This window comes from Triticum aestivum, chromosome 7A (genome assembly GCF_018294505.1).
Source record: "Triticum aestivum cultivar Chinese Spring chromosome 7A, IWGSC CS RefSeq v2.1, whole genome shotgun sequence".
Taxonomy (NCBI): domain Eukaryota; kingdom Viridiplantae; phylum Streptophyta; class Magnoliopsida; order Poales; family Poaceae; genus Triticum; species Triticum aestivum.
The window spans coordinates 98,742,894-98,814,982 of record NC_057812.1 but is presented as its reverse complement, the minus strand read 5'-3'; positions in this window follow the sequence as shown (position 1 = coordinate 98,814,982).

Below are 72,089 nucleotides of genomic sequence, written 5' to 3'. Positions count from 1 at the left end.
TCTTCCAAGAATAATAGACATACTATCGTCCTCGGGAATATCAAGAATAACAAAGTCCGTTAAAATAGTAACGTTTGCAACTACAACAGGCACATCCTCACAAATACCGACAGGTATAGCAGTTGATTTATCAGCCATTTGCAAAGATATTTCAGTAGGTGTCAACTTATTCAAATCAAGTCTACGATATAAAGAGAGAGGCATAACACTAACACCGGCTCCAAGATCACATAAAGCAGTTTTAACATAGTTTCTTTTAATGGAGCATGGTATAGTTGGTACACCGGGATCTCCAAGTTTCTTTGGTATTCCACCCTTAAAAGTGTAATTAGCAAGCATGGTGGAAATTTCAGCTTCCGGTATCTTTCTTTTATTTGTAATAATATCTTTCATGTACTTAGCATAAGGATTGGTTTTGAGCATATCAGTTAATCGCATACGCAAAAAGATAGGTCTAATCATTTCAGCAAAGCGCTCAAAATCCTCATCATCCTTTTTCTTGGATGGTTTGGGAGGAAAAGGCATGGGTTTCTGAACCCATGGCTCTCTTTCTTTACCATGTTTCCTAGCAACAAAGTCTTTCTTATCATAACGTTGATTCTTTGATTGTGGGTTATCAAGATCAACAGCAGGTTCAATTTCTATGTCATTATCATTACTAGGTTGAGCATCATCATGAACATTATCATTAACATTATCACTAGTTTCAGGTTCATTACCAGATTGAGTTTCAGCATCAGAAATAGAAATATCATTTGGATTCTCAGGTGTTTCAACAATAGGATCACTAGAAGCATGCAAAGTCCTATCATTTTTTTTCTTATTTTTAGAAGAACTAGGTACATCTATATTATTTCTCTGAGAATCTTGCTCAATTCTCTTAGGGTGGCCTTCAGGATACAAAGGTTCCTGAGTCATTCTACCAGTTCTAGTAGCCACTCTAACAGCATTATCATTATCTTTACTATTCAATTCATTGAGCAAATCATTTTGAGCTTTAAGTACTTGTTCTACTTGAGTGGTAACCATAGAAGCATGTTTACTAATAAGTCTAAGTTCACCTTTGACATTAGCCATATAATCACCCAAGTGTTCAAGCATATTTGAATTGTATTTCAATTGTCTACCAAAATAAGCATTAAAGTCTTCTTGCTTAGCCATAAATTTATCAAACTCATCTAAGCATAGGCTAGCAAATTTAGTAAATGGGATTTCAGCTTTATCATATCTATAGAGAGAATTTACCTTTACTACCTGTGTCGGGTTATCAAGACCATGAGTTTCTTCAATAGGTAAGGATTAGATTATATGTTTCTTCAACAGGCGGTAAATTAAGACCATGTATTTCTTCAATAGGAGGTAAATTCTTAACATCTTCAGCTTTAATACCTTTTTCTTTCATAGATTTCTTTGCCTCTTGCATATCTTCAGGACTGAGAAATAGAATACCCCTCTTCTTCGGAGTTGGTTTAGGAATAGGCTCAGGAATTGGCTCCGGAGGTGTCCAATTATTTTCATTTGTCAACATATTATTCAATAGAATTTCAGCTTCATCCGGTGTTCTTTCCCTGAAAACAGAACCAGCACAACTATCCAGGTAATCTCTGGAGGCATCGGTTAGTCCATTATAAAAGATATCAAGTATTTCATTTTTCTTAAGAGGATGATCAGGCAAAGCATTAAGTAATTGGAGAAGCCTCCCCCAAGCTTGTGGGAGACTCTCTTCTTCAATTTGCACAAAATTATATATATCCCTTAAAGCAGCTTGTTTCTTATGAGCAGGGAAATATTTAGCAGAGAAGTAATAAATCATATCCTGGGGACTACGCACACAACCAGGATCAAGAGAATTAAACCATATCTTAGCATCACCCTTTAATGAGAACGGAAATATTTTAAGGATGTAAAAGTAACGAGTTCTCTCATCTTTAGTGAACAGGGTGGCTATATCATTCAATTTAGTAAGATGTGCCACAACAGTTTCAGATTCATAACCATGAAAAGGATCAGATTCAACCAAAGTAATTATATCAGGATCAACAGAGAATTCATAATCCTTATCAGTAACAAAGATAGGTGAAGTAGCAAAAGCAGGGTCAGGTTTCATTCTAGCATTTAGAGATTGCTTACTCCATTTAGCTAATAACCTTTTGAGTTCATTTCTATTTTTGCAAGCTAAAATAGCTAAAGAAGCTTCTTGATCAAAAACATAACCCTTAGGAATAACAAGTGATTCTTCATCATCACTTTCATCAGTATCATCAGATTCAATATTTTCAATTTCTCTAGCCCTAGCAAGTTGTTCATCAAGAAAATCACTAAGTGGCACAGTAGTATCAGGCATAGAGGTAGTTTCATCATAAGTATCATGCATAGCAGAAGTGGCATCATCAATAACATGCGACATATCAGAACGAATAGCAGAAGCAGGTGTAGGTGTCGCAAGCTTACTCAAAACAGAAGGTGAATCAAGTGCAGAGCTAGATGGCAGTTCCTTACCTCCCCTCGTAGTTGAGGGATAGATCTTGGTTTTTGGATCTCTCAAGTTCTTCATAATGATAAGCAGATATATATCCCAAGTGACTCAAAGAATAGAGCTATGCTCCCCGGCAACGGCGCCAGAAAATAGTCTTGATAACCCACAAGTATAGGGGATCGCAACAGTTTTCGAGGGTAGAGTATTCAACCCAAATTTATTGATTCGACACAAGGGGAGCCAAAGAATATTCTCAAGTATTAGCAGCTGAGTTGTCAATTCAACCACACCTGGAAACTTAATATCTGCAGCAAAGTGTTTAGTAGCAAAGTAATATGATAGTAGTGGTAACGGTAGCAAAGGTAACAGTAGTAAAAGTAATGTTTTTGGTATTTTGTAGTGATGATAGCAATAGCAACGGGAAAGTAAATAAGCGAAGAACAATATATGGAAAGCTCGTAGGCAATGGATCAGTGATGGAGAATTATGCCGGATGCGGTTCATCATGTAACAGTCATAACCTAGGGTGACACAGAACTAGCTCCAGTTCATTGATATAATGTAGGCATGTATTCCGAATATAGTCATACGTGCTTATGGAAAAGAACTTGCATGACATCTTTTGTCCTACCCTCCCGTGGCAGCGGGGTCCTTACGGAAACTAAGGGATATTAAGGCCTCCTTTTAATAGAGAACCGCAACAAAGCATTAACACATAGTGAATACGTGAACTCTTCAAACTATGGTCATCACCGGTAAGTATCACGATTATTGTCACATCGGGGTTAACGGATCATAACACATAATAGGTGACTATAAACTTGCAAGATATGATCAAGAACACTCACATATTAATGAAAACATAATAGGTTCAGATCTGAAATCATGGCACTCGGGCCCTAGTGACAAGCATTAAACATAGCAAAGTCATAGCAACATCAGTCTCAGAACATAGTGGATACTAGGGATCAAACCCTAACAAAACTAACTCGATTAAATGATAGATCTCATCCAACCCATCACCATCTAGCAAGCCTATGGTGGAATTACTCACGCACGGCGGTGAGCATCATGAAATTGGTGATGGAGGATGGTTGATGATGACGATGGCGACGGATTCCCCTCTCCGGATCCCCGAGCGGACTCCAGATCAGCCCTCCCGAGAGGTTTTAGGGCTTGGCAGCGGCTCCGTATCGTAAAACATGATGATTTCTTCTCTCTGATTTTTTTCTCCCCGAAACTCAATATATGGAGTTGGAGTTTGAGTCGGAGAGGCAACAGGGGGCCCACGAGGTAGGGGGCGCGTCCCCAGCCTCATGGAGAGGTGGTGGGCCCCCTGGCCTTCATCTTTTGCAGGTATTTTTCATATTTTCTTAAATGTTGCTCCATGAAGTTTCAGGTCATTCCGAGAACATTTGTTTCTGCACATAAATAACACCATGGTAATTCTGCTGAAAACAGCGTCAGTCCGGGTTAGTTCCATTCAAATCATGCAAGTTAGAGTGCAAAACAAGGGCAAAAGTGTTTGGAAAAGTAGATACGACGGAGATGTATCAATCGTCACTTCACCCTTAACTAGTCTATGTTCATTCTGCAACTCCCGTTTCGAGTTACTAATCTCAGCAACTGAACTAGTATCAAATACTGAGGGGTTGCTATAAACACTAGTAAAGTACACATCAATAGCATTTATATCAAATATATCTTTGTTCGCTTTGCCATCCTTCTTATCCACCAAATACTTGGGGCAGTTCTGCTTCCAGTGACCAGTCCCTTTGCAGTAGAAGCACTTAGTCTCAGGCTTAGGTCTAGACTTGGGCTTCTTCACTTGAGCAGCAACTTGCTTGCCGTTCTTCTTGAAGTTCCCCTTCTGCCCTTTGCCCTTTTCTTGAAACTAGTGGTCTTGTCAACCATCAACACTTGATGCTTTTCTTGATTTGTACCTTCATCGATTTCTACATCACGAAGAGCTTGGGAATTATTTCCATTATCCCTTGCATATTATAGTTCATCACTAGGTTCTAGTAACTTGGTGATAGTGACTATAGAACGTTGTCAATTACTATCTTATCTGGAAGATTAACTCCCACTTGATTCAAGCAATTGCATTACCCAGAAAATCTGAGCACATGCTTACTGGTTGAGCTATTCTCCTCCATCTTTGTAGGCAAAGTACTGTCAGAGGTCTCCTACCTCTCGACACGGGCATGAGTATGAAATACTAATTTCAACTCTTGGAACATCTTATATGCTCCGCGGCATTCAAAACATTTTTGAAGTCCCGGTTCTAAGCCATAAAGCATGGTGCACTAAACTATCAAGTAGTCATCATACCGAGCTTTGCCAAACGTTCATAACGTCTGCATATGCTCCTGCAATAGGTCCGTCATCGAGCGGTGCATCAAGGAGATAATTCTTCTGTGCAGCAATGAGGATAATCATCAAATCATGTATCCAATCCGCATCATTGCTAATAACATCTTTCAATTTATTTTTCTGTAGGAACATATCAAAAATAAACCGGGAAGCTATGTGCGAGCTATTGATCTACAACATAGATATGTAAATACTATCAGGACTAAGTTCATGATAAATTAAAGTTCAGTTAAGCAAATTATTAAAGAACTCCCACTTAGATAGACATCCCTCTAATCATCTAAGTGATCACGTGATCCATATCAACTAAACCATGTCTGATCATCACGTGAGATGGAGTAGTTTTCAATGGTGAACATCACTATGTTGATCATATCTTCTATATGATTCACGCTCGACCTTTCGGTCTCCAGTGTTCCGAGGCCATATCTGCATATGCTAGACTCGTCAAGTTTAATCTGAGTATTTTGCATGTGCGAAACTGGCTTGCACCCGTTGTATGTGAATGTAGAGCTTATCACACTCGATCATCACGTGGTGTCTCGGCATGACGAACTTTTGCAACGGTGCATACTCAGGGAGAACACTTGTACCTTGAAATTTAGTGAGAGATCATCTTATAATGCTACCGCCGAACTAAGCAAAATAAGATGCATAAAGGATAAACATCATATGCAATCAAAATACATGACATGATATGGCCATGATCATCTTGCGCCTTTGATCTCCATCTCCAAAGTATCGTCATGATCTCTATCATCACCGGCATGACACCATGATCCCCATCATCTTGATCTCTATCAATGTGTCGTCATATGGTCGTCTCGCCAACTATTTCATTTGCAACTATTGCTATCGCATAGCGATAAAGTAAAACAATTGTATGACGCTTGGATCTTATGCAATAAAGAGACAACCATTAGGCTTCAGCCAGTTACCGATAACTTTAACAAATCATGATCATCTCATACAACAATTTATATCTTATCACGTCTTGACCATATCACATCAAAACATGCCCTGCAAAAACAATTTAGACGTCCTCTACTTTGTTGTTGCAAGTTTTACGTGGCTGCTACGGGCTGAGCAAGAACCGTTCTTACCTACGCATCAAAACCACAATGATAGTTTGTCCAGTTCGTGATGTTTTAACCTTCTCAAGGACCGGGCGTAGCCACACTCGATTCAACTAAAGTTGGAGAAACTGACACCCGCCAGCCACCTATGTGCAAAGCACGTCGGTAGAACCAGTCTCGTGTAAGCGTATGCGTAATGTCAGTCTGGGCCGCTTCATCCAACAATACCGCCGAACCAAAATGTGACATGTTGGTAAGCAGTATGACTTGTATCGTCCACAACTCACTTGTGTTCTACTCGTGCATATAACATCTAGGCATAAACCAAGCTTGGATGCCACTGTTGGGGAACGTAGAAATTTCAAAAAAATTCCTACGCACACATAGGATCATGGTGATGCATAGCAACGGGAGGGAGTGTGTCCATGTACCCTCGTAGACCGAAAGCGGAAGCGTTAGCACAACGCTGTTGATCTAGTCGTACGTCTTCACGATCCGACCGATCCAAGTACCAAACGTACGGCACCACCGAGTTCAGCACACATTCAGCTTGATGACGTCCCATGAACTCCGATCTAGCAGAGCTTCACAGGAGAGTTCCGTCAGCACAACGGCGTGATGATGGTGATGATGATGCTACCAGCGCAGGGCTTCGCCTAAGCACCGCTACGATATGATCGAGGTGGATTATGGTGGAGGGGGCACCACACACGGCTGGGAGAGATCAACCTGTGTGTCTAGAGGTGGCCCCCTGCCTCGTATATAACGGAGCAAGGGGGGAGGCCGGCCGGCCCTCCTAGGGTGCGCTAGGAGGAGGAGTCCTACTAGGAGGAGGAAAGGAAGGGGGAAGGGGAGAAGGAAGGAGAGGGAGGAAAGGGGGGCCGACCCCCTAGTCCAATTCGGTTTGGGCTAGGAGGGCCGTGCGCCCTGCCTCCTCTCTTCCACCACTTGGCCCATGAGGCCCAATACTTCTTCCCCGTATTCCCGTAACTTCCCGGTACTCCGAAAAATACCCGAATCATTCGGAACCTTTCCGATGTCCGAATATAATCGTCCAATATATCGATCTTTACGTCTCGACCATTTAGAAACTCATAGTCATGTCCCCGATCTCATCTGGGACTCCGAACTACCTTCCGTACATCAAATCACATAAACTCATAATACCGACTGTCGCCGAATGTTAAGCGTGCGGACCCTACGGGTTCGAGAACTATGTAGATATGACCGAGACACGTCTCCGGTCAATAACCAATAGCGGAACCTAGATGCTCATATTGGTTCCTACATATTCTAGAAGATCTTTATCGGTCAAACCGCATAACAACATACATTGTTTCCTTTGTCATCGGTATGTTACTTGCCCGAGATTCGATCGTCGGTATCTCAATACCTAGTTCAATCTTGTTACCGGCGAGTCTCTTTAATCGTTCCGTAATGCACTATCCCACAACTAACTCATTAGTTGCATTGCTTGCAAGGCTTATAGTGATGTGCATTACCGAGAGGGCCTTGAGATACCTCTCCGACAATCGGAGTGACAAATCCTAATCTTGATTCATGCCAACTCAACAAGTACCATCGGAGACACCTGTAGAGCACCTTTATAATCACCCAGTTACGTTGTGACGTTTGGTAGCACAGAAAGTGTTCCTCCGGTAATCGGGAGTTGCAAAATCTCATAGTCATAGGAACATGTATAAGTCATGAATAAAGCAATAGTAGTAAACTAAAACGATCAAGTGCTAAACTAACGGAATGGGTCAAGTCAATCACATCATTCTCGTAATGATGTGATCCCGTTTATCAAATTACAACTCATGTCCATGGTTAGGAAACACAACCATCTTTGATTACCGAGCTAGTCAAGTAGAGGCATACTAGTGACACTCTGTTTGTCTATGTATTCACACATGTATTATGTTTCCGGTTAATACAATTATAGCATGAATAATAAACATTTATCATGATATAAGGAAATAAATAATAATTTTATTATTTCCTCTAGGGCATATTTCCTTCATTTATCCCTCTACATCATGTCATCTTGCTTAAGGCATTATTCCGTTCTTATGAACTTAATACTCTAGATGCATGCTGGATAGCGGTCGATGTGTGAAGTAATAGTACTAGATGCAACCAGGAGTCGGTCTACTTGTCACGGACGTGATGCCTATATACATGATCATACCTAGATATTCTCATAACTATGCTCATTTCTATCAATTGCTCGACAGTAATTTGTTTACCCACCGTAATACTTATGCTATCTTGAGAGAAGCCACTAGTGAAGCCTATGGCCCCCGGGTCTATTTTATATCATACAAGTTTCCAATCTATTTTATTTTGCAATCTTTACTTTCAATCTATATCATAAAAATACCAAAAATATTTATCTTATTATTATTATTATTATTATTATTATCTCTATCAGATCTCACTCTTGCAAGTGGTCGTGAAGGGACTGACAACCCCTTTATCGCGTTAGTTGCGAGGTGCTTATTTGTTTGTGTAGGTACGAGGTGACTCGCGTGTGGTCTCCTACTGGATTGATACCTTGGTTCTCAAAAACTGAGGGAAATACTTACGCTGCTTTGCTGCATCACCCTTTCCTCTTCAAGGGAAAACCAACGCATGCTCAAGAGGTAGCACCTAGTTGATGGGAAATCTTTAGATGAGCATGCTCATTTTGTGCGTCACCATTTCTCTAAAAAAGGGAGACTCCTATGGGATCAAATAAATAGATTGTTGTGTTATGCTTGGAATTTTTGTGAAATTTGTGATTTTACTTGTTGCTCTAAGAACCCTAAAAAACACCTCCCCTACCTATGTGAGTTTAATGATAATGAAATCTTATCTTCTTATGGAAAGGGTGTTTATAGTTACTGCAATATCGAACAAATTGAAGAAATTGTTGCTTTTAAGGGTGCTTATGAAATTGCTTCTTTGATTGAAAAGTATGATGTTACTCTATACGAATCTGAAAATTTTGACATACTTAAATATTGCTATGAAAACTATGCTCATAATGTCTATGTCAAAGAATTTATTGAAAGAATGACCGTTGCTTTGGAAGAAAATAATGATATGCATGAATCTATAGATAATTATGATTCCGATGATTTGATTGAAATATCCCTTGATGAACATGATAGTTGCTATTCTTGTGGCCATGATGCCAATATTTATGAAGATGAATTTGCTATAGTTCCTTATGTTAAACATGAGATCGTTGCTATTGCACCCATACTTGATAGTTCCTTCGATGAAAAGCATGATTGCAATGATGTTATTATAAATTCTCTTAATGTTGATTGTGTTAATGATATGCAAATCCTCAAGCTTGGGGATGCTAGTTTTGCTATGACTACTATTTGTTGCAATGATCATGATTGGGGTGATTCTTATTTTGATCTTGAAAAGTTATTTAATCCCCATGATGAATATGAGATTGATAATAGTGTTTTCAATATTATTGAAAGTGGGTTTGGAGAGGTCATGACCGTAGTTAATTTTAATCCCACTATTTTGGAAGAGTGTCAACTTTGCATACATGTGGATCGTGTTAAGAATATGTTTTGTGATAGTTGTATTGTTGAATTTGCTTATGATACTACATGTAATTATTATGATAGAGGAAAATATGGTTGTAGAAATTTTCATGTCACTAAATTACCTCTCGTTATGTTGAGATTGCTATTGTTTCTTTCCGCTTCCTTGCATATGCTAGTTTTTGCTTGCTATGATAATTTGTTTGCCTATAAGATGCCTATGCATAGGAAGTATGTTAGACTTAGATGTGTTTTTCATGTGTTTCATGATGCTCTCTTGTCTTTCAATTCTTGTCTTTCATGTGAGCATCACTGAAATTATCAATGCCTAGCTAGGGGTGTTAAACGATAGCGCTTGTTGGGAGGCAACCATATTTTATTTTTGTTTCTTGCTTTTTGGTTCTTTTTAGTAATAAGTAACTCATCTATCCTATGTTTAGATGTGGTTTTATGCTTTTAATTAGTGTTTGTGCCAAGTAGAACCTTTGGGAAGACTTGGGGAAAGTCTTTGCGATCTTGCTGTAAAAAAACAGAAACTTTAGCGCTCACGAGATTTGCTGCCATGTTTTACTTGAGAGTGCGATTAGGTTGATTATTTTTGTAGATGATTAATAGATAAATTACTCACGTCCATAAATTTATTTCAGAATTTTTGGGGTTACATAAGTATTCGAACTATACAGATTACTAGAGACTTTTCTGTTTTTGACAGATTCTGTTTTTCGTGTGTTGTTTGCTTATTTTGATGCATCTATGGCTAGTATCGGAGGGTATGAACCATAGAGAAGTTGGAATACAGTAGGTTTAACACCAATACAAATGAAATAATGAGTTCATTACAGTACCTTAAATGGTGGTTTGTTTTCTTATGCTAACGGAGCTCATGAGATTTTCTGTTGAGTTTTGTGTTGTGAAGTTTTCAAGTTTTGTGTAAAGATTTGATGGATTATGGAATAAGGAGTGGCAAGAGCCTAAGCTTGGGGATTACAAAGGCACCCCAAGGTAAAATTCAAGGACAACCAAAATCCTAAGCTTGGGGATGCCCCGGAAGGCATCCCCTCTTTCGTCTTCTTCTATCGGTAACTTTATTTGAGGCTATATTTTTATTCACCACACGATATGCGTTTTTCTTGGAGCGTTTTGTATGATTTGAGTCTTTGATTTTTATTTTACCACAATCATCCTGGATGTCCGCACCTTTTGGGAGACACACACATGAATTGGAATTTATTAGTATACTCTATGTGCTTCACTTATATCTTTTGAGCTAGATAATTTTGCTCTAGTGCTTCACTTATATCTTTTAGAGCACGGTGGTGGTTTTATTTTATAGAAATTATTGATCTCTCATGCTTCACTTATATTATTTTGAGAGTACTTTAGAACATCATGGTAATTTTTTATGGTTATAAAATTAGTCCTAATATGATAGGCATCCAAGATGGGTATAATAAAAACTATCATAAAAGTGCATTGAATACTATAAGAAGTTGGATACTTGATAATTGTTTTGAGATATGAGGATGGTGATATTAAAGTTGTGCTAGCTGAGTAGTTGTGAATTTTAGAAATACTTGTGTTGAAGATTGCAAGTCCCGTAGCATGCACGTATGGTAACCGTTGTGTAACAAATTTGAAACATGAGGTGTTCTTTGACTGTCTTCCTTATGAGTGGCGGTCGGGGACGAGCGATGGTCTTTTCCTACCAATCTATCCCCCTAGGAGCATGTGCATAATGCTTGTTTTCGATGACTTGTAGATTTTTTCAATAACTATCTGAGTTCTTTATGACTAATGTTGAGTCCATGGATTATACGCACTCTCACCCTTCCATCATTGCTAGCCTCTTCGGTACCGTGCATTGCCCTTTGTCACCTTGGCAGTTGGTGCAAACTTCGCCGGTGCATCGAAACCCCGTGATATGATACACTCTATCACACATAAACCACCTTATATCTTCCTCAAAACAGCCACCATACCTACCTATTATGGCATTTCCATAGCCATTCCGAGATATATTGCCATGCAACTTTCCACCGTTTCATTTATGACATGCTTCATCATTGTCATATTTCTTTGCATGATCATGTAGTTGACATCGTATTTGTGGCAAAGCCACCATGCATAATTTATCATACATGTCACTCTTGATTCATTGCCCTTCCCCGTACACCACCGAAGGCATTCATATATAGTCATATTTTGTTCTAGCATTGAGTTGTAATCATTGAGTTCTAAATAAATAGAAGTGTGATAATCATCATTAATAGAGCATTGTCCCAAATAAAAAAATAGAAAGGCGAAATAAAAAAAGAAATGCCAAAAAATGAAATAAAAAGGGGCAATGCTACTATCCTTTTTTTCCACACTTGTGCTTCAAAGTAGCACCATGATCTTTATGATAGAGAGTCTCTTGTTTTGTCACTTTCATATACTAGTGGGAATTTTTCATTATAGAACTTGGCTTGTATATTCCAACAATGGGCTTCCTCAAATGCCCTAGGTCTTCATGAGTAAGCAAGTTGGATGCACACCCACTTAGTTTCTTTTGTTGACCTTTCATACATTTATAGCTCTAGTGCATCCGTTGCATGGCAACCCCTACTCCTTGCATTGACATCAATTGATGGGCATCTCCCTAGCCCATTGATTAGCCGCGTCGATTGAGACTTTATCCTTTTTTGACTTCTCCACATAACCCCCATCATCATATTCTATTCCACCCATAGTGCTATATCCATGGCTCACGCTCATGTATTGCGTGAAAGTTGAATTTTTTTTGAGATTACTAAAGTATGAAACAATTGTTTGGCTTGTCATCGGGGTTGTGCATGATGAGAGCATTCTTGTGTGACGAAAATGGAGCATGACCAAACTATATGATTTTGTAGGGATGAACTTTCTTTTACCATGTTATTTTGAGAAGACATGATTGCTTAGTTAGTATGCTTGAAGTATTATTATTTTTATGTCAATATAAAACTTTTGTCTTCAATCTTTCGGATCTGAACATTCATGCCACAAAAAATAAAATTACATTGAGAATTATGATAGGTAGCATTCCACATCAAAAATTCTATTTTTTATCATCTACCCACTCGACGATGAGCAGGATTTAAGCCTGGGGATGCTTGATACGTCTCCAACGTATCTATAATTTTTGATTGTTACATGCTATTATATTATCTGTTTTGGATGTTTAATGAGATTTATTATAGACTTTTATATTTTTTGTACTAACCTACTAACCTAAGGCGCAATGCAAATTGCTGTTTTTTTTGCCTATTTCGGGAGAGTTATTTTTGAACAAACATGGTCCAGGGGACTTGGAGTATACATCAAGACAGAAACGAGGTGGCCCCGAGGCAGGGAGGTGCGCCCCCACCCTCGTGGGCCCCTCGTAGCTCCACCAACCTACTTCTTCCTCCTATATATATCCATATACCCCGAAAACATCCAGGAGCACCACAAAACCCTATTTCCACCGCCGCAACCTTCTGTACCCAAGAGATCCCATCTTGGGGCCTTTTCTGGAGCTCCGCCGGAGCGGGAATCAATCACGGAGGGCTTCTACATCAACACCATAGCCTCTCCGATGATGTGTGAGTAGTTTACCTCAGACCTTCGGGTCCATAGTTATTAACTAGATGGCTTCTTATCTCTCTTTGGATCTCAATACAAAGTTCTCCTCGATCTTCTTGGAGATCTATTTGATGTAACTCTTTTGCGGTGTATTTGTTGAGATTCGATGAATTGTGGGTTTATGATCAAGTTTATCAATGAACAATATTTGATTCTTCTCTGAAATCTTTTATGTATGATTGGTTATCTTTGCAAGTCTCTTCGAATTATCAGTTTGGTTTGGCCTACTAGATTGATCTTTCTTGCAATGGGAGAAGTGCTTAGCTTTGGGTTCAATCTTGCGGTGTCCTTTCCTAGTGACAGCAGGGGCAGCAAGGCACGTATTGTATTGTTGCCATCGAGGATAAAAAGATGGGGTTTATATCATATTGCTTGAGTTTATCCCTCTACATTATGTCATCTTGCTTAATGCGTTCCTTTGTTCTTATGAACTTAATACTCTAGATGCATGCTGGATAGCGGTCGATGTGTGGAGTAATAGTAGTAGATGTAGAATCGTTTCCGTCTACTTGTCACGGACGTGATGCCTATATACATGATCATGCCTAGATATTCTCATAATTATGCACTTTTCTATCAATTGCTCAACAGTAATTTGTTCACCCACCGTAATACTTATGCTATCTTGAGAGAAGCCACTAGTGAAACCTATGGCCCCCAGGTCTATCTTTTATCATATAAGTTTCCAATCTATTATACTTTGAAATCTTTTACTTTCAATCTATATCATAAAAATACCAAACATATTTATCTTATTATCTCTACCAGATCTCACTCTCTTAAGTGACCGTGAAGGGATTGACAACCCCTTTATCGCATTGGTTGCGAGGTTCTTATTTGTTTGTGTAGGTACGAGGGACTTGCGTGTAGTCTCCTACTGGATTGATACCTTGGTTCTCAAAAACTGAGGGAAATACTTACGCTACTTTGCTGCATCACCCTTTCCTCTTCAAGGGAAAACCAACATAGTGATCAAGAGGTAGCAAGATCTTGGGTGATCGTAGGAATTTTTTTGAAATACTGCGTTCCCCAACAGTGGCATTCGAGCCAGGTCTGTGCATAGATGTTATATGCATGAGTAGAACACAAAGGAGTTGTGGGCGTGGGTATATACATAATGCTTGCCGTCACTAGTTGTTTCTTTATTCAGTGGTATTGTTGGATGAAGCGGCCCGGACCGCATTACATGACCGCGTTCAAGAGACTGGTTCTACCGACGTGCTTTGCACATAGGTGGCTGGTGGGTGTCAGTTTCTCCAACTTTAGTTGAATCGGATTCAATGAACATGGTTCTTTTTGAAGATCAAAAAGCAATCACTATACTGTGTTGTGGTTTTTGATGTGTAGGTAAGAACGGTTCTTACAAAGCCCGTAGCAGCCATGTAATACTTGCAACAACAAAGTAGAGGACGTCTAACTTGTTTTTGCAGGGCATGTTGTGATGTGATATGGTCAAGACGTGATTATACAAATTGTTGTATGAGATGATCATGTTTTGTAACACAGTTATCGGCAACTGGCTGGAGCCATATGGTTGTCGCTTTATTGTATGAAATGCAATCGCCATGTAATTGCTTTACTTTATCACTAAGCGGTAGCGACAGTCGTAGAAGTAATAGTTGGCGAGATGACAATGATGTTACGATGGAGAACAAGGTGTCAAGCCAGTGACGATGGTGATCATGACGGTGCTTTGGAGATGGAGATCACATGCACAAGATGATGATGGCCATATCATATCACTTATATTGATTGCATGTGATGTTTATCCTTTATGCATCTTATTTTGCATAGTACGGCAGTAGCATTATAAGATGATCTCTCACGAAATTTCAAGGTATAAGTGTTCTCCCTGAGTATGCAACATTGCTACAGTTCATCGTGCCGAGACACCACGTGATGATCGGGTGTGATAAGCTCTACGTTCACATACAATGGGTGCAAGCCAGTTTTGCACAAGCGGAATACTCGGGTTAAACTTGACGAGCCTAGTATATGCAGATATTGTTGGGGAATGTAGTAATTTCAAAATTTTCCTACGCACACGCAAGATCATGGTGATGCATAGCAACGAGAGGGGACAGTATCGTCTACGTACCCTTGTAGACCATAAGCGGAAGCATCGTTATGAGAACGCGGTTGATGTAGTCATACGTCTTCACGATCCGACCGATCCAAGTACCGAACGTACGGCACCTCCGAGTTCAGCACACGTTCAGCTCGATGACATCCCACAAACTCTGATCCAGCAGAGCTTCATGGGAGAGTTCTGTCAACATGACAGCGTGATGATGGTGATGATGTTGCTACCGACGTAGGGCTTCGAATTCTCCTAAGCACCGCTACGATATTACGGAGGTGTGTTATGGTAGAGGGGGGCACCGCACACGGCTTGGAACAATCAACTTGTGTGTCCTAGGGTGCCCCATGCCCCCGTATATAAAGGAGCAAGGGGGGAGGCTGGTCGGCCCTTGAAGGGCGCGCCCGGAGGAAGAGTCCTCCTCCTAGTAGGAGTAGGACTCCCCTTTCCTACTCCTACTAGGAGGGGGCAAGGAAGGAGGAGAGGGAGAAGGAAGGAGAGGGAGGAAAGGAGGAAAGGGGAGCCAGCCCCCTTGTCCAATTCGGTTTGGGCTAGGGGGGGCGCATGCCTTCCCTTGTCCTACCTCCTCTCTTCCACCACTTGGCCCATGAGGCCCAATACTTCTTCCCCCGTATTCCCGTAACTCCCCGGTACTCCGAAAAATACCCGAATCACTTGGAACCTTTCCAATGTCTGAATATAGTCGTCCAATATATCGATCTTTACGTCTTGACCATTTCGAGACTCCTCGTCATGTCCCCGATCTCATATGGGACTCCGAACTACCTTTGGTACATCAAATCACATAAACTCATTATACCGATCGTCACCGACCGTTAAGCGTGCGGACCCTATGGGTTCAAGAACTATGTAGACATGATCGAGACACGTCTCCGGTCAATAAGCAATAGCGGAACCTAGATCACTACAAAAAATACACTTCCGTGATGATACGTGTTTGTCACAGTAGGTCGCGTTTTTTGTCATGCATGTACATCCATGACAAATTTATGACAAAATCAAGATAGTCATACCTGTGCTGTCGTAGAAGTGTTCCATGACATTACCAAAATTATCATCACGGAAGTGTCCACTTCCATGACGATAAATCGTGCGTCACATAAGTGTTTTCGTCAAGGGTGACCGACACGTGGCATCCACCGTAACGGAACGCCGTTAAGCTATCGGGTTAGGTTTTGGATCCGATAAGCCGTTAACAGCCCCGACCAATGGGGATTTTCCACGTGTAAAATCATCATTGGTTGGAGGAAACACGTGTCGGCTCATCGTCGGGACAGATGTCATCCACTCATTGGACAGAAGGCGCCTATGATGCGTTGACACGTGGCACGGCCCAACAGAGGCCCATTCTTGTGAAAAGGCCGGCCCATTTGACTTGGTCAAAAGGTGGCGGGCCGGCCCATGGAAAGCCTGTTAACGGCCTGTTCGCATATAGCCCATTTACAACCCGCTAACCCAAGGCCCATTACGCCCTATCCGAATTAGGCCCAGTAGTGTCATCTAGGCCATCCAATATGATTCCGGCCCATTTTCACTTCTGGCCCATGTATGGCCCATGACGTCTTTCGGCCCATATGAGGCCCTATGTAACTCTTGGCCTATTAACGGCCCGTGGTGAAACTGGCCCGTAATGAACAGTGTATCACTTTACACCCATTACCGGCCCGTGGTGAAACTGGCCCGTAATGAACAGTGTATCACTTTATACCCATTAACGGCCCGTTATTCTGTTGGGCTGTCTCCAGCCCATGTTATCTTTCAGCCTTCTCAGAGCCCATTTAGTCTTGGGCTCATTTCCAGCATTCTTTTACTTACGGCCCGTTACTGTCATTTTCTGCTTGTGGGCCAAATTCAGCCCGTGGTTATAGTCGTCCCGTTTGTGGTTTGTTAATACGTTGGGCCGTTTTCATAGCGTCATCAAATATGGCCTATTAACGATGGCCCGTTATGGTCGGAGCATGAATGGACGATTCCAACTCTAGCCTGTTTACGGCCAGAATGCGGTCTGTTTGGCCAATCGATCATACGGCCCGTATAAGGCCCATTGATGATACGGCCCGTAGAAGGCCCATTGATGATACGGCCCGTAGAAGGCCCATTGTTTCTATGGCCCATAGAAGGCCCACTGTTTCTACCGCCCGTAGAAGGCCCACTATTTCTACCGCCCGTAGAAGGCCCACTGTTTCTACGGCCCGTAGGAGGCCTAGTGTCACTACAGTAAATATTAGCCCATGGTTATTGTGGCCTAGTTTTAAAAAATAGGTTATTGCAGCCACTAGCAAACCGCAGAAAAAGAACTGCACTGACTACAAGCAAACAAATAAACAAGACAACAAGGAAATAAATAAGCAAGCAACTTACACTAGGCTATCACGGCTATTACACATATTACATCCACTGGGCATCAAAGTTCGCCACCAGTGCAAATATAGGGAACACAACAGCATATAAACGCTGCAGCAAAACAAGTCCAGAACTGAAACCACTTCAGAAGAGCTCAAGAAACAATATCTTGGGTACCCATAATGCTGGCAAGATGCTTAGCAAGCTTATTAACTTTCTCTTTTTTGGCGCTTAAGTCCTCCAGCGCTTGTTGTTGCACTAGAAAGTATGCATCTGAATTCTGCAGGGACTTCCTCAGTCCTTCGGCTTCCTATCGCATAACATCTGATCGATGTCTTTCAACTTGAAGTTGAGAGTCAAGAAGGCGAACTGAATCAGGCAATGAGTTCGAAGAGCTGGTGCCAGCAGTGGTAGCTAGTAACTCAAACACTACATCAAGACAGGACTTTGGGGTTGTCCCAGTGTCTTCAATATAGTTTTCATCAGCTTTCTTGGAGACCAACAGGGATGTATCACTATCTTGAACCTTATCTGCATTACTTCCTTTACCATTGCATATCAGGGTACTCTTCTCCAATATTTTATCCGCATTCTAAAAGAGAAACAAACAAACACATCTCAGGTTTACAATGTAGTATATGAAACTCATTTTGGTAAACCAGTACAGTAGTAAGGTGGACAGGATAACAACATGAAACAAACATATATCTATGTAGTATGGTCATGTATGGTCTATATCATTCTAGTTTATGTTGCCAAATCAAGATAGATACAGTTCGAATCATATCTATTTAAGACAAAGCAGCATAGACAGAATATAAGTGTGGGAAACTACATAGCAATAACAATACTTGTAATGTGCATGGCATGAGAACATAACTTTTTATTCAATTGAAACTGAAATCAACATAGAGCAAGTTACAATAGCAAATAGCCAAACACGTTGAAGAAACAGGTTTAAAACATACATGTTGCGCCATTGGAGTTTCAATTGCATCCTTCAAATTTGAAATTAGTTGGTATCAGTAAATACAGTGACGCAAGAGCAAAGTAGTATGAACCATAGCTACGGAACCTGGCCTGAGAACAATTCTTCTTCTGCTTTAAGCGTTGACTTCAGGTTCGGAGTGGTGGTCCTCGTGATTTGGGCACTGCAGTTGCCTTACTAACTGCTCGTGTTTGGGTGCTCTGTGGTGGAGACGGTGCTGTGTCAACGGGAACTGGGTGTCTATCTGCTGGGGTTGGGGTTAGAAGGGGTGTAGCTAGTTCTCTATCCAACTGGGTAGGGGTACAATCTGCATGAGTGTGGGTTATGTGTGGTGAGGCTGGTTCTTGGGTAAGTACAACCGTGGTTCTATCTGCATCAAGAGGTAACACGATCTTTTCTGAAGACTGTGTTTTTACTCCCACAGATACTGCCATCACTCCCTCCAATTGAAATGGGTGATAAACAAGAAAATTAATTGAATGTACAAACATTGTAAGATAGACAGGTGCAATGGATAGTAGGGAAGAAAACAGGGCATGAAATAATTCACATTTATGTTTTCTAAGCAAACAGAATAGCGGGACATAATTTCACATATATGATGGCTAATTAAAGAGGATAGCATGACACAATTTCACATGTATGATGGCTAACTTAACAAGATAGAATGACATACTTCAAAATATGATGACTATGTAAATAGGATGACATGATATAACTATACGATGTGTCTATTAAAGTGGTTGGCATGCCATAAATCACAAACATGTCGTCAATGGAAACATGATGGCATGATATAATTCACGGATAGAATGACATAATTTAAATATGATGACTATGTAAACAGGATGAGATGATATAACTATATTATGTCTTTAGAAAATGGGTTGGCATGCCATAATTCAGATACATGCTGTTTATGTAAACATCATGGCATGACATAATTCAAATATATGATTTATATACTAAGGAAGTGAGCAGAGGGCAATCGCATATATGATGTGTCAACTAAGGAGATGGCATTCAATATTGTGTATATGATGTAAAAACTAAGCATTGCAATACAACATATGCATTATATGAGTAATATAACCCTGTCAAGTTTGAGCATACACCTCAGGGGGATAATAGGACTGGTCATCTGCCTCTCAATCCTCCTCTGAAGAGCTATCTGTAACCAGCAAGATATCTGCTTCAGCAGGTAGCATTGTCTACTCTGAAGACCATGTTTTCACTCCAGATTTCTCCATCACCAATTCAAATGGCTGATGCACAGGAAGAGCAGTTGAATATACAAACATTGTCAACAAAAGCAATGAGAAATACAAAAAAGGACGACATGATATAATTCACATATATGACGCTTGCCTAAACAGCATGGCATTGCATAATTCACATACATAATGCCTTGCAACAAGATAACATTGCATAATTCACATATATAATGTCTTGCAACAAGATGGCATTTCATAATTCACATATATGGTAAATAGACACTAAACAGGTGGCATTCACACAAAGCATGTCTAAACTAAGCAAATGACATAGCAATGCAAGATACCATATGCACGATATGAGCAACAAAACCCTGCCAAGTTAGGGCATGCACCTTGGGGGGAAATATGACTGGTCATCTATCTCTGAATCCTACTCTGAGGAGCTATTGGTAACCAGCAAGACATGCGCTTCGTCAGATAGCATTGTCTGCTCTGAAGACCTTGTTTCCACTCCAGATTTTTCCATGACCGTGCCAAATGGCTGATGCACAGGAAGAGTAATTGAATGTACTAAAATTGTTGACAAATTTAACACGTAATAAAAAATGATGGCATGATATAATTCACATATAAGATGACTGGCTAACTAGGGTGGCATTGCAAAATTCACATATATGATGCCTGGCTAGACAAAATGGCATTGCATGATTCACATATACGATAAAGAAACTAAATAGATGGCATTGACACAAAGCATGTCTAAACTAAGTAGATGACATCTTTAATGTATACAGTAAGCAATGCAAGGCACCATATGCATGATATTACCAACATCAGCATGCCAAGTTAGAGCGAAGACCTCATGGGGTAAATAGGAGTGATCTTCTCCTTCTGAATCCCCCTCATAATAGTTATCTTCCTCTTGATTACGATCCGAAATGGGTGGAGGGGGGCTGCCTTTGCGCCCACCATGGAACGACGTCTGCATGAAATTTTATTGCCACGCAAGGCTCGTCTCTTTTGCTCTACATGATCAGTTCCATTGTGTACAATAACTGGCATGCATAGGAATAAAACATAGTGAGATTATGTAAGGAGTGCATGCACAAATCCAGAGTGATGGTAGCAAACTGTGGATAGACCCAAAACCAATGATAGCAGGCAGATAATAGCTTTAGTTAAAAAATACAGATAATAGCTCCTTTAATGTTTGTTTGCACCCAACATGAAACTCATGGTAGACACCGGAGATTAACCAGATTGTAGACAGATAGTACTGATTGCTGCCCCAATATGTACCCCACAACCATATAAAAACTCAAGTTTCAACATTAGTTTGGACCTAACTCGGAGTCTAATAGGTGAACACGACGATAATGTAGCATGTCATCATATTAAGAGATGCATAACGTAAGCAGACACGGAAGAGTGCGACCTCTCTTGCGGACCCGTGTAGTCCTCAAGGTCATCTGCTCAGTTGATGATGGTAATGTCATTGTTGTGGCTGCCGGCGGCGGGGAAGAAGATCTGAGGCGGCGAAAGACAGTCTGGAGAGCAGATCCCTGCTGTGGTGAACCCTTCCGTCGTTGGAGCAGCTGAGCTGGGGTGGAACACAGCGCCGCAGGAGCAGGACAAACCACACAAGGTTTTCTTTGACACATATCTCTAACAGAAGTAATTGAGTAAGGGATTCTTTGAATTTGAGGATTCTAATAATGCAGGGATAGGAAATAGACAAGAATAGGATAGGAATGCACGTGCAAAACAGAGAATTTAAAAACATAGGATTTCTGCCAATCTGGGTGTTTGATTCACAACAACTGGAAGATCACAGGATGCAAAAAAGCATGGTGAGATTAAGTCAAACCACAAGAAAATATACGGTTATAATGCTATTATGCTACTATCTCTTAGTCTTGTGCTTGATGAATAGGAATATGGAAAGGAGGAGAAGTGGAAATTAGAATTCCTACGGTTTTTCTTTCAAGGAGACACTAAAGGAACAAATCCGACAGTTTTCCTTTGCTCCATTCCTTTGCTCCAAATTCATGAAAAGTAGTACCATAGGAAACTTTCCAATTCCGATGTTTTTCATTCACTTTTCCTTTCAAGCACTGGCGATTCTAGTAGGCAGGCTTGAGCAAGGAAAATCCTGCACTAAAAAAATGTTTTTGTGATACTTCTATTACTTTGGACCCAGGCCACTGCCATACTAGCTCAACTCCCAGGCCCATCGACAAATGCACAGCTCAAACGCGCAGAGATAAATAATTATGGCATTCAAGAGAGTCCATCATGGATAGCTAAGTTGCCTGGTACCTCACTGCTTGTCATATAGTAGGATAAAATAATCGTATTTCCCGTTACTACGAGTGCTTAGTGGACAATATATATAACATGTAGAGTAAAAAAGGATGCAACAAGTGTACAACCTCTTTGGCGAAGCCATGTCGATCTCAGCGTGATTGGGTTGGCCGGTGAGGATGCTCCAGCTAATGTGGCTGTCGGAGGAGGGGAAGAAGATCTTAGGCGTCTAGAGATGGAGCCCGAGGTACTGCTCCGTTGTGATGGAGGGTTTCGTCGTTGGAGCAGCCGCGGTGAGTTGTACGATGCCGTGGCTGAAGCGGGACAAGAGAGACAACGAACAGTGTTAACCTGAGTGGAATTCTAATGGCATCTCCAATACATGATGTCGGTGTACAAAAGGAGGGGTACACTTTTTGTACCCCTATAACTGTGCACGGGCAGTCTGAGCCACGGGCACCACCACACCAAGCAAGGCAAGGGAGGTGAGCCGGGGTAAGACCGAAGCTCAAGAGAACTACGATGCCAAGGCCAAGACCACGAAGAGAAAAGGGGATGAAGCGGACTCCCCCGACAAGATCCTTGCCGGGAGACAGTTCTAGCAGCCCCGGCAAGACCCTTGCCGGGGCGACTCGTCCCGTGCCTACGGAGCGAATCACCCTTGAGTCCACTGCCCCCAAAGGGCAAGGATTCGGGAGACATCCCCGTTGTAGCATGCAGATCTTCGTGAAGACATTCAAGATCAGATATGCACTAAGGAGACGACAACCCTTGGCGGGATCCCAGCCGAGGAAGGCCACAAGGCCCCCGGCAAGCACCTTGCTGAGGACACCTGCGGGGCCACCATCAGGCCCATGCCGACTAAACCTCCACCGCCGTTCGCATGCAGCTGCCGATCCAACCAGCTGGGCAGGCACCTGCGTGGCGGCATGCAGATCTTCATGAAGACCCACCACTGCGCCACCTCAGCTGCCTGCCTACCTACGTGGCATCTCAGGCATCGCTGGCCAGGGCGCGTGTCGACACAAGAAGGAGCGGCAACGGACGGGACAGATCTCTCCCCCATCCCCGATAAAGCAAGGACATCTAAGCAAGACGCATTAAATGTGCCTTGTCATGTAATGCGAGGGATAACCTCGCATCACTGTTCCCTTTCCACCCCCTGTGTGCCACTGTGGCCACCCCTTCTCCTATAAAAGGAGGCCCGAGGCGACCAGGAGAGGGATTTGGCTTTTTGGAGCTCCTCACGCCCCATAGCTAGCTCAAAAACACAAACATACAATCCACCAAAGCAGGAGTAGGGTTTTACGCATCCTTGCGGCCTGAACCTGGATAAACGAACCATGTGCTACCTGCTTGATCCGCTCTTCTCACGACCCCGCGCCCCGCCAACCGTAGTAGGGATTCTCGTGATCCCATAGGTGTCGTTCCGCACCGACATCTCTGGCGCGCCAGGTAGGGGAGGCAGTTGTGACAATCGGCCCTAGCAGTTAGTTCAACGCTTCTTCATCATCATGGCGCCCAAGAAGAAGACGATGGTGGCGGTTGGCCAGTCGGAAGCCGGATAGCCCGTCCCGACCAAGGCGAGCAGCGGACCGGTCACAGAGAGGACCCGGGGCGCTGCTCGCGAACACCTACACCATCCCAGCAGCCGGAGTTTGGGAGGCAGTGATGTTTGTGCGCCTGGTAACGGGCCACACGTCACCAAATCCAAAGGCGGAGCCAAGTCCTTCGTGGGCGGAGCGGGGCCTTCCAAGGTCATCGCCGCCCCGCCCAAAGGCGATGCGAGGGCCTCCAAGACTCCCACGCTGGCGTCAACAGCGCGCTCCTCCCAGGCAGCGCGCGACGAACGGCGTAATCACGCCGAAGATCCTGGGCATCGCCGCGGGAAGAGCCCCAGCGCCACTCTCGAGACATAGAAGACCTGCCCACTCGCCGAGGCGCTGGTGAAAACGGCATGCGACCACGGGGTCATGATAGAGCTCCTTCCGACATGGTCAGAAGTCAAAGCGCGTCGTGATCCGTGCAGGTTTCGCTGCCACCGACGCCAGCAGAGGCCCTGGCGCGTGCGTAGTTGCTCCTCGACTTTCCTCCCACTACGGGGAAACTCGACGAATGGACCGAAGCCTTGTTGCGGTGGCCAACAAACACGAACCAAGTCCGGTGAGGCCCCCCGGACGACGTTCTGATGGAGTCCCACGGACCAGTGGCGGATAAGCTGGCGGCGCCGCGACCATGGTGCATTCACCTCTTCCCCATCCGGTACCGCGGACGCCGGCTCGTCGCGACGTCACGGGCGACTCCATCTCCATAGCATCGTCTGACCCGCGGACCCACTGTGACTAGCGCCAAGTTCTTCGGGAACGAGCCCATGAAGATGCTCGAACCACTATCGAGCGCCGGCGCGGAGCGCGCCACCAATCAGACAGGCGAGCAGGGCCTGCTGTGAACCACCCGGCCCCGGAGAGCCCTGGAGGCCTACCTTACGATAGGTTGTCCGGCTTTTACCCGTGAGCTGCGGCAGTTCCAGTGGCCCACTCACCGCACCTTCAACCCTGACATTGGCGAAAAGTACGGTGGCAAGACTCACCCGTCTGAGTTCCTCAACATCTACACCATCGCGATGCAAGCCGCCGGAGCCCGCGACGATAAGGTGCTTGCAAATTACTTTCCATTGGCTCTTAAACCCAACGCCATGTCGTGGTTGATGCACTTGCCGGTAGACTCTATTTCCTCCTGGTCGGATTTGTGCCATGAGTTTGTGGGCGCCTTTACTGGGGGTCACCAAGCCCATGGACAAGCAAGCGACCTGCATGTCATTCCCCAGAAGGGAGGCGAGAGTCTGCTATATACAGAGCTTCAGCCCTACAGTACAATATCCCTGATGTTCACCCTGCCGCCATCATCAGCGCGTTCCATCAGAACGTGTGTAACCGCAAGATGCGCGAAGAACTGGCAATGAACAAGGTGAAAGATGTGGCAGAACTCTATGTTCTTGCTGACAAATGTGCCCGAGCTGAAGAGGGAAGGAAGTACCCCGGCGAAGATGTCGGCGTGGAAACCAACTCCTCAGGTGAGGATACTGCCGCCCCGGCAAAGAAAGGCCGGCGCCGCAACAGGAAGCGCAAAGGTAAAGTTGTGCTCGCTGTCGAGGGATCTGGCGACTATGGCTCTGCCAAGAAAACCAAGGCAGATGACCGCGACAAGGAAATTGCCAGCTGTGTCGCCTGCCGGGCCTTGGCGGCTGCCGAAAAGCCAGGAAACTCAGACAAGCAATACTGAAAGATCCATCGCACCAAAGGCCATGATCTCCAGAACTACCGACAGGTTGACCTCCTTGCTGAGAAGTAGAGGGCTGAATATGAGAGGCGGGACAAGGAGAAAGGCCAGGACGGTGCTGAGGGGTCCGGCAAGAAGCATGACGGCCAGGCGGGCCGTCGCGGCAAAGATAAACAGCGGGAGAGACCCGCCTGGGGCCGTGACAAAAAGCCAGAAGACATGATCACGAAGAGGACGATGAGTTTGGTGACCAAGGATTTCAGAAAGCTATAGAGGCCATGTGTGTCGATGGCGGCGCCTCACTTCATACCTCTCACCGCCAGCGTAAACAGTGGGCGCGTGAGATTACAGCGGCGAAACCGTCGTTTGATGCCCAAAGGCCGCTGAAGTGGTCCAGCACACCTATCATTTTTACACTGAGGATCACCCTGATCGCACTACTGCAGTCGGGTGCTTGCCATTGTTGGTTTCACCAACAATACGCAACCTCAAGGTGACAAAGATGCTAGTCGATGGCGGGGCTGGTCTGAACTTAATCTCGCCTGCCGTGATCGAGAAATTGCAGATTCCTGATGAAGACCTCGAAGACACGGGCACGTTTCAGGGGTCAATCCAGGAAGAAGTCAACCTAAGGGAAAGGTCACGTTGCCCGTTATTTTTGGGAGCGATCTGAACTACAGGACAGAAAGGGTTGTGTTCGACGTTGCCAAGATCCCCTTGCCTTACAACGGGATCCTTGGCCGCCCAGCGCTGGCCAAGTTCATGGCGGTGTCACATTACGCCTACAACATCCTGAAGATGCCGGGGCCTGTGACGATCATCACCGTCCCATCAGACAAGAAGGATGCGCTAATTTGCACTGACCAACTCTATCAACAAGCAGTTGCAGCAGCCGCCACTGCCAAGGCGCTTGCTCCTGCCGCTGGAGCCCCGGGAAGGCAAAAGAAGATGACCGGTGAGACCTCAGGCACCCACTCCGGCAAGCGCACCTCTTCGGAGTGTAGCGCTCCCGTCGAGGACGTGCCAGAGAGCTCCGCCGACAGAAACAAGAAGTCCAGGGCCACACCGCCAGGAACCAAGAAGGTTTCTGTCAAGGAGTACGGCACGGGAGGAGCTTTTACCATAAGCTCCACCCTTGACGACAAATAGGAAGACGCGCTCGTCACCTTCCTGCGAGCGAATGTCGATGTGTTTGCCTGGCAAGCATCCGACATCCCCGGCGTTCCCAGGAAGGAGATCCGGAAACTGGAAGCAGCGGGTTTGGTAAGAGGAGTGCTCCATCCAACGTGGTTGGCCAATCTGATGGTAGTGCGCAAGGCAAATGGGAAGTGGAGGCTGTGTATTGATTACACAGATATTAATAAGGCTTGTCCCAAAGACCCCTTCCCGTTGCCGCGCATCGACCAGATTGTTGACTCCCAGCTGGGTGTGACCTGTTGTCATTCCTCGATGCCTACTCCGGCTACCACCAGATCTTCATGGCGAGGGAAGATGAAGAGAAAACGGCATTCATCACCCCATGTGGTACGTATTGCTTTATACGGATGCCTTTCGGGTTGAAGAGTGCTGGTTCAATGTTTGCAAGGGCGGTCCAGATTGGTTTTGAACCCTAGCTCCATAGAAATATGGAAGCCTATATGGATGATATAGTGGTCAAAACCAAGAACAGGGCAACCCTCGTATCAGATTTACAAGAAACATTTGCAAACCTACACAAGATCAATCTCAAGCTGAACCCTGAGAAGTGCGTATTCGGTGTCCCGTCAGGCAAACTTCTCGGGTTCTTTGTGTCACAGCGTGGGATAGAGGCCAATCCGTACAAGATCAAAGCTATAGAGCCAATTGAAGCGCCCAGGCGAGTCAAGGATGTGCGTCGGCTTGCCGGTTGCATTGCCGCCATGAGCAGGTTCATCTCCAAGTCCGTCAAGCGCGCCCTTCCCTTTTTCAAGATTTTGAAAAAGGCAGGCCCGATGGAGTGGACACCAGAAGCCGAAGCAGCATTGCAAGATTTCAAGAGGTACCTCTCCTCCGCGCCAATATTAGTTGCGCCTAGGCCACAAGAATCGTTGTTGCTGTACCTGGCGGCAACGAACCAGGTGGTCAGCATCGCACTAGTGGTGCAAAGAGAAATTGATGATGAGGTAATAGCAGCGAAGGAGCCCGATGCCACCGATGCCGAGACGACGCAGCCGGTTGGAGTGCCGCCAAGGAAGAAGATGATGCAGCACCCGGTCTACTTTGTTAGCTCCCTTCTGCAGGGGGCTAGATCAAGGTACTCCGGTGTGCAGAAACTGCTATTCGGCCTTCTTATGGCCTCGAGGAAGCTGCGTCACTACTTCCAGGTGCACGAAATCACTTCGTCACTCGCCTCCCTCTGCAATGGATATTGCACAATCCAGACGCAACGGGAAGGATCGTAGAGTGGGCACTGGAACTGTCCAGCTTTGGCCTCAAGTTTGAGAGTACCTCAACGATTCAAAGCCGAGTCCTGGCGAAGTTTGTTGCAGAATGGACCGCGACGCCTGACGAAGAAGCCCAACAGACTGCTCTCCCCGGCAAGGAGGCAAGTTGCGACTGGATCATGTACTTTGATGGAGCTTTCTCCTTACAGGGCACCGGGGCTGCCATACTGCTTGTCGCGCCGACCGTAGAGCACCTCAAGTACATGATCCAGATGCACTTCCCCAGGGAGGTGTCAACAAACAATACGGCTGAGTACGAAGGGCGGCTTGCCGGTCTTAGGATCGCGGCGGACCTCGGAATCAAGAAACTCGTCGTAAGAGGCGACTCGCAACTTGTCGTCAAGCAAGTCAACAAGGATTACCAGAGCCCATTGATGAAGGCCTACGTCGATGAAGTGAGAAAGCTAGAAGAGCGTTTTGATGGTATACAGGTAGAATACGTTCCCCGAGCGGAGAATGATATCGCCGATTACCTGTCAAAACGCGCTGCCCTCAAGCTACCTGTGGAACCCGGTACCTTTGTGCTTCAGCTAACTCAGCCATCCGTTGATCCATCAACAGAGCAAAACAAGAGGAGGAAATCAGGGCCCGGAAAGTACTTTCCCACCGAGCTCCCCGGAGCCGCCGGCAAGGATGTTGCCGGAGATACGGAGCCCGCCACGGGACGACTAGCTCCGGCGGAGCATCAAGCTCTTGCCGTAAAGACAGCCGCTCCTGTAGCGGAGGAAACGCCTTTAGTCCTCTCCGTCGAGCCCCAGGATCCAGCATGGGCACAGCATACCGTCCGATTCCTCCAAATAGGGGAACTTCCTGAGGAGCAGGAAGAAGCGGAAAAAGTAGCCCGTCGCTCTACTATGTACCAGTTCGTCGATGACGTCCTGTACAGAAAGAGGCCGAACAGCGTGAAATTGAAGTGTATCCCTCGAGAGGAAGGACTGGGGCTGTTGGCGGAGATACATGGAGGCATATGTGGATCCCACATCGGGTCAAGGGCCCTTGCCGGCAAAGCGTTTCGGCAAGGCTTCTTCTGGCCCACCGCCCTCCAGGATGCGACGACACTAGTCACCAGGTGTGAAGCGTGTCAGTTCCATTCAAAGAAGCTTCATCAACGAGCTCAAGCCCTTCAAACCATTCCTCTCTCCTGGCCCTTCTTGGTCTGGGGGCTCGACATACTGGGCCCTTTCCCTCGCGCTCTCGGGGGCTTTGAGTACTTGTACGTCACAATAGACAAGTTCACAAAGTGGCCAGAGGTGGAAGCAGTGAGGAAGGTCACAGCTCAGTCAGCCGTCAAATTCTTCAAGGGACTAGTGTGCCATTTTGGTGTACCCAACAGGGTCATCACCGACAACGGTACACAGTTCACAAGCCGCACCTTCATGCAATATACCCAAGACCTCGGCAGCAAAGTCTGTTTCGCTTCCGTTGCTCACCCACAAAGCAATGGTCCAGCTGAGAGGGTAAACACTGAAGTACTGCGAGGCTTAAGGAAAAAGACCTTTGATAGGCTGCACAAGAGTGGAAGGCGCTGGATTGATGAATTGCCGGCGGTTCTTTGGTCAATCAAAACGACACCAAATCGAGCCATCGGCCAGACACCCTTTGCCCTGGTATACGGGGCAGAAGCAGTTCTCCCCACTGAACTCATATACGGGTCACCTCGAGTACTCGCTTATGATGAGCTTGACCAAGAGCAACTGCGCCAAGATGACACAACGCTCCTTGAGGAAGATCATCTTCGGGCGGCTGTGAGAGCAGCGCGCTACCAGCAAGCCTTGCGCCACTACCATAGCCGCAAGGTTCATTCCCGAAGCTTTGAGGAAGGCAACCTTGTTCTTCGGCATGTTCAATCGGCCAAAAATTCCAACAAGTTGACGCCGAAGTGGGAAGGCCCTTATCGGGTAAGACGAGTCACCAGGCCCAGCGCAATCCGCCTGGAGACCGAAGATGCCGTTTCGGTGAGTAACTCCTAGAACATTGAGCATCTTCGCAAGTTTTACCCGTAAGGCGCGGCTTGCCGGGCCCCCCGGCAAGCCACCTTTTGTACGAGCATTGCCGATGACGCATGTAACCCTTTGTACAAAGCCAGGCACAGACCCTGAGCATAAGTAAATGAAGCGCTGGCGCCCTAAGTTATAGCATGCATGCTAGGTCGAGTCTGGTCCTTGGTTAGGGTTGATAGTGCTTAGCGGCGACTAACCCCTAGCTTAGAGGTTGAGTGTGTGTCTATTTGTCTTTCATTTGTCTTCTTTGGTTCATAGGACACATGGATATCCATGCCGAACCACTTGGGGAGGAAAAAAAGATGAACAGACCAGCATCTAGCCCCCGGCAAGCCAGTATTACCGGGGGCTGCAAGAGCAAAGATTCACCCACGGCGAACCAGGGTTGCGGGGGACTGCAGCTTTAGATAAGTTCTTCATCCCTTATCATGCATTGCATTATGGACTGAGGTATGTGAAACCTCGTTTTCTCCTAAGCTACCGTGCTCCCATAACTCTAGGCCCTAGGGCTCGTTCCTGGGGCCAAGTTTGGTCGTAGTCGTGGCAGCGAAAGGATGAAACAAGGAGCCTGAACCCACCTTGTCCCTGCCTCCGCCAAAGGCGTGAGGAAGGTTGGGCGAAGTGGGGAGACGGCAAGGCCTGCTACCGGGCAAGGAAATGTTTATCTTAAAGATATCAAGGATTTATTCCCTGCCGTGGGTTTCACCCACAAACAAATGACCCGACAAGCATCCCTTTTTCATTAAAAACATTCCACTCAGGTACAGTCCATAGGGAATGAAAAACATGAATGATGGGATTACAAGTTTTAAATTCCACAAAGGCCCGAAGGCTTACAAACTAAAAAGAGATAAGGTGCCCGTAATCCCTTTCTTGTCCCTCTCCTCAGGAGGTAGGTCAAGGAGGCGAAAGGGACGAAAGGAGTGCCTAGGCGAGCAACGGGTGGCAGAAGACACCAAGAGAACATCTTGGTGGCCGTCCAAAGGCTGGATGGTGATGGCGGCGCCGGAAGCGGAGCTCGAAGACGAGGCGGCAGGACGTCAACACGCGTCGAAGGCATCGGTGCCCGCATACTCCGACTTAACGGCCTTGCCGCCCGCCCTCTTCCTCTTCCGCAGCCTCCCAATGCCAGCCGCCCGAGGAGACAACCCCGAGAAGTTCAGGGAGCGGGTGACGCGGAAGATGGGGTCGCTGGTGCCGCATGGAGCGGCACCCGACACCTAATCGGACCCGTCATCCTGCCGCCTACTACCCTCGTCGTTGCTGCCGCTGTCCTCCTCGTCACTCCCGCCCGAGGAGGAGTCTTCACTATCAGAAGAGCTCTCCACACAGCACCTTGCACGGGTCCCGAAGCACCCGAAGACCTTGACGGAGAGAAGGCCACCCTCCATCAGCTTAAAATGGAGAGTGAGCCCCTCCATCAAGCGGTGGATATGAGCAAACGTCTTCCATCCCCGACGAAGATACATCACGTGAGGGGCGGGGAATTCGACGCGGACCCGCGTGCCACTGATCATGCAGCCCCTCATGTCCAGCCGCAACCACTCCGGCGGATCCAGCTCCATCTCCCGCGCAAATGGAGTCGGGAGACAAAGGCGACAGCGCGGTGGCCCGCGCAGCCTGACAAAGAACTCACAAGGGTCATCCCCAACATGGCCCTCCAATGGAGGAGGAGCTGCTGGCGGAGGCGAGGCCGGAGCACCGCCCCGTCCTCCTCTTCTCTGAGCGCCCCGGCCTCGCCCACGGCCTCGCCCCCTCCCCCTTCCCCTTGCGGCTGGCTCTGCCACCACAGGCGCAGGGGAAGGAGGGGCGCGCTGTCGAGCGGCAACCCTCGCCGCCACTGTCGAAGGACCGGGATTCCCTCTCTCCATGACGAATGGGAGGGAGGAGCAGAAGCTGAAGGAAGAAGAAGATGAAAGAATGCGGGACGCCATCCCCCCTCCCGCTCTTTATAGAGGATCGGGGTTGGGGCTCGGCCGCCCCGCTCGGCCAATCAAGACACGGGAGGCGCAGGGAGCTAGGGCCGACCCGCTGCCCCAACCAGCGACGGCCCGGTTTCCCGCCTCCACTATTTGCCACCCCAAGCGCATGGGAGACATGTGCCGGACGTGCAGAACCGAGGGGACGGGTGAGGCGACCTCTCCCCACCCCATGATCGTGGGGAGTGGATGCCTCGAGGACCGCGCCTCGGCCCCATTCAGTAAATGGGCCGTGCCTCCACGCCTCCCTCCGTTTATGGGGAGAGCGCGAACCGCCCCTTTACTACGACATGATGCATGCGTGCAGAGCCCAACCCCACGCATGTCGCCCACGTCACACGCACCTCCCCACGCCGCGCCACGCGCGGGAGTCATGGGAAGCACAGTGCGCGAAGAATCTTACCGCGGTAAAAACCGCCCTGCCTGCCCGCACACCATTTTTGGGCCTAGCCCAATAACGTGTTGCGCTTATGTGTGGCCCAGGCCCGGGGGCTCCTGTCGGTGTACAAAAAGAGGGGTACACTTTTTGTACCCCTATAACTGTGCGCGGGCAGTCTGGGCCACGGGCACCACCACACCAAGCAAGGCAAGGGAGGTGAGCCGGGGTAAGACCGAAGCTCAAGAGAACTACGACGCCAAGGCCAAGACCACGAAGAGCAAAGGGAGTGAAGCGGACTCCCCCGGCAAGATCCTTGCCGGGAGACAGTTCTAGCAGCCCCGGCAAGACCCTTGAGTCCACTGCCCCCTTGAATCCACTGCCCCCAAAGGGCAAGGATTCGGGATACATCCCCATGGCAGCATGCAGATCTTCGTGAAGACATTCAAGATCAGATATGCACTAAGGAGACGACAACCCTTGGCGGGATCCCAACCGAGGAAGACCACAAGGCCCTCGGCAAGCACCTTGCCGGGGATGACAGCAGGCGCCTCGGCAAGACCCTTGTCGGGGACCCGACAGGGCCCTTGTCGAGGACGCCCATGGGGCCACCATTAGGCCCACGCCGACTAAACCTCCACCGCTGTTCGCATGCAGCTGCCAACCCAACCAGCTGGGCAGGCACCTGCGTGGCGGCATGCAGATCTTCGTGAAGACCCACCACTGCGCCACCTCAGCTGCCTGCCTACCTACGTGGCATCTCAGGCATCGCTAGCCAGGGTGCGTATCGACACAAGAAGGAGCGACGATGGACGAGACAGATTTCTCCCCCGTCCTCGATAAAGCAAGGACACCTAAGCAAGACGCATTAAATGCGCCTTGTCATGTAATGCAAGGGATAACCTCTCATCACTGTTCCCTTTCCACCTCCTGTGTGCCACTGTGGCCACCCCTTTTCCTATAAAAGGAGGCCCGAGGCGACCAGGAGAGGGATTCGGCTTTTTGGAGCTCGTCACGCCCCATTGCTATCTCAAAAACACAAATATACAATCCACCAAAGCAGGAGTAGGGTTTTACGCATCCTTGCGGCCCGAACCTGGATAAACGAACCGTGTGCTACCTGCTTGATCCGCTCTTCTCACGACCCCGCACACCGCCAACCGTAGTAGGGATTCTCGTGATCCCATAGGTGTCATTCCGCACCGAAACATGACGTAAAATACATAACCACAATGTGCTAGATGTAAAATAAATCAGCCGCTCATCTCTGAACTTAACTGTCGAAACTGAATTTAACTGTCGAAACTGAACTTAACTGTCGAAAGTGAACTTAACTGTCGAAACTAAATTTTGCTGTCGAAGCTGAATTTTGCTGTCGAAACTGAATGCACTAGCAAGGTGAGGCTACACGTCGGTCGACTGACTTTTTCATCTCTGGTCAGTCGATTTTGCAGCCGTTGGATACGAAATCAAGGGCTTGCGGTTCATCTTCAACCTCCACCCACCCGAGCCGTCCAAACAGCAGCCCCCCGCCGCCCGCGGCCGGCAGTGCGCCGCCCCGCCCGCCCCGAAAAGACTCCCCACTGCCGGTCCGCCGCCGCCCCGGCCATCCCTCTAGCCCCCCCCCCCCCATTCCGAGCTTTTTCTCTGGTGATCCCCACGCCACCGCCCCACCAACGCCCCGCCACCGCCGGCGACCACAGCCCCCATCCTGAACCCTAAGATAGATAGTGGGGTACCTCTCCGGCGAGCCCCCCTCCCCACTGCGGCTAGTTCTTCCTTCACCCCAGCGGCATCAGAGTGAAGTGTAGCTAAATCGGAGCAGCATCGCAAGCAAGAGCAAGAGCGAGAGCAGTAGCGCGAGGAAGAGCAATAGCAAGAGCAGACCAGGCAGGGGACTGAGAGCACGAGCAGAGCAGCAGCGCGAGCGAGAGCTAAAGCAACAGCAGCTCCTACTGATGTGGATGTCGCCGCCGAGGGAGCGACGTCGTGGAGGAAGTGGCCGGCGACACCGCCGTGGATGGAGCCGCGCCGTGTCAGCTCGGGACTGAGCGCCGGCAGCACCGTGAGATCGAATCAAGAAGAAAATGCGGCGATTAGTGTACAACCTCTTTGGTGGCACCGATTAGGCTGCACCTTCATCCGAGGAAACGATGATGATGATGCTCTTCCGGTGGTGCAGGTGAAGATGGCAGTGTGGGAAATGGAGGTGGGGCGAAAGACGAGGGGCACATCGAGGCAGCTCCTTGGAGGTGGAGGACGGGGTGGCTGAACGACGAGACGATGAGATCGACGATGGATCCTCATCCGGTACGGTGGATGAGGATGTAGAGGTGTTTCTATGGACGACGTCGTCGGGAAGAAGCTCCGGCTGGGTGGAGGACGGAGCAGGGTGTGGGGTTTCGTCGCGGGTTTTCGCGGCCTCGGTGTACGAATGGGTGGGCGGATGGGATGGCAGTGGGGAACCATGGCTTAGAGACGCGCTTGTCCAAAATGTGGGGTAAGTTACGAAAGTACCCCCACCAATTTGAGGCGGTTCTTTTGGTTCAGGGGTACCACGGGCATTTTGCGTGTCGGGATTTCACAGGAGGTGGGAGTTTTCGCGCGCGTTGTAATTTCGGAATAGCAAGGCGCAGGTTGAGATGGAGGGAGTTGTCGGAGCACAATGAGACAAAGATATATCTTAAATATTTTGGGCTAACAAGGCGCGGGTTGAAGAGGCGGGAGTTTCACAGCACGATAGACAGAGACGCTAGCTTGAATTTTCGGCATAACAAGGCGCGGCTTGAAATTTCGGAAGAACAAGCTTAACGTGTACCCCAAAAAAAGAAAACTTGCACCTCAACACGCACAACACACACACAAACACCATTTAGACTAGAGTAAGGTACACGTGCATTGCACGCATGAGATTTGCCAACCAAATTATGAATAAATACCACATTATAGCATGCAAGCTTTGAGTCATATATGCATGATGTAGATGTTCGTTTAATTCTTATAGTTCATTTCATTAAAAATCATCTAGTTTTTATAAGAAAGCTAATCTATTTTAAGATTCATGGAATTGTGCGTCATAAGACATAAAGTAAAAACAAAATAATGGCAAATCATGTAGAAAAACATTTGGGAAATTCTGATACGGAAGATTCTAGAACAAATAAGAAGTGCTTGTGTTTTGATGTTTGTGCATTATGCTTAAGTTCAACCATGGAGTCTTCGAGATTATACATGTGGCGAAATCTGGTGGAATCTAGATGATATCCAACGGCCAGTAGTGCTCAAATTTGCTATCTTTGGACCATCGGATTCGCCTCATCCAACGACCATCTTTCAAAGTTAAAGTTACCCGCACACAATATAAAAATTAAATATATAATATATATATATATATATATATATATGTATGTATGTAGGGGTATAGATATAGATATGTGATGCAAAAGCCGCCCATCATCTCCAATTAGAATAGTGTGTCCATGCACGGATGCGACGTGGCCAAATGATGTCTGCCATCGGTATCTCAAATTCAAATCAGTTTGACCTTGTTCAATGTGTATACATTACAACATGCTCGTTTCCAAACCACACAAGCGCAGATCTCCGTTATATTCATGCATGCATGGGTTTCAAACATCAAGATCTCTTATTCAAATATTTGAATTCAACTTTACATTGATTGTGACCTCACCTATTCAGCTATTCTTTTACACCCACACAGTAGTCTTCTCTTTATAATTGTACCACTAACTTTCTCTCGTGCATGCATGCACACACACTACCAGTCGGCATTATCCATCACATGCATGCAATCTTTTTCTTCAGGTCGGCCTCCCATGAAGGCACACACCAACACACATCCCCCTCTCCATCATATCGGGCATTCTTTATCTCTCACGCATGAATGCGCAACGATCGATGTTCCTCTATGTATGTGTGTATATAGCTAGGTCTTTCATAGTTTTCCACACAAACCGATCAATCGATATATCTAGTGAGGTCTCACCCTCTTTCCCACGTCCACATCGATCAGAATATACCTCTCTATATAGGATTAACATATATAGCTAAAACACCCACATTAATTATGTATCCAACGTCCCCCTCTCATCATCCATGCCTTCCGCTTCATCTCTCAGATGCGTGCACAATGGCGAAGAGAGGGGGCAGTAAGGGCCCTGCCCCCCTCCCCCCTAACATCACTATATATCAAGGCTAATATGAATGTGATCATTAGACAATTGCTGCTAAAATGGTTTAAGTTCATGAATTGACCCTCCTCGTAAAGGATTAGCAATGCTTGGCCCCCTAGCTCATTTATTTTTCATGGCACCGCCACTGCACGCATCAGCGCACATGTTCGCCCCCTCTCTCTAAATATCGATCTCGCACTTGTGCATTCCTTCATAGTCTCCCTCCACTCGGCCCCTTGCACCATATTCTAGCCCCCCACCGGATTTTGCCACATGTACAATGTAGCAGACTCCATGGTTGAACTTAAGCATAATGCACAAACCTCAAAACAACAGTGGTTCTCTTTTGTTCTAGAATCTTCCGTATCATAACTGCCCAAACTTTTTTCTAGTTGAATTGCCATTATATGTTTTTACTTTATTCTTTACAACGCACAATTCCATGAATCATAAAATAGATTAAGGGCTTTTTTGATTCAAAGGATTCTCAAAGGAATTCTGGAGGATTCTAATCATTAGGAATTTTTCCTATCTTGGTTGTTTGATTCGTAGGATTTTAAACCATAGGAATTTTTCCATATGATTCATTTGCACTAGATTTCATAGGAAACATCCCATCCACTCAAACCTCATTGAAAGAATTCTACGTTTTTTCTATGCACAATCAAACACTCGTACAATCATGTAGGATTCAAGACGACATTCCACTATAATCCCATGTTTTTCCTATTCCCGCGTTCTTAGCTTTTTTATAAAAACTAATTGATTTTCAATGAGATGAACTATAAGAATTAAACGAAGGGCTACATCAGGCATATATGACTCAGAGCTCACATGCTATAGTGTGGTATTTATTCATAATTTGGTTGCAAAATCTGATGCGTGCAATGCACGTGTACCTTACTAGTACTTCGAGTATGTGCAAAACACGTAAATTAGAATACCAATGGCACGCTACACAGTGTCTCTCTTATAGTTCTTGAAGCCACGTGGCACATGTGTAGGCGTTGTCGCGACCTCCTTGTGTGGATTGATCACAGTGACGTGCTGCTGGTTCCAGAAGAATGTACTCGTCCTCCCTGAGCCATACTGGCGGTACATGCATGAAACGAAGATGTGCACACACGCCATGCACGCACTCATTCCTCGCACGCACATGTGGGTACATGGGCAGACGCAATTTAGTACCAAGATCCACCCCATGTGATAATTTGACGCGTGTAAAGTCATTCATTTCATTGATGGTCAATTAATACAGCGCATGCAAATTGAGTGGACGTGAGGGCGGAAGAAAGACATTACTACTCCACTGCGTGCATGCGAGTAGTTAAATCGTGGGTTCCTAGTAGTACTTCCATTGGTCTCCATCGTATTTTGTGCCAATTTTTGACAGTAACATAATATTTACGCATTTGAGCAGTGTAGTACATGAAATTTATGTTCCGCTAAACTCATCGGGAGCCGTTTCGGTCCTCGAAACCAAAACCATCAATTAATCTTTACGATGTTCCCATCACATTCGAAAGCCTACTCACACCTACTAGTAGTACGTACCAAACCTGAACGTGTTCCCACTATGCAGGTATTAGTACTAGTGCTAGTACTTAGGTTATAAAAAGGGGAACTACCTAACCAAAAATCACTCTACCTTTCCTCCTCATAAGTGCTTCTTCTTCGTTCGTCGTTGCCATGGCCGGTGAGCAGAGCTCTAGGTCGAGAACTACTCGTAACAAGGGAGCGGTAACCAAGACTGTGGAAAAAAAAGAGGGCTTGCCGCCACGCAGAGACCTCGAAAGATCTCTCACGGGCAGGCGATGGCTCGCAGGAGTGCCCTAGCCGCGGAGGCGAACATGCCGAGCCGGCGGAGCTGGAGTCGTTATCCCTCGATGGCATGCCCGATCAGCTCAATAAGCAGGAGTTCATCCAAGGCTTGATGGAGTTGCTGAAGGAGAGCCTTGACGACATGCCCGCTGAGCTCAATCAGCAGGGGGAGTTGACCACCGGCTTGGTGATGCTGCTGAAGAAGAGCATTGCCTCTGAGAAGAAGGCGACCGGCGAAATCCTGCGACTTCGGGAGGACAATGCGAAGCTCTGCCAGGAGATTGACCTGTTGACGGAGAAGAACGCCGGCTCGAAGAAGCTGCATGAGAATAGTAGTTCCTGATGAAGATGCTGCAGGCCCTCTCCATGGAACAGAAGGAAGAGTTGGCGAAGCTCCGCATCGAGCACCCAGCTGCTATCAAGGTACGTAATATGGCCGTGGAATAGATGATGAAGGCTCGCATCGAGAAACGCCGCGTCATGGACACAATGATGAAGATGGCGGAGGAGACGCGCAAGGAGATGGAGGTCGTGCAGGAGATGAAGAAGCAGTTACGACTCCGTGGCGAATTAGATCATTTGGGGTGATAATCTTCCTTCTTCTTTTGCTCCTGTGTTTCATCTTTTGCTTCGGGTGTTTCGCCGCACGTGGCACGTTCTCTGCGAGGCATGAATAGAACAATATTTTTTTGAGGGAATGAATAGAACAATGCTAACAATGAGATGACTAGTGTCGGGGAAACTGATCCACGAACACCTATGGGGCCGGCGGACCGAGCCCCTTTCGGTTCGGCGGGGGGCGGAGATCACACGAAGAGCAGATCGAGGCGAAGCACACGAGCAGTTTACCCAGCTTCGGAGCTCTCCGGAGAGATAACACTCCTACTGCTGCTTGTTTGATTATCTTGTGTTCTTGCTCCAGAGGGAGAGCGTAGTGTATTTTTGGGTTCTGAACCAGTCGAACCTCCTCTACGTTGCGCATGGGCCTCCTTTTATACGCTAAAGGGGTCACCAACAGGTGGCAACGCAGAGAAGGGTACAAATGTAAAAAGTGAGGTGGTTGGTATAGTTACTTGTACAGTGCACCCTACCTAACCCTGACGGCAAGGGACAAGGGCATTAAATGCCCGTCTGAGTCGCCCAAACGGTGCAGAAAAGGACCGTTAGGGGCGCCACCGTTCGCCATGATGGTGATCTTGTCAGCTTCGCATGCCACTGCGCACCGCTGGCTGCACAGCCTCCCACCACGCGCGCCTTGAGAGGCCCCCAGAGCGACACATTGGTGGATGCGCTGGAGCGTGGGCACAGAGTGGCCGCCTGCCGCGGCAAGCGCCTTGCCGCTGCTGTTATCTTGTCGGGTCCGGAAGCTTGTCGCTCACTGGGCCTCGAGGTACCTTGGTTGGTCTTCCCGGCAAGCTCCTCTTGTCGGGGCCTTGTTGCCTTGCCGGAGCGCGTGGCGCGTCGCGGCAAGTTCCTTGGAGTGCCTTGGTTGGCCTTCCCGGCAAGCTCCTCTTGCCGGGGCCTTGTCTCCTGAGCTTAAATACTTTGTTCTTGAATGGCTCCAAGGGAACCACGGAGGATCTTGGCATTCACCCAGCAAGCCTTGCCGCGGGGTGCTGCAACTGCCCATGCTCAAGTTCGGGGTACTAGGGTACCCCTATTCTAGTACACCGACAGGAGCCCCCAGGCCTGGGCCAGACACGGTGCTGAGCGCTGTTGGGCCAGGCCCAAGACAGGGCACGGGCACACGCGGACTGGGCCACGCCGAATCTCGCTTCATATCCACCGCGCTCTCCCCTAACGGCACGCGTTGAATGCGGCGTCCTGGGAGAGATCGTGGGTGGTTCTTTATTCGGAAGGGCGAAACGTCCGCCCTGTCTCTCTTTATAAGCAGAGGAAACAGGGGCAGTTCGTTCCCCCTTGCTGGTTGCTACTACTCCATCTTCACGAACCTCCGCCGCTCCCCCCCTTCTTCTCGAAGCCGAGAGAGCAGCGCTCCGCCCCCCATTGCCACCAGCATCACTAACGCCGTCGACCTCCCCCACCACCTCCGCCATGGCTCCGAAAGCCGACAAGGGAAAGGGCGTGAAGTCGGCCGAGGCGCAGCGGCTCGCGGCGCTGCGGAAGGAGCGGGCGATCTTCTCCCCCCAGCTCGGCGCGAAGGAGCTGAGGGAGTACTTCTACCTCTTTTGGGCGACGGAGACGCGGGCGCATCCACACACGAGGGTACTCCCGGCCACTGCTTTGGAACTGGCTCCAAACGGGTACCCATTCTTCGCGATGTTCTTCTATTGCGGGCTCTGCCCGCCCTTCTCGGAGTTCTTCTGCGATATCATGAACACCTACGGCCTCCGCCTCCTTGATTTCACCCCCAACACTGTTCTGACCATGGCAGTTTTCGCACATTTGTGCGAAAACTTTGTCGGAGTCCACCCCAATGTTGCCCTTTTCCGCCACTTCTTCATGCCTCGGGTAGAAAGAGGAGAGCCGCTTGCCGGAGGGATCGCCTGGATCTCGAGAGTCGGCAAGAAGGAGGCATACTTGGAGGGTGAGCTCCGCAGCAAGTGGGAGGAGTGGAGAGCGGAGTGGTGCTGGATTATCGAGGAGAATCCGCAGCCCTTCACAGCCGTGCGCCAAGCTCCAATAGTGCGCGGCAATGACTGGAGCAACGTGGCCCCGGAAGACGAGAGGCTGAAGATCGCCATTACTAGGATCCTTCGCCTCAGGCTTGCCGGGCTCACTATAGGCGCTGTAGGCGCAGATTTCCTCCGCCGCCGCATCGCCCCCCTGCAGGAGAGGGGGAGGCCCGCCTGGGAATTCAAGAACTCGGCGGACATCATGAGGCTGCGGCCGGGCCTCAACTACAACTTCACCGTCTTGGAGCTGGATGCAATGCAATTGGAGTTGTTCAAACGCGATCTCCAACACCCATTCACGCTGGCGAGGGGTGTCGTTCCATTGTGCAATAATTCTTCGCTTGACCGGATCTGCGCCATGACGCCGTTGTGCGACTCACACGGAATCGTTCCAACTTGGCAAGAGCCTGCGGATGACGTCGTGCAAGCGTTCTTCGACAACTTGGAAGAAGTGCCGGTCCGCGCTGACGAGCAGAAGAGCCTCACCCGTGACACCACCAACGAGGAGCTGCAGCGCATCGCCACTAGGGCGGAAGAGGTTGCGGCCGCAGCTGCCGCGGGCGCGTTCGGGTTCACTGTGGAGGAGGCGGAGGCGGCAAACCTCGCCGAGCGCGCGGAGTTCATTGGCGAGGAAGAGCCTGCCGGCTATGAAGCTGAGCCGAGCGAGGCCGGCAAGGAAGACCTCGAGCCTTCAGAAAGCTTGCCGCAGGCGGAGCCCCCGGCCCCGCCAAGAAGGTGTCTTCGCAGGGCCGCGGACGTAGAGGGGCGGCAGCCGGGTCAACAGCCGCCGAGTCATGCGACACGCTCTACCGCGACAAGCAATGTTGCCGCGGGAGCGCCTCACGCAGCAGCGGCAACTGGAGCGAGATCTTCTCGGGCCCCCGCCACCGCCCCCGCCAAGCGGGCAAGGGATCCTACTCCTCCGCCTCGCCGCGCCGGAGGGGAGCCGGACTTCGATCTTTCCGCGCTCAGCACCGACGAGGAGGAAGAAGAGTAAGTTTTTTTGGTGTTCTTGTAGTTCTTCAATCTTGCTATTTTTATCTTGTATCTGACTTGCTTCAATCTGAACTCCTTTCTTTTCAGGATGCTGGCCCAGAGAGCGGCGAAGAGGACCAAGGCCGCGGTGATTGTCATCGAAGATGACCCCACCGTGTCAGCAGGGGGTGGGTCCGAGACCACCTTGACAGACCCGGCAACCACTCCTCAAAGCAGCCCCCAGCGCAGCCCCCAGCGTAAGTTCATAGTTAGCTTTCTGCTGTCAGGCGCGCATGAGTGCTTTTTCCTTTGTTGATATCTTGCTTGTTGATTTGTGTAGGAGCAGAGCAGCCATATCAGGAGCGCCCGGAAGCTGGTCCCGAAGTGCCATCTGCTTCGACTACGCCGCCAAGGGAGGAGTCCCCGGCAAGGGAGCGCTCTCCGGCAAGGGGCAGTTCTCCAGCAAGGGACAGCACCGTCGATCCTGCGGCGGCCGAGACCGCAACTGCAGATCTTGGCACAGGTAATTCACTTGTCCAAAAACTTTCCCTTGGGTTCTTCTTCTTCTGATTTTCTTCTCTTGGATTTTTGATTGATTTTTCTCCCTTCTTCGTTCTTCAGACCCATCTGCTGCTGAGCCAATGGAGACAGAGGGCGCCGGCGAGGAAGGCGCGCATGGCAGCACTAACGACGCCGCCGCCAATGAAGAAGGGGCCGGTGCTGATGAGACCGCCGGCGAGGAGGCCGCCAAGGCTGCCGCCGCAGAAGCCGGCGAGGGGTCGGGCGATCGCACTGACGACCCTGAGGTCGCAGGAGCGCCAGGCGCTGCGCCGACCGCTGATCCCTCTGCCGCTGCTGCGGAGCCGGGCTCCGAGGAGCCCCAGCCCGGCGCCTACTTGAAGGCCGGCGACGATATCTTCATCAAGCTACCCTGGGCGTCGAGCTCCAGGGCGCCGATCAAGGGGGAAACTTTCAATGAGGAGGTGCTCGCCTCCGCTGGACTGTCGTTGGTCGACGCGCCCAGCAGCAGCAGTGGCGAGCCTGAGGAGGAGCAGCAGCTGCGGAAGCTACTGTCACTCTACCACGCACGGCAAGCCAAGCTGGCTTCCCGGGAAGCGCTTGTCGCGAAGGCGGGAGTTGATATGGAGAAGCGCGCGGAGGAGCTCCGGGGCCACAATCAAGAAGCTCTCCGGTCCCTGGCACAGGAGCGGGAGCGACTCGCCGAGGAGCACACGGCCTTTCTTCTCGAGAAGGCCGAAGCTGAGGAGGAACAAAGGCTGGCCGCCGAGAAGCAGTCTGCGCGAGAAGGCGAATTGGTGCAGCGGAGGCCAACCTCGACAGCTACGAGGAAGAGCTCGCCGAGCGCGAGCAAGCACTCGGCGGGGCGCTCAAGGAAGCAAAGGACGCTGCCGCAACCGTACAGGCCGCCAAGAAAGAGCTGGAGGAGAAGGTGGCGCAGCTGGAGGCCAACATCGGGAAGAGCGGCGAGGAGCTTGCCGCGCTCAAGCGTGAGCGTGAGAAGGATGCTGCCGCCCACGGTGAGCTGCAAGGTCTTCTCGCTGAGAGGGGCAAGGAGCTCAGCGCCGCCAAGGATTCCAATGCAGACCTGGAGTTGAAGCTGGCCACGCTGACGCAGACGCTGGGCGACGCCAAGGAGCGGGAGAAGACCTTGTCGGAGAAGGTCAAGGCTGACAAGGCGCTGCTGGAGAGCATCGCAGTTACCCATAACTCATTCAGAGATACTGTGGAGCACTGGACGAGGGTCTGGTGAATATTGCCGCAGTCATCGACGAGGAGCTGGCGCAGCTGGGGATGGAGGACTTTGGGTATCCCTCCGACGAGAATCTCCAACCCAGCGCCAAGCTCAGCCTGTTCTTCAAGGGCGTGGCGACGGCACTCCAGCGGCTCCGGGAGAGGATCCCAAAGCAGCTGGCCGATGAGTCGCGCAGAATCTGCGCCGGGGTTCTCCAGAAGGTGCTGATGAAGGTGGCCTTCGCAATCCAGGCCTCAGCTTCACCAACGTCCTCAAGTCCTTGCCGCCAGACGCCGATCGGGACGCACTCAAGGCCCTTGTCGCACCCATTGTGGACAAGGTGAGCGAGATGAAGAGGGTTGAGGGCGATCGCGTAGACTAGGCCGCCCATTTCTTCTTTTCCCTTGTCGCTGCTAATCATGTTATGAAAACAGTCTGTTAGAGCTGCGACAAGTTATCTTGTAATATAACTTTATTTATGTTATCAATTGCTATGTTATTTCCTCTACTAGATTCCTTCCTTTGTATGTTTTTACCCTACGCTTCTAGGGAACTTGTCAGCGCAGGCACCCAAGCCGCGAGCGCTGAGTGCGGAACGTCAGCAGCCTGCTGGCGGCGCTGCTTCCGACAAGAAACATTGTCGCGACTAGATGCAACACACTTAAGTTGTTGAGCGGACTCGAACCAAAGTAAGGGCGCAACTAGCCACGAGTTGGTTCCTCCGCGCACAGGTTTTCCATACAAAGCAGGGTCGTTCGAGGAAGATAACTCAAGAATTTAAAAATTGATTGCTCAAACTTTGGCAACTTAGCTTTTCTATCGTTTGCTTCCCGGCAAGGCAAAACTTTGCTTGAACGACGCCTGGTCCATACCACAATCTTCTCCTTCCCCCCCGGCAAACTTGTGTGCAAGGGAACCTTCTTTTCCTTTATTGTAAAAAAAGAAAGAAGAGAAAATAATGATATGGAGCACTTCGGCTCGTTATTGCTTACCGGATGTAGGTGCTGCACAAAGTGTTAGATAACGCATGCAAGAAAGAAACTAATGCATGAAACGGACAAGTTGTGCGGAGCGCATGGGGTTTTATTTATGCACGGGATCTGCCCCCGGCTTTGTACAAAGGATTATATGCAACAGCGGCAAGACTTGTACAAAAGGTGGTTGCCGGAACGGGTTCCGGCAACCGCGCCCTACGGGAAAAACTTACGAAGATGTTCTATGTTCCAGGAGTTGCTCACCGGAATGCCATCTTCGGTCTCAAGGCGGACAGCGCCGGGCCTAGTGACTCGTTTCACCCGATAAGGGCCTTCCCACTTCGGCGTCAACTTGTTGGAATTCTTGGCGGACTGAACGCGCCGAAGAACAAGGTCGCCTTCCTCGAAGCTTCTGGCCTTAACTTTGCGGCTATGGTAGCGGCGCAAAGCTTGCTGGTATCGAGCAGCTCGTACAGCAGCCTGAAGACGATCTTCCTCAAGGAGCAGCGCGTCGTCTTGTCGCAGCTGTTCTTGCTCAAGCTCATCATAAGCGAGCACTCGAGGCGATCCGTATACGAGTTCCGTGGGGAGAACTGCCTCTGCTCCATAGACTAGAGCGAAAGGCGTCTGGCCAGTGGCTCGATTTGGCGTCGTTCTGATCGACCAAAGAACCACCGGCAGCTCCTCGATCCAGTTTCTTCCGCACTTGCGCAGCCTGTCGAAAGTTCTGGTCTTGAGCCCGCGCAGCACTTCGGCATTTGCCCTCTCTGCTTGACCGTTGCTTCTCGGATGAGCAAAAGAAGCGAAGCAGACCTTGGCGCCAAGGTCTTGGACGTACTGCATGAAGGTGCGGCTCATGAATTGCGTGCCGTTGTCGGTGATGATCCTGTTAGGGATCCCGAAACGGCAAACAATTGACCTGAAGAACTTGACTGCTGACTGTGTTGTCACCTTCCTCACTGGTTGCACTTCCGGCCACTTTGTGAACTTGTCGATTGCGACGTACAAGTACTCAAAGCCCCCGACAGCTCGGGGGAAAGGGCCGAGGATATCGAGCCCCCAGACCGAAAATGGCCAGGATAAAGGGATCGTCTGGAGAGCTTGAGCTGGCTGGTGTATCTGTTTGGAGTGGAACTGGCACGCTTCACACTTGGTTACTTGTGTAGTTGCATCCTGGAGGGCTGTCGGCCAAAAGAAACCTTGCCGGAAAGCTTTGCCGGCAAGTGCTCTTGCACCAATGTGGTGGCCACATATGCCTCCATGTATCTCTGCCAACAGCTTTTGTCCATATTCCCGGCAAATACACTTCAATTTCACACCGTTGAGTCTTCTTCTGTACAGTATGCTATCGACAAACTAGTACATACTTGACTGCCGGGCTACTTTTTCCGCTTCTTCTTGCTCTTCGGGAAGTTCTCCTGTCTGAAGGAAATGGACAATCTGATGTGCCCATGCTGGAGCTTGTGGCTCGACAACAAGGACTAAAGGCACATCTGCTGCTGCGGGAACATCCGCTTCTACGGCAAGGACTTGCGGCCCTGCCGGAGCTTGAGCTTGACGGAGCAAAACTTTTCGGGAGCGTCTGCTTCAACGGAACAAACCATAAGGCTTGCCGGAGCAGACTGCCCCTCAGCATCCTTGGTGTTGATCTTGGGGACTTTCTTGGCGGCGGCTTCGGGGAGCTCTGCCGGAAAGTAGTCACCAGAAACCAACTTCCTCTTCTTGCTTTGTCCAGTTGATGGTGTTACGGATGGTTGAGTCAACTTGAGCACAAAGATCCCTGGTTCCACAGGTAACTTTAGTGCGGCGCACTTTGACAGGCCATCAACAAAGTCATTCTGAGCTCTTGGGATATGCTCCATCTGTAGGCCGTCAAAGTGCTCTTCTAGCTTCCTCACTTCATCAACATATGCTTCCATCAATGGACCCTGGTAGTTCTTGTTCACTTGGCGGATGACAAGCTGTGAGTCACCCCTGACAATGAGCTTCTTGATCCCAAGGTCTGCTGCAATTCTGAGACCGGCAAGCAATCCTTCATACTCTGCAGTATTGTTGGTTGCTTGCTCCTTGGGAAAGTGCATCTGGACTACGTACTTGAGGTGCTCTCCGGTGGGCGCGACAAGCAGCACGCCCGCACCGGCGCCTTGCAGCGAGAAGGCACCATCAAAGTACATCAGCCACTCTTTGCTTGTCTCTTTGACGGGGATGCTCGTCTCTGGAATTTCTTCATCTGGTGTTGGCGTCCATTCTGCTATGAACTCTGCCAATGCTCTGCTTTGGATAGTTGAAGTGCTCTCAAACTTGAGGCCAAAGCTTGACAGTTCCAGCGCCCACTCGACAATCCTGCCTGTCGCTTCTGGATTTTGCAGTATCCTCTTCAGCGGAAAGCGAGTGACGACTGTGATCTCATGTGCTTGGAAGTAATGGCGCAGCTTTCTCGAGGCCATGAGGAGGCCGAAAAGCAACTTCTGCACACCAGAGTACCTTGATCTAGCCCCCTGTAGAAGGGAACTGACAAAGTAAACTGGACGCTGCACCATTCTCTTCTGCATCTTATCATGCTCCTGCGCAGATCCATCTCTGTCGAGACCAGAGCTTGTCGGCGAAGCCCCCTGCTTGTCGCTGGATGCATCTGCCGTGGTTGCTGGCTCATCATCTGCCTCCCTCTCCGCCACTAACGCAGCACTAACCACTTGATTGGTTGCCGCTATATACAGCAGCAACTTCTCTTGCGGCTTAGGTGCGACAAGTGTTGGAGTGAAGGACAGGTATCTCTTTATTGGACCTGCCTTTTTCAAAATTTTGAAAAATGGCAGGGCGCGCTCAGCAGATCTAGAGATAAACCTGCTGAGAGCAGCCACGCAACCGGCAAGCCTTCGTACATCCTTTACGCGCTTTGGTGCTTCGATCTGCTCAATGGCCTTGATCTTGTCGGGATTGGCTTCAATTCCCCGCTGAGACACGAAGAACCCGAGAAGCTTGCCGGAAGGGACTCCAAACACGCACTTCTCGGGGTTAAGCTTGAGGTTGATCTTGCGCAGATTTGCAAATGTCTCGTCTAAATCTTGAATCAGGGTCGCCCTGTTCTTGCTCTTGACCACTATGTCATCCATGTAGGCTTCCACATTTCTGTGCATCTGTGGCTCAAAAGCGTGGTGGACTACCCTTGCAAATGTTGAACCAGCATTCTTCAAACCGAAAGGCATCCGTACGAAGCAGTACGTGCCACACGGGGTGATAAATGCGGTTTTCTCTTCATCCTCTTCTGCCATGAAGATCTGATGGTATCCTGAGTATGCATCAAGAAATGAAAGCAAATCACATCCAGCTGTGGAGTCGACAATCTGGTCAATGCGCGGCAAGGGAAATGGGTCTTTGGAACAAGCTTTATTAACATCAGTGAAGTCAATACAAAGCCTCCATTTCCCGTTAGCCTTGCGCACGACAACAGGATTGGCCAACCACGTGGGATGGAGCACTCCTCTGACAAGGCCTGCTGCTTCCAACTTCTTGATTTCTTCTGTGATGAATTCTTGGTGCTCCACTGCCTGTTTCCTGACTTTCTGCTTGACGGGCCGCGCATGAGGACAGACGGCAAGGTGGTGCTCAATTACTTTCCTGGGAACACCGGGGATATCAGACGGTTGCCACGCAAACACGTCGACATTCGCCCGCAGGAAAGCAACGAGCGCGCTTTCCTATTTGGGGTCAAGAGTGGCGCTGATGGTGAAGGTACCACCAGTGCCGTCCTCCTTGGCGGACACCTTCTTGGTCTCAGGTGGAGCTGCCATTGCCTTCTTACACTCGCCGGTGGAGCTCGATGGTGCGTCCTCGACGGTAGCGCAGCACTCCGAAGAGGTGCGCTTGCCGGAGTGGGCATCAGAGCTCTTGCCGGACTTGGTCTTCTTCTTCCCCCCGGGAGCTTCAGCGGCAAGTGTCTTGCGTTCTGCTGCGGCTGCTGCTTCCCGGTAGATCTTGTCGGCACAGATAAGAGCATGCTTCTTGTCGCCAGGGACAGTGATTACACTTATCGGGCCTGGCATTTTCAGTACGTTGTACGCATAGTGAGAGGCTGCCATGAACTTGGCGAGTGCCAGACGGCCAAGGATTCCATTGTAAGGTAATGGAAAGTCAGCAACATCAAACGTGACCCTCTCAGTCCTGAAGTTCAGCTCGCTGCCAAATGTTACCGGCAACGTGATCTTTCCCTTCGGCTTGCTCCTTCCCGGGTTGATTCCTTGAAATGTACCGGTCTCTTCGAGCTCGCTCTCAAGGATCTGGAGTTTCTGGAGCACCGTGGAGGAGATCAGGTTCAAGCTGGCCCCGCCGTCAACTAGCATCTTAGTGACCTTGAGGTTGCGGATTGTTGGTGAAACCAACATCGGCAAGCACCCGACCGCAGTTATGCGATCAGGGTGGTCCTCAATATCAAAGATGATAGGCGTGCTGGAAAATTTCAGAGGCTTGCGTGACTCGACGGGTGGTTCTGATGCATTAACTTCCCGCACACACTGCTTGAGCTGACGGTGCGAGGAATGCATAGAAGCACCACCGTCAACGCACAGGACCTCTGTGGCTTTCTGGAACTCCTGCTCATCAGTGTCCTCATCATCCATGTCTTCATCATCGTCGTCATCTTCATCCTTGTCGCGGCCGCGAGCAGGTCTGTCTCCTTGCCGCTGCTTGGCCTTGTCGCGGCGTCCTCCTCGGCCGGGACATTTCTTGCCGGATCCCCCAGCACCTTCCTGGGCCTTCTCCTTGTCGCGTCGCTCGTATTCAGCTTTCTGTTGCTCAACAAGCTGCTCGACTTTCTTGCAGCTCTGGAGATCATGGCCCTTGGTGTGGTGGATCTTGCAATACTGCTTGTTGGTGCCGTCCTGCTTGTCGGCGACCGCCACCTCCGCGGCAACCTCCTTGCCGGAGTCACCAGCTTTGGCTTTCTTGGCGCCACCACCGTTGCCGGACTGCTCAACAACTAGCACCTCTTTGCCTTTCCTCTTCCTGTTGTTCCGCCGCCGGTTTTTCCTTGCCGGGGCAGCATCTTCACTGTCAGATCCTCCCGCTCCTACATTCTCTCCGGGGAGTCTCCTCCCCTCCTCAGCACGTGCACACTTGTCGGCCAGTGCATATAACTCACTAACGTCCCTGATCTTGCACATCGCCATTTCCTCCCGCATCCTGGAACGTTCTGATGGAACGCGCTGATCACCGCGGCAGGGTGGACGTCTGGGATGTTGTGCTGCACACTGCTGAATCTCTGAATGTACTTGCGCGGGGCTCTCCTTCCTTCTGGGCGAGCAGATGAAGATCACTCTCCTGGCCATGAGGCTTGTGTCCGCCTGTGAAGGCGCCGACAAACTGATGGCACAGATCAGCCCAAGAGGATATGGAGTTGTCCGGCAAGTGCATGAGCCAGGATCTAACGTTGGGCTTGAGCACCAGCGGGAAGTAGTTGGCAAGGATCTTGTCATCCCGTCCCCTGGCAGCCCGCACCACAATGGTGTAGATGCTGAGGAACTCCACCGGATGCGTCTTGCCGTCGTACTTCTCCGGTATGTCTGGCTTGAAGTTCTTCGTGCTCGGCCACTGGACTTGCCGCAGCTCACGAGTGAACACAGGGCAACCTACCGCGTACGGCAGATCGCCTGGTTCCCCTGGCGCATGCATGTCAACAGAGGGCCCAGCGCGCTTGTCGGATTGATGTCGCGCTTCTCTCCGGCGCTCGATGCGAGTTCGAGCGTCTTCTTGTTGTCGATCATGAAGAACTTGGCGCTGATCGCGACGAGCTCGTGGATCCGACGATGCGGTGGAGTCGCTGTCGAGGTGGATCCGGCGAGTCGGCGATCTTGGCCTTCGGGGTGGTGATTGCATGGTAGTGGCACCTCCACCCGTTTCGTCGCCACCGGTTCGCGCCCGGCAACCCTGCCGCGGCGGCGACGCGCTCGGCCGCCGTGGAGTATCGCCGTTGGCGTAGCCGATGAGACTCTGAATGGTGGCCCTCCATTCGTCGATCTTGTCCGACGTCGGAGGGTAATCTAGGAGAAGTTGAGCTCGCGCCAAAGCTTCTGCTGGAGTGGTGGGATGCAGTGGCGGACGGCGCGAGGAGCGGGACATGCTCGGACTTCTAAAGATGTTAGAAGGAGCAGTATCCCATCCAGGCGACCCTGCCCCGCTCGTGCCAGCACGCTGGCGTGCATGCTGGTCTTGAGCGCCCCGAGATCCACCAGCTTGGTCTTCGCCTATCATGCGTATGGCACTGTGAGTGCCATGACGTTGTTGGTCTTGCGCCTCCTGAGAGTGGCGCGGAACATGTACAGTCGCCGAGGTTTGTGCAGCCTTGTCCTTGGACCTGGCAGCATCATAAGCTTCCTCGTCGACGTCCATTCTTCCGCCGGCGTCCATTCCACCACCCGTTTGCTCCAACGGTGGCGGAAGTGACGTGGACGGAGCGGCTGCCGCCGAAGTCTTCTTCTTCGGTGGCATGTTGATGAAGGGAATGAAGATCTAGCTCGTGTGAATGCCAGATCAAGTTCACACAATCTCGACGCCCCCTACCTGGCGCGCAAAGATGTCGGGGAAACTGATCCACGAACACCTATGGGGCCGGCGGACCGAGCCCCTTTCGGTTCGGCGGGGGGCGGAGATCACACGAAGAGCAGATCGAGGCGAAGCACACGAGCAGTTTACCCAGTTTCGGAGCTCTCCGGAGAGATAACACTCCTACTGCTGCTTGTTTGATTATGTTGTGTTCTTGCTCCAGAGGGAGAGCGTAGTGTTTTTCTGGGTTCCGAACTAGTCGAACCTCCTCTACGTTGCGCATGGGCCTCCTTTTATACGCTAAAGGGGTCACCGACAGGTGGCAACGCAGAGAAGGGTACAAATGTAAAAAGTGAGGTGGTTGGTACAGTTACTGGTACAGTGCACCCTACCTAACCCTGACGGCAGGGACAAGGGCATTAAATGCCTGTCTCAGTCGCCCAAACAGTGCAGAAAAGGACCGTTAGGGGCGCCACCGTTCGCCACGATGGTGATCTTGTCAGCTTCGCATGCCACTGCGCACCGTTGACTGCACAGCCTCCCCCCACGCGCGCCTGGAGAGGCCCCCAGAGCGACACGTTGGTGGATGCGCTGGAGCATGGGCACAGAGTGGCCGCCTGCTGCGGCAAGCGGCTTGCCGCTGCTATTATCTTGTCGGGTCCGGAAGCTTGTCGCTCACCGGGCCTCGAGGTACCTTGGTTGGTCTTCCCGGAAAGCTCCTCTTGCCGGGGCCTTGTTGCCTTGCCGGAGCGCGTGGCGCGTCGCGGCAAGTTCCTTGGAGTGCCTTGGTTGGCCTTCCCGGCAAGCTCCTCTTGCCGGGGCCTTGTCTCCTGAGCTTAAATACTTTGTTCTTGAATGGCTCCAAGGGAACCACGGAGGATCTTGGCGTTCGCCCAGCAAGCCTTGCCGCGGGGTGCTGCAACTGCCCGTGCACAAGTTCGGGGTACTAGGGTACCTCTATTCTAGTACACCGACAACTAGCAAATTAGATCTTTTTTTATCGCAATATGGCACTGGGCTGCCGTGTTTCGTGCTCCTCCATCGCAGTACTACTCCAGTGGAAAACTTGAGTATACCGCACGGTTCTTTGCTCCTCCTCGATCAGGCCGTTGGCGCATTTATACGAGCAGTCAAATCACAAGGCCCCGCCTTCCAGCAGTAATGAGCCATCAAATCACAAAGGCCCTTGCCTCTCGTGAAACCGACCAAGCTAGACTGCCCCGCCCTCTAGCCTTTTAAAAAATGTATACTTTTGTACAATAGTAGTATCGATGGATTGCGCCATGGAGCAAAACTTGAAATTAAAAAAAGGTGGTACATATAGAGAGTGCTCGTCGCCAAATTATGCATATAGTACTATTGAAAAGGCTAGTCACAATAATGGTGTCCAGCACAACCCACCCCTCAAATGAAACTAAGAGGGTGCTTGGATACGTTTTAGTCCCATGACTAAAAGTAGTGGGACTAAAACAAGCTAGCCTTACCCATGCTTGGATCCAAATACTAAAAAGGCTAAAATCAAGTTAATGAGCATTTATTATCCTTCAAACCCTCCAATCCAGAACTCGCCTGTGTTAAACGAGAGGAGTTAAATGAGTAGAGAGAGGACTAATCCACATTTTAGTAGGGGTACCCCTGACTAAAAAAAATTAGTCTCAAGACTAGTTTTAGCCCCTCTTTAGTCAGGGGTGCTTGGAACTTTAGCCTCTTAAAGAGACTATTTTTAGTCAGACTAAGATAAGTCCCTTGATCCAAGCACCCTCTAAGCATCCTGGAATTATTTGACATACTAAGCACCCTGAAATTCTTTGACAACTAAACTGCTGGCTATATGATGTTGGCCATATATATTGTACGTATATAATGTGAAGAAACGAGTGGTAGTACTATACCAACTAAAAGATGAAATGTAAGAAATACTAGTATGTACGTACTAAAGAGTTAAAGTAAAAAGAAGAAACATAACATAGTTCTGCTGGGGGCTCAGCACAACACACCCCTCAAATTAAATTAAGCACACCTGAAATTAAACTTTGCAACTATTCCGGTAGACACTACATTAGAACCACCATGAGCAACGACACTGCCACCTTACTCGGAGTCCTCGTCCACGTCCTCGACTTCGTCCTTGTCCCTCTTCCTCTTGGCCGATACTTCTTTGCTTGAACCGCACACTTGGCTGTTGCTCTTCATCCAACCCTTGTAGATGTTGAAGCAAAGGTAGCCATCCATTGCAGCATAGTGGATGTGGTCTATATCTAGTACATTCCGCTGCCATGCATGACGATGAAACGTGTAATGAGGTTTCTCCAGTTTACCGTACGAAGGATGAACCATTGCTCCTGCCAGGGTCAGCATTGAAGGCTGACGAGAGGACACCAGCCGATTCTTCTGGAGGTCGAAGGTGTTGCCTACAACGAGACCTATCCGACGCAGGACTTCTTTGTCGTTACCAAAGTCTACAGTAACGAATTTCACTATTTTGTCCTTGAGGAAATTCTTAAAATCCTGGCACTCAACATCGGCATGGCATATGTGGTAGACCAAGCAAATGTTATGTACACAAACCTGGATCACGGCGGGCTTCTTCCTCTCTTCGTCCTTTAGATCCTTCTCTCGTCCCAGAACTATGGCGTACTCAACATCTAGCCCAGCGACCCACTCATCATCTGAGTTTTCAAACATGCGTCTGAAGCGAGAAAGGCATCCTTTCACCGTCGCGGAAGAACGGGTGTAGGTGACGTCGAACTCATCATCGGTGATGGTTCTAACCTTGTACTCACCACCGATCGTGGAGATTTGGGATGCCATGGATTTGGGAGGAGGGTTAGGATTAGTGGAACTGCCGTAATGTGAATGGACGAGATGACTAGGAGAGAACCGCTGTAGTATTGAAGGACGTGCGGGGACGAGTAGGAGCGAACTGCCAGCGTGCGAACGGCAGGGTAGTGGCTTTCCATTCTCCCATGATACGGGCTTCCGAGAGCCCTTGGATCTGAGATCGAACGGTTGCATTGCGTGATTCTAGACCTATGGGTGAATATCCTATCCTGGAGGGTTATTCTGCAAATTTTTAGCAACTTAGCATGCGACCGTTTGATCTCAGATCCAAGGGCTGCCAGCAGCCCGTATCATGGTCGCGCCTACCACGACCGTCGCGTCGCTCGCGCGGTCGCGCCCTTGGAGATTTAACACGGTGCGTTAGGCTATCTAATGTTGGCATGTCATACACAGTCATCACTTAGTCACTCATACTACAACAAGGTTGGCTATAAGTGTATTTTTTTACTCCTCTCTATCTCTTTCTTCGTACTCAAGGAAGAAACGATGCTAAGCGCGTGTATTTATTGCATTTCCCAAGGAGTGACCTCTTCCAATGAAATGGTGTTGCTAAGTTTGCTTCATTTAATTAGCTATAGACTCAAAATTGTCTTTTCACCTAGGTACACGCACTTAGCACCGTTTCTTCCTTGGGTCACCAAACTAGTCTCTCTCTTCTTGATTAACTTGCCACATCAGACTTTATGCCTATGTGGCAAGCTTAAGCACCTATAGGAGCAAGTAAAAGTAAGTACAATAGTGTGCTTTACATGGCATTTTTGCATATGTGGAGGAAAGAGAGGCAAGGAAAAAGTGGAGAAGTGGGCTCTCATGCAAGATCCAGCCTCTACTACATAGTGGAGCATTGGGAGAGGCACCTGTATGGAGGTGGTCAGGAATCTGGGAGACTCATGCCAGTCGTAGCGCCGCAGTTAAAATGATAATGGCAAGTCAAATCACGGGGCCCACCTATCCAGCAGTAACTCGCTGTCAAATCACACAGCCCTACGTTTGCAGCAGCCTACTCCCTCGTCTTCTCTCGTCTCTGTCGAACCTTCTAGGCGAAACTGCCCCACCACCTACCGCATAGAAAAAGCCCCACCCTTTACTTTTAAATAGTATACAGTATACTAATTTTCTATCCATGGATTGCGCCCGCGCCATGGAGCAAAGCGTCTAGAAAACGGAGGAGAGATGGTGGTCTTGCAATAGAGAAGAGGGAGAGGCGAGACGGTGGTTTTGGAATGGAGATGATGGAGAGGAGAAGAGGTGGTTTTGCAATGGAGAAGGGGGAGAGGAGCGTGCGACAGCGATTTAGGATTGGACAAGAGGGCCAGCGCGCTCTGACTGGATAAAAATCAAAATCAATTTACCCTTCAATTAAGAAAGCGACCCCACATTAACTAGTCTCCCTTTTGTTCTGGGTCATAATTGACCATGATTTTCGCACATAAAATATATGTTATACGTTGTATACAAGGCCACTATCAAAATTACAATTTGCAACTATACAAGGCCACTAACATTAATCAAGGCTAAATTGATGGCGTTTGCCTCGTACTAGCACCCGAGGACATTAATATCCCTTGTGTGCATGTGGGAGTGAGAAAGTTAGCTTGCATTCCCAACATTAATCAACCAATGAGGAGTAAGAGGGTTGGCTTGTCGTGCTTGGGAGAGAAAAACCACATTAATTAACACGACAATCAAGGTGACAAGCTAGCTTGCAACATTGACTTAAACATAGCATTGATTTTTACCTTGGTACCTATAATATGAGTGTGTGGCCTTGTATACAAAAATGGAGGGAGTATAATTTGAAAGTACATTCAGATACGAACCAAACGATACAATTTTTGGTGACATGCATTCACATTTGCTTGTCAAATACAGTATGTGGTCAAACTTTGACCTAAAATACGCGAAACAACAAAAAAATAATTCCAAGACCACCGCCGCTCTTCCGCTCTTCTCCTCTTAAACGACCGCCGCTCCTCTTCTGTTCCAATCTAAATGCAGCGCCGCTCCTCTCCTCTTCCATTTCAAAACCACTGCCCATCCTCTCCTATTCCAGTCCAAAACTAGCGTCGCTCCTCTCCCATTCTAATCCAAAACCAACGCTACTCCTCTCCTCTTCCATTCAAAAACCACCGCCGGCGAGTGAAGGTGCTGTGGAGAAGTAGATCGATGGAGGAGTACAACCGATACGTAAGGATCGCAGACGGCGACCCTGTGAAGCTAGCTAGGATGTTGGACATACAGTCTTGGTTTGACAACAAGGACCAACTAGCGGCGACGGCGACATCCATGGCCAAATATCTGCAACAGAGCGAAAAGACGGCGATACTCCCGAAGGGAGTCGCGCCGGAGTACATAGAGCTTCTCCTCTGGGCCATGGAGCAAACAGATTCACCGAATCCAATCATGAGGGAGCGGTGGTGGGAGTATCGATCCCAGATGGAGCATCCACCAGAGATTGAAGGCTCAAGCATCTACCGGGTGCCGTTTGTGAGGGTGTCCTGCCAGAGCGAGCCGGTGGAGTCTTCGTCGACCGAACCCAACTGCAAGAGGAGAAAAGCAGTTGGCCCAACGACGCTTCCCCGCCATCGTCTCCCTTGTCGTTCACATCATCTCACGGGGCGGCTGTCTGCCGCCGAGGAATAGGAGGGGCTGCCCCTCCCCCCAGCCCAATAGTCGGGCAGGTTGTGAATTTTCAGGAGGGGCTTAGGGTTGTCAGTATTTGCAGGTTGTGAATTGTGTTTTGTGTTGTGTATTTTGAGAGTACTTTCAGATATGAATGTCTTTTGAATTTCAGATTTGCAGTATTGAGCATATAGAGTATTTTATGAATTCTAGAGATCTATTTTCAGTTTCAGATAAGAAACTGCAAGTTCAGTTTCAGATAAGAAACTGCAACTTTTAGAGGCAGATCATTTATATTAACACGGCCTTTTCAAACAGGGTTAACATCATGTTGGAAGTTTTATTCATGGTCAAAAATGGAACTACCAGCCAGTTAACATCATGCTAATCAACATTCATGCATAGCACATCTTCATATGATGCACAGTCAAAATGCCCACACAATGTCGAGTGTGCGAAACATGGAGAAAACGAGGGACGAAGTTTTGGCAAGTGTTGGACGTGGTTTTGGGCTACCCCGTCTAGGCTTTCATTTTTTAACATGCGTAGCCCACGATCTCGGATGGGAGGTCCATAGGCTTGTTTATATTTACTTAGGGCCGTTAGGTATCGACCAGCCTATGGACCTCCCATCCGAGGTTTTATTTTTGGCAGCCCAATTTATGTATTTTTTTGAAGAAAACATAGAGGTCTGTTCTATTTTTCTATATAAGAATAGGAACGCTAGGTCCAACTTATATATGTTTCCCTTCTAACTATATAATATATATTTAAATTATTTTATATGTTGACTGTTTAGTTCACATACTCCCTCGTTTTCGGTTTATAGGGCTTATCTCAAAATTTTAGTTTTTCCATTTTATAAGGCTCAATTTGGTTGTTTTCCATCACATGTTCAGATTCCAAGGTACATTAAATCATTGCATGCAAGTATTAAGAGAAAATTGACCAATGCATGTACTTTATGCATGCATGCATTGCAATTTATGCATTGATAAACATAATTTTTTGAGGAAAACAAGTGCATTAATTAGGTGCTTTTGCAAACTACAAAAAGTATTCCACCATTCATCATCTACCTTGGTTGGTGAGATTTTTGAATTGAGCCCTATAAACCGAAAAGGAGGGAGTAATTGGCAAATAGATCTCGCCACCACCCCCCAGCTCCTCACTTCGGGCGCGCCTGCTCCCTCAGCAAGTCCGCTCGTGCTCCCGATGGAGTCGCCGGCCATATCCACGGGGGAATGGCTGGAAGACAGGCAGATGTACAAGATGCATCTCCCACATGTCTACAAAGCCTTCCCGCGGATGCTCCAGCCGCTCGACTCCGTCGCGCCGGCGATGCTGCGGGAGACTCGAGGGAGGAGATGGAGGGAGCAGGCGATGTGGATCCACGACGACGCTCTCTCCTGGACACAGTGCACGCGCGAATGGAGGGAAGCAGAGGAGGAAGCTATGAGGGAGGAAGCCGAGGAGGGACCGAATCCGTTCTCTCACTCGCGCAGGTATGCTCGGATGTGCAAGGATCATGTGGATTGGGAGCTGCTGAATCTAGCCCTGCGGATCTACTTCGAAGGAGATTTCTCGGAGAAACACATGATGCCCCACCCCAGTGAGCCGCCGATTGCGTTCGTTCGATGGGCGAAAGGAGAAGTGAATTCAGGAGATCCACGTTGTGCTGCGAGATGGGAATGCTTGACTGGACTCCTGCCCACCAGCACGCCACCGGAGCCGAAGCAGGTGGATCCCCTACCTTACCTCTCCCCCAAACCTGCAGAAGATTGAAACTAGGCTTGCAATCTGCTTCAATTGAGCTGTCTGGTGGTTATTTCTGCTTCCTGAGAGACAACATCTGGCTAGAGGATGAGAAGGAACCAGGAACTCCGATGAATTTCCCCTATCACAATGGGGTGGAGCGCCGGTTGGGCAGTGGTACGGCCCACCTCCGCCCCAAATGGGGGCACAATCTGGGAAGGCTCCTCTAATTGCCCAAGATCAATCTGCTGGTGGTTGTGACTCTCAGATCAGTGGGAAATCTCAAGGCAAGAATCAGCAAAAGAAGAGATAGGACATCCAGAAAACTGCTCCTACCCCTGCTTCGGGCCTTATGGCATACTCTCAGGTGATCTGCTACAACTGTGGGGAAACAGGGCATCATTTGGATAAATGTGTCAAGCCCAAGAGTTGTTTTATCTGCAAAATGGTTACCCATAAAGTTGAGAATTGCCCTGTCAGAAGGAAAACCCACAGTTCTGCTAGATATGTTGGAAGTGCTGCTCCAGGATTATGTCCACCATTGATAGAATTTTCTGTGACACAGAACTAGATAGTTTCTTTCCCCTTTCTAGTTGTAGAGCTCTGCCCAGATGTGGTAGTGACCACACTCCTTTGTTGTGGGACTCTGGTCTTAACCAAACTCCAAAGAGCAATAGTTTTAAATTTGAAAAGTGGTGGTTGCTTAGAGAAGATTTTACTGAGCTAGTCAGGAAAATCTGGAATGAGCCTACTGGGAGCAGTTGCGCCCTAGAAAATTGGCAGATCAAAATCAGGAGATTTAGAAGAACTACCAAAGGGTGGAACTCCAATGAGGAAGCTAATCTTAGAAGATACGAAAGGCTTCTCCTCCTTGAGTTTGATTCTCTAGATATTAAGGCAGAAACCACTAACCTCTCTGAGACTGAGACTAATAGATTAAACTTTGTCCATGGAGAGCTCAAGAAAATTTGGCTTCAAGAAGAAATCAAAGCCAAACAAAGGTCTAGAGATAGGAACATTAAGGAGTTTGATAGAAATACTGCTTACTTCCATGCAGTAGCTAACCAGAGGAGGAGGAAAACCCTCATTCACTCCCTTGATGGCCATAATGGCCCTGTTACTGATGTAGATGAGATGCTGAAAGTGGCTAGTGACTTCTACAAAGACCTGTTTAAGAAAGAAAACCCTTCTGGGTTCTCTCTACAAAACAATTTTTTCTCTGCTTCTGAAAAAGTCTCTCCTGCTGAAAATGAGCTGCTAGAAGCCCCTTTTTCAGAGACAGAGGTGAAGGAAGCCATTTTAGCTCTTATCCTGATGGGGCTCCTGGTCCTGATGGGATTCCCTTCTTGTTTTACCAGCATTTTTGGGACTTGGTGAAAAATGATCTCTTATAACTTTTCCAAGCCTTTCATAGAGGAGAGTTGGATCTAGCAACTTACTCATGTGGGGTCTGATGGGGTCAAGTTAAATAACTGTGAAAGTGATTTTTTTCCTTGCTGGTAAAGGCCTTAGGCAAGGTGACCCCATCTCCCCGCTTTTGTTTAATTTAGTAGTAGACATTCTTACTAAAATGTTGAGCAAAGCTGCTGATCATAGTCTGATTGCAGGGCTCTGTCCTAAGGTCTGCCCTGGTGGCATCATTTGCCTTCAATATGCAGATGATACCATCCTTTTCTTAGACAATGACTCCACCCATGCTAGCAATCTGAAAACTATTCTAACCTGGTTTGAGCAAGTCTCAGGCATGATAATCAACTACTCTAAAAGTGAACTCATCCCTATCAACATGGATGATCAGGAGTTAGCTGACTTCCTCTCTATTCTAGTCTGTAATAAAGGTAACTTCCCCCATTAAGTACCTAGGTATCCTTCTCCACTATGATAAACTGAGGAGAGAGGATATCCAACCCTTCTGGATAAAATCATTAAAAGGATTGCTGGGTGGAGGGGCAAACTTCTCTCTTACAGAGGTAGATTGATCCTCATACAAGCTTGTTTGGCTAGCATTCCAGTGTATCTCCTCTCCTTCTTCAAGTTCCCTAAATGGGCAGTGAACCTCATAAATTCTCAGATGTCTCATTGCTTGTGGAATGATTTTGAGGGAAATAGGAAGCTACACCTTGCTAATTAGGCCCTAGTCTTTATGGAAAAAGATTTTGGAGGCATAGGCATACCTAACCTCCAAGAAATTAACATCTGTCTTCTAGGGTCTTGGATTAAAAGATTCTATGAGGAAGACCTGAAACTCTGGAAGCTTCTTATTGCCCATAAATACGTAGGAAATAAACCTAATATTTTTGTCCCTTCCTCCAAACCTAAGACCTCTAGATTCCGGAAAGGATTAAAATCTATTATGCATGCTGTGAAATTTGGCTACAGATGGAACATAGGGGATGGGAGAAGAACCAGGTTCTGGGAAGATACTTGGTTTGGCACATCCCCCTAGCAGTCCAATTTTGGCCTATTTACTCTGTCTTCAATGAGCTTGACAAAAGTGTCAATGAAGTTTGGGACGGTCAATGCCTAAAACTCTCTTTTAGAAGGAACTTTAGTGATAGTCTCATGGAACAATGGTTCCAGTTGGAGGAAATTGACAAAAGCATTACCTTTACTGCCGAGCCGGATGCCCTGATTTGGTAGCTGGACACTAAGGGGAAGTATTCCTCTAGCTCCCTCTATCATGTTATCAAATTTAGAGGGGTTCAACCCGTGTTTATCCCTGCTGTCTGGAAATTGAGAGTTCCACCTAAAATTCTTGTATTTCTGTGGCTTCTCTCCAAAAACAAATTGATGACTAGGGATAACCTTAGGAAGAGACACATCATCAAACCCCTTGATTGTGTTTACTGCTTGGAACAAGATTCTTGTTCTCACCTATTTTTTGAGTGTATAGTTGCTAAACATCTCTGGGCCCACATTGAGGAATATTTCTCTAGTCAGATTGACTCATCCTTCGAATCTGTCGCCAGATTCTGGATTGCTACCAAAAAGTGCTCCGTTTTAAACACTGTTAGCTCAGCTGTCCTTTGGTGCCTCTGGAAATATAGAAACACTATGATTTTGAGGTAACACCTCCTGGATTTCCATTCCGCAGGTCTTGAGGTTGATCAGGAACATGGTGAGGAACTGGGTGATTCTCTCCTCTGGATCGGACAAGGACAAGTTGACGAGCTTCGTGGCAACCCTAACAAGATCCCTCCAGAAACCGTTGGCGATCACTTGTGGCTGAACAAGGCTCGACCTGCTCTGGGGCTGGACCCGTGGGCTCGTGTCAAGATCTCTGATGAAGATGATGGGCACCTGGCGCCGAAAAAGAGGGACATCCACCATGCTACGCCTTCCAGCCCAGTGTCTCCGCTTGCTTACTAGTCGCCGCAGGCTGACACGGCCCCTCGGCTGAAGACCATGAAGGCTTTGTTGGACCTTCCTTGTGTCATTTGAGTGCTCTATCCGCTTTGCCTTTGGCACCGCTCAGGTGATTTGTGTTATTCAGAGAACTTGTTCATCCACCCCCCTAGTTTGTAGCTTTTCTACATTTGCTTTCGAACTGCTCTTTGAGCTGCTGTATCAGAATATGTTGTGGTTTCGTTCTCAGCAATGGAACCGGGGAGATGCTCCCTGTTTTTCTAAAAAAAATATTTTATATATTATTATATATTATTTTTATTGTCATCATATATTTAACAGATACTTACATATGTAAGAAAACAATATCCCACATCTTATTAACTTATAAAAATAATTTCTTAGCAAATAAAATCCTGGATTGTTTTGGCACAAAAATCCTAGTGATTGTGTACAAAAGCTTGGTAAGATTTAAGGATGAATGTAATAATATCACTTATTATTTAAATATATTTATAACAAAATGCTCAGCCCCTTTTTATTTTTTGATAACATTGCTGGCCCAACCCAACATTATAATTAGAATCAGCCCAGCAAAATCGTGTATTTCGAGAAAGTGCAAATGGCCTGTAATTTTTTAGGAAATAAAATAAACGGGCCGCATGGACGCTACATTATTTGTTCACGCAGCCTAGCTAATGGCTGTAATTCAAAAAAAAGATCAAATTGACTGTAAATTCTACCGCGCAAAAAAAGATTGTAAATTCTGAAAAATGGGTTGAATACGTGCCACATTTTTGGAGGCTGAAATGTGGGCCAATAGGTCGAAGCCAATGCAAGTCGTTGTCAATTTAGTCAACAAATGATTATGACATGTTAGTCGTTGGATTTACATCCAACGACCGGCAGCCATCTTCAATCTCTCGTCTTGTTCCTCCAGTGCCGCCGGGACCACCTCCCGCCTCCTGCTGCTAGCAGCTCTCCCTAGCACGCTTCGCTATGAAGTGCTACTCCACCGTTGGCCAGGCCATCCCTCCACCCCTCCACACCTCCTGTTCTTCTCCACTGACTGCCGAACCACACCGCACTAGAACCAGTTAACCCTCGTACACCTCTCTGTCTGCGACTCTACTCCCCGTCTTCCCATCTCCGGCTCGTTGCTGTCCGGGGCCTCGTCGTCGTCCACCACCTTGGATGCGCTCGGCGCGGCGTGGTCAACATGGTCAATGAACGACACCATCGGAAGTAGACTGTGCGTAGAGAGGCTGACAGCTGGGTCCACGGTCGCACACAAGGAAATGCCTCCTTATTACGCGCAAAGTAATGATTCCTCCACCTGACATTTGGGACCCACCGGAAGGGCCTCTGTATTTTGCAAAATAAAGTGCCCCCGCTGACATGTCGGACCCACCAGCTATCTTCGCACGCAAGGAAGTTCCTCCTTATTACGCACAAAAAAATGAATATTCCCCCTGCCAACTGGAACCCAGTATAGTGGGAGGCTGACTTGTGGGCCTACCTAGTTGACGAGGACGGAGGGCTTTGTCAACTTAGTCAATATGAACGATTCTAGCACCTGCTACCGTACGATGTTCATCCAACGGCCGTAGTGCTTCTTCAACCTCTGGTCTTGTTGCTCCAGCCGCACAAACCAGCGCCGGTCATGCCGTGTGCTCCTACCTACGGTGGCTGGCTGTGATGCCGCGGAGGCCTCACCGCCCCTACTACTCCCACCGCTGGCCAGGCCATCCCTCTACTCACCCACACCCCCTGTTATTCTGCGACGACAGCAACCTCACACCGCAGCCGAACCAGTGAACCCTCGTACTCCTCTTCGCGTGGGCATCCACTGCTGCGTCTTCCCTGGCTCCGAGTCGTCCCCTTCCTAGTCCTCGCCGTCGTCCATCGCCTTGGTGCTCTCGGCGCGGCGTGGTCAACATGGTCAACGACCAACTTCCATCAGAAGAGTACTGTACGTGGAGAGGCTGACAGCTGGGTCCACGGCAGCCGCAAGGAAGTGCCTCCTTATTACACAGAAAATAATTATTCCTCCACCTGACAGCGGGAACCCACCAGACGGGCCAGCGGTATTTTGCGAAAAAATTGCTTCCCCCTGACTGCTGGGACCCATCGGACGGGCCACTGTATTTGCAAAAAAACGTTCCCCCGCTGTCAGCTTGGACCCACCGGAAGTGCCTCCATATTACGCACACACAAAATGAATACTCCCCCGGCTAGCTGGGACCCACCTTGCTGGGAGGCTGACTTGTGGGCCTACTAAGTTGACGGGGACGAAGGGCTTTGTCAACTTAGTCAATATGAACGATTCTAGCTCCCGTGACCGTACGATGTCCATCCAACGGCCGTAGTGCTTCTTCAACCTCTGGTCTTCTTGCTCCAGCCGCCCAAAGCAGCGCCGGTCGTGCCACATGCTCCTGCCTCCCGTGGCCGGCTGTGCTGCCGCAGAGGCCTCACCGCCCCTACTATTCCCACCGCTTGCCAGTCCCTGCAGCGACGGCAACCTCACACCGCAGCCGAACCAGTGAACCCTCGTAGTCCTCTCCGCGCGGGCTTCCACTGTCGCGTCGTCCCCTTCCTAGGCCTCGCCGTCGTCCATCGCCGTGGTGCTCTCTGCGCGGCGTGGTCAACGTGGTCAAGGAACGACTTCCATCGAAAGAGTACTGTACATGGAGAGGCTGACAGCTGGGTCCACGGCCACAGCCCAATTTTTTTGTGATTTGCCAAGTAAGTCGCTTTGTCAGGCCTGTTCGGCTGCAAATCTTTCAAGATGAGGAGAGCTTTCATTCGGCTGCCCAAGAAAATGGCCCACAGTAATGAGAAATAGGTTGTACATTTTTAAAACAAATCAAACCGGCAATTAGTTTCAAATATATTTTTTTCATTTCAAGATTTTAAATTACATTAATTTTTATGCGTGGAGAATTTGTTGGATTTTATATTGATATACATTTATTTTTAAAATCAGTTTGAATGTGAGTCGAAATTTCAGGATTAAAAAAAAGTTCGGACCGCAGCGAAATATGCAAAATTTCGTATAATTTTTCAACCGTTGCCACAATATGGGCTGTAATGCTAACAAAAAGAATATTGGATCCAAAAAAACCGTAAGAATTACAAAATGGGCTGTAAATTATTAGAAATAATGGCAGATGGGTTGTATGCTATTTTCCACGGATTTGAGGCTTTCCTAAAAAAAAGGTTGACACACAAGCACTGACTGTTGGATGTCCATCCAACGACCATCGTGCTTCTTCAATCTCTGCTCTTCCTGCTCCAGCCGCTCAAACAAGAGCCGTCAGGACTACCTGCTCCTTCCTCCTCACGGCCGGTTGTGCTGCCGCGCAGGCCTCACCGCCCGACCGTACTCCCATTGCTGGCCTAGCCATCCCTTTACTCACCCACACCTGTTTTTATTCTTCGGCGACGGCAGACGAACCAGTAAACCCTCGTACAGTCGTACTCCCCTCCGCGTGGGAAACAACTGTCGAGTCTTCCCTGCCTCCGTGTCGTCCCCTTCCTAGGCCTCGCCGTCGTGCACCGCCCTGGTGCTCTCGGCGCGGCGTGGTCAACGTGGTCAAGGAACGACTTCCATTGGACGTGGACTGTACATGGAGAGGCTGACAGCTGGGTCCACGGCCGCAGCAAGGAAATGCCTCCTTATTACGCGGAAAATAATGATTCCTCCACCTAACAGCTGGGACCCACTGGACGGGCCACTGTATTTTGCGAAAAAACGTTTCCCCTGACTGATGGGACCCAGCAGCTACATCTTCGCACGCAAGGAAGTGCGTCCGGGCAAAAAAAACGATTCGCCCTCTGATTGCTGGGACCGACCAGCTACATCTTCGCAGGCAAGGAAGTGCCTGACAGTCGGGACGCACCTGGTCAAAGCGTACATAGCATTGTCATTCTGGTCGCGAACGTGTACATACATACTGGTCGATGTAGAGGCGCGCACGTGTCGTAGTAGAGGTGCGCACGTAGCATTTACACGAACGTACAGCGGCCAGGGTGCAAGAAAGAAAATATGGCCACGTATGTGTACATACGGGCGGGGTCTCGAATGCCTACTCGCGCATACGTACGGCCAGGTCTCATGTACATGGCGTGGTTGGAACGGAGAAACAGCGTCGTCGTAGTGTTCATGGGGAGGCAACGGAATGCGTTGTGTTAATGGGGAGGCAACGGAATGCTTCATGTTCATCGGGAGGGCTTGGACAGAACAGGTGATGGAAACGAGGCCTGACGTACCGCAGAACGGAGGAAATGGCCTTGTGTTCGACCGGCCATGTTCGAAACGGGATCCTGTTCATCGAGAGGGGTCTGGGGTACCGCAAAATGGAGGAAGCGGACCTCCTACTGTCGAAACGGGGGTCTTGTTGATCGGGAGGGGTGTGGCGTACCGCAAAACGGACAAAACGGACTTGTGTTGGAGCACTACGGTCGAAACGGGGGTCCTGTTCTTCGGGAGGGCTATGGCGTACCACAAAACGGGACTCCACGGGATACTGTTCATCTCCACCATCGACCCCCTCCAGCCTCCACGAGCTACTGTTCATCCACCACCGACCTCCTCCAGCCTCCACCTGCGACTGTTCATCCACGGGCTCCTGTTCATCCAGTCTCCACTGCGCGCTACTCCACCGGCTACTGTTCAACCAGCCCTCTCCATGGGCTCCTGTTCAACCACCCCTCCACGGGTTACTGTTAATCCTGCCCTCCACCGTCTACTGTTCATCCTGCCCTCCACGGGGTGGTCCTGTTCATCCAGCCCTCCACGGGGTCCTGTTCATCCAGCCCCAACCGGCTCGATCGATCAGGGTCCTGTTCATCCAGAGGCAACACCACGAGGTCCTGTTCATCCACCCCCACCGGGAACTGTTCATCCACCCCCCCCCCACCACAATGCTCACTGTTCATCCAGAGGCAGCATTGATCGGCTTCAGTTAGCAGCAGTAGCGAAGGAATCGCTCGATCGAGTTCAGTTAACAGCCATCGACCGATCGCTCGGATTCAGTAACGCGTAGCCTGCAGTGTAATCGCTCGGGTTTAGTTAGAGCCCAACGCCTCGCTCGGGTTCAGTTAGAGTCAACGCCACGCACACACGCGCGTACGTGTATGAGAGAAACGCGCATCGCTCGGCCCCCGACCTCCCACCGTAACCGGGAACTCCCCGAAACTTTCCTCCCCCTCGCTTCTACCATGGTTTTTTCCGTCATGGACGGCCCAAAGAATGTCATGCAGCTGCATCTCCGGCCCTCCCAGGACGAAAAGCCCAATTTCTTTCATGATTTTTTGTCACAGAAGTACGAGCCCACCACATCTATGATGATACCAGGTTTTGTCACAATTATCGTCATAGAAGTGTCATATGTATGACAGAAAAAAAAATTGTTCGGCCCAAAATGTCACGAATGTGTCTTTTTTTTGTAGTGGATGTTCATATTGGCTCCTACATATTCTATGAAGATCTTTATTGGTCGAACCGCATAAAAACATATGTTGTTCCCTTTGTCATCGGTATGTTACTTGCCCGAGATTTGATCGTCGGTATCTGAATACCTAGCTCAATCTCGTTATCGGAAAGTCTCTTTACTCATTCCGTAATACATCATCCCGCAACTAACTCATTAGTTGCATTGCTTGCAAGGCTTATAGTGATGTGCATTACCGAGAGGGCCCAAAGATACCTCTCCGGCAATCGGAGTGACAAATCCTAATCTCGATCTGTGCCAACTCAACAAGTACCATTGGAGACACCTATAGAGCACCTTTATAATCACCCAGTTACGTTGTGACGTTCGTTAGCACACAAAGTGTTCCTCGGTAATCGGGAGTTGTATAATCTCATAGTCATAGGAACATGTATAAGTCATGAAGAAAGCAATAGAAGTAAACTAAAACGATCAAGTGCTAAGCTAACGGAATGGGTCAAGTCAATCACATCATTCTCCTAATGATGTGATCCCGTTTATCAAATGATAACTCATGTCTATGGTTAGAAACATAACCATCTTTGATCAACGAGCTAGTCAAGTAGAGGCATACTAGTGACACTCTGTTTGTCTATGTATTCACACATGTATTATGTTTCCGGTTAATACAATCCTAGCATGAATAATAAACAATTATCATGAAATAAGGAAATAAATAATAACTTTATTATTGCCTATAGGGCATATTTCCTTCAGTCTCCCACTTGCACTAGAGTCAGTAATCTAGGTTACACAGTAATGATTCTAAGACACATGGAGCCTTGGTGTTGATCATGTTTTGCTCGTGAGAGAGGCTTAGTCAATGGGTCTGCAACATTCAGATCCGTATGTATCTTGCAAATCTCTATGTCTCCCACCTGGACTTGATAGCGGATGGAATTGAAGCTTCTTTTGATGTGTTTGGTTCTCTTGTGAAATATGGATTCCTTTGCCAAGGCAATTGCACCAGTATTGTCACAGAAGATTTTCATTGGACCCAATGCACTAGGTATGACACCTAGATCGGATATTGATAACCCACAAGTATAGGGGATCGCAACCTTTTTCGATAAGTAAGAGTGTCGAACCCAACAAGGAGCTAAAGGTAGGACAAATATTCCCTCAAGTTCTATCGACCACCGATACAACTCTACGCACTCTTAACGTTCGCTTTACCTTGAACAAGTATGAAACTAGAAGTATTTTGCAGGTGTTGTTGGATAGGGTTGCAAGGTAATAAAGAGCATGTAAATAAAAAGTAGGGGTTGTTTAGATAAGGACAAAACTAAGTTAGTTTTAGTAAAGAGTTTTTTGTTACGAGAAAGTTATTTGTCCCTAGGCAATCAATAACTAGACCGGTAATCATTATTGCAATTTTATTTGAGGGAGAGCATAAGCTAACATACTTTCTCTACTTGGATCATATGCACTTATGATTGGAACTATAGCAAGCATCCGCAAATACTAAAGATCATTAAGGTAAAACCCAACCATAGCATTAAAGTATCAAGTCCTCTTTATCCCATACGCAAACAACCTACTTACTCGAGTATGTGCTTCTGTCACACTCACGCCACCCACCATAAGCAAATGATGAACATATTGCAAACCCGACAACGGTAATCCCTCACGCTTGCGTGACACAGAGAGCACCATAGGACAGCACCAATAATAAAACATGCAACTCAAACCAATCACGATCATCAAATAACCCATAGGACAAAACAGATCTACTCAAACATCATAGGATAGCCATACATCATTGGGAAATAATATATAGCATTGAGCACCATGTTTAAGTAGATATTACAGCGAGTAAAAGAGGGGTTACACTGCTGCATAGAGGGGGAAGAGTTGGTGATGATGGCGGTGAAGTTGTTGGTGAAGATTGCGGTTATGATAATGCCCCCGGCGGTGTTCCGGCGCCACCGAAAGAGAGGGGGAGAGGGGCCCCCCTTCTTCTTATTCTTCCTTGACCTCCTCCTTAGATGGGAGAAGGGTTTGCCCTCCGGTCCTTGGTCTCCATTGCATGGGAGGGGCGAGAGCCCCTCCGATATTGGATCTGTCTCTATGTCTCTCTCTGTTTCTGCATTCCGGTATGCTGCCCTTTCATCGTTTCGTATATATGGAGATCCGTAACTCCGATTGGATCAAAATCTTCGCCCAGATTTTTTTCTTAAAATTAGCTTTCTTGCGGCCGAAGAAGGGCATTAACTGCCTTACGGGGGCCCATGAGGGTCAGGGGCACGCACAGGGGGGTGGGGCGCGCCCCCCTGCCTCGTGTCTCCCTCGGGCACCGTCTCGCGTGGATTTTTCTTCCCATATTCTCTCGATATTCCAAAAATAATCTCCGTCCGTTTTTATCCTGTTTGAACTCCATTTGATATGGATTTTCTGCGAAACAAAAACATGTAACAAACAAGAACTGGCACTGGGCACTGGATCAATATGTTAGTCCGAAAAATAATATAAAAAATTGCCAAAAGTATATGAAAGTTGTAGAATATTGGCACGGAACAATCAAAAATTATAGATATGACGGAGACGTATCAGCATCCCCAAGCTTAATTCCTGCTAATCCTCGAGTAGGTAAATGATAAAAAAAAAATTTTTGATGTGGAATGCTACCTAACATATTTATCCATGTAATTCTCTTTATTGGGGCATGAATGTTCAGATCCGAAAGATTCAAAACAAAAGTTTAATATTGACATAAAAACAATAATACTTCAAGCGTACTAACAACGCAATTATGTCTTCTCAAAATAACATGGCCAAAGAAAGTTTATCCCTACAAAATCATATAGTCTGGATATGCTCCATCTTCATCACACAAAATATTCAAATTGTGCACAACCCCGGTTTCATCCAAGCAATTGTTTCATACTTTAGTATTCTCAAACTTTTTCAACTTTCACGCAATACATGAGCGTGAGCCATGGACATAGCACTATAGGTGGAATAGAATGGTGGTTGTGGAGAAGACAAAACGAGGGAGATAGTCTCAATCAACTAAGTGTATCAATGGGCTATGGAGATGCCCATAAATAGATATCAATGTGAGTGAGTAGGGATTGTCATGCAACGGATGAACCAGAGCTATAAGTGTATGAAAGCTCAAAAAGAAACTAAGTGGGTGTGCATACAACTTGCTTGCTCATGAAGACCTAGGGTGATTTGAGGAAGCCCATCGTTGGAATGTACAAGCCAAGTACTATAATGAAAAATTCGCACTAGTGTATGAAAGTGACAAAATAGGAAACTCTCTATCATGAAGATCATGGTGCTACTTTGAAGCACAAGTGTGGAAAATGATAGTAACATTGTCCCTTCTCTCTTTTTTGTTTGGGCCTTTCTCATTTTTTTTATTTGGCCTCTTTCTTTTTATTTCCTCACATGGGACAATGCTCTAATAATGATGATCATCACACTTCTATTTACTTACAACTCGAAAAATTACAACTCGATACTTAGAAAAAAAACATGACTCTATGTGAATGCCTCTGGCGGTGTATCGGGATGTGCAATGATCAAGAGTGACATGTATGAAAGAATTCATGAAGGTGGTTTTGAACAAATACGATGTCACCTACATTGATCATGCCAAAGCAATATCGACAATGAACGAAATGTGGTCATAATAAACGGAACGTGGAAAGTTGCATGGCAAATTATCTGCAGAATGGCTATGGAAACTGCCATAATAGGTAGGTTGGTGGCTGTTTTGAGGAAGGTTATATCAGATGGGTGCATATGGTACCCAGATGAAAGTTGTGCGGTACACGAGAGGCTAGCAATGGTGGAAGGGTGAGAGTGCGTATATCCATGGACTCAACATTAGTCATAAAGAACTCACATACCTTATTGCAAAAATCTATTAGTCATGAAAACAAGCCTTGCGCATGCTCCTAGGATAGGGTTGGTGAAGTTAACATCGCGCGACCCGCTCCACACAAGGATACATCAAAAATCTCATGCCACTTCGTTAATAACGACAAGCGTGTGCTCGGGAAACTAAACAATATTTCTCAATTCACATTACTCACTAGCATAATTGTATATCAAATATCTCAAACATCTAATCGTCAAATTTCATAGTATCAATGCACTTTATTGAAAGAAGACCCCCTTGAATGCCTTCATACTAGGACTAATTTTGACAAGCAATTACAGATGTTTCAAGACTCTAAATATATGTGAGCTGAGATTGTCACATCCCTAGCTTCTGGTAATGCTCTAGGCTAGCTTCATGTGTGCATCATGTCTATATTTTGAAACTTGAACTGAGGAATATTGGAAGCCTCAAAACCCTAAATAAAAGAGGGGCAAAAACCCTAGAAATCTCATTCATTGCTCCAAAAGGCTCTTCTTAAATGTTTGATAATTTTTGGTAAGGGTTCTGGTCCCAACCAAAATATTGAACATTTTTAAGGAATTATTTTTGGGACTTTGGATTTAATTCATTAGCTATTTGAATTTGAATTATATTCATATAATTAGAATATAATTTCAAATACCCCCTGAAATATTTTATAAGCTTTTGGAAAAGTCCATCTAGCAATATAAAATATTCAGAGGAGCTTTGGCATTGTTTGAATTATTATTTTAATTCAAAACAGTGGCAAAAGAATTAAATAAAAGAAAAACAGAACAGAAAAAATAAAACAGAGCAGAAAGCTACCTGGCCTCACCCGTGCAGCCCACCAGAGCCGGCCCCCAGCGCGGCCCAGCCCACCCTTCTCCTGTCGTCTTCCTCCCCTCGCACCGAAGCTGCTCGGTGGCGAGCGCTGGCGATGCCCCGGCCACCTCCTGCTTCCCCCGGCCTCCCTAGCGACGCCACGAGGACGCCTCGTGTCCCCTCGCCCCTCTTCCTCCCTCGCTGCTCCCTCTCTCTTCCCCGAACACTCTCCCCCTCCTCTGTTCCCCTCCCCGAACGGAGCCGCCGCCACCGACGAGAGCCACCGTGGCTACC